Source organism: Cheilinus undulatus, linkage group 11 (genome assembly GCF_018320785.1).
Source record: "Cheilinus undulatus linkage group 11, ASM1832078v1, whole genome shotgun sequence".
In the NCBI taxonomy this organism is placed as follows: domain Eukaryota; kingdom Metazoa; phylum Chordata; class Actinopteri; order Labriformes; family Labridae; genus Cheilinus; species Cheilinus undulatus.
The window spans coordinates 4,446,832-4,518,920 of record NC_054875.1 but is presented as its reverse complement, the minus strand read 5'-3'; the positions used below and the strand labels follow the sequence as shown (position 1 = coordinate 4,518,920).

General features: G+C 39.7%; 4 protein-coding genes across 4 annotated transcripts in view; 3 read left to right on the top strand and 1 right to left on the bottom strand.

Annotated features, from left to right (window-relative positions):
* Nucleotides 1-6,677, top strand: part of LOC121517081 (biglycan-like) — a 14,454-nt gene extending 7,777 nt beyond the window's left edge. Inside the window, exons 3-7 of the mRNA XM_041798596.1 lie at nt 1,011-1,224; nt 1,360-1,470; nt 3,711-3,804; nt 6,213-6,351; nt 6,486-6,677. Coding sequence (XP_041654530.1) covers nt 1,011-1,224; nt 1,360-1,470; nt 3,711-3,804; nt 6,213-6,351; nt 6,486-6,677 — 750 coding nt within the window. The remainder of the gene's footprint in view (nt 1-1,010; nt 1,225-1,359; nt 1,471-3,710; nt 3,805-6,212; nt 6,352-6,485) is intronic.
* Nucleotides 6,678-8,441: 1,764 nt separating this feature from the next.
* Nucleotides 8,442-12,663, top strand: LOC121518065 (phospholipase A and acyltransferase 2-like). The gene is made up of 4 exons (XM_041800254.1): nt 8,442-8,531; nt 9,172-9,292; nt 11,331-11,629; nt 12,104-12,663. Exons 1-4 carry the CDS (start codon nt 8,514-8,516, stop codon nt 12,215-12,217), a joined length of 552 nt encoding a protein of 183 aa, XP_041656188.1. The 5' UTR covers nt 8,442-8,513; the 3' UTR covers nt 12,218-12,663.
* An 11,494-nt stretch (nt 12,664-24,157) lies between these two features.
* dedd (death effector domain containing) lies at nt 24,158-36,704 on the top strand. The gene is made up of 5 exons (XM_041799158.1): nt 24,158-24,477; nt 28,323-28,962; nt 32,187-32,291; nt 32,442-32,579; nt 35,581-36,704. The coding sequence occupies exons 2-5, from the start codon at nt 28,398-28,400 to the stop codon at nt 35,985-35,987; spliced, it is 1,215 nt and encodes a 404-aa protein (XP_041655092.1). The 5' UTR covers nt 24,158-24,477; nt 28,323-28,397; the 3' UTR covers nt 35,988-36,704.
* Nucleotides 36,705-46,641: 9,937 nt separating this feature from the next.
* LOC121517649 (voltage-gated potassium channel subunit beta-2-like) lies at nt 46,642-64,457 on the bottom strand. Its single transcript, XM_041799603.1, has 15 exons — nt 64,349-64,457; nt 63,681-64,015; nt 61,442-61,485; nt 61,064-61,101; nt 60,842-60,921; nt 58,935-58,979; nt 55,588-55,632; nt 55,390-55,433; nt 55,129-55,215; nt 54,756-54,841; nt 53,901-54,021; nt 53,650-53,744; nt 52,953-53,073; nt 47,668-47,756; nt 46,642-46,785 (listed from the first exon to the last, which is right to left on the bottom strand). Exons 2-15 carry the CDS (start codon nt 64,013-64,015, stop codon nt 46,696-46,698), a joined length of 1,320 nt encoding a protein of 439 aa, XP_041655537.1. The 5' UTR covers nt 64,349-64,457; the 3' UTR covers nt 46,642-46,695.
* Nucleotides 64,458-72,089: the final 7,632 nt, after the last annotated feature.

The window sequence follows — 72,089 nt, the reverse complement described above, 5'->3', positions numbered from 1 at the left end:
AGGACTTTTTTGTAAACATTAATATTTTGATGACTTTTTGCCACAGACTGATTTATTTTATTTTATTTTATTATTATTATTTTATTTTTTTTGCTTTTGGGTAAATCCGTGAAAAAAATCTTACTTATTATGTTTACTGTGTGTCCCACATACAAACCTGTGCACCACAAGGTTGATGTTTTCCAGCTTTTTAAGACAACAAATACAGGTGAGAAATAACGGTTAGAAAATACGTAGCTTGGAGCTTGAAGGGTTAACTTAAACCTCCTCTGATAGCTGCCAGAGGAGTCTTGTACCTACAAGTGGAACATTTAGTAAACAACAGTCAGTCTGGATTTGGTTGAGTCGTTTTATCTGTGTGGTCACAGCTCAGAAAAACACTGGTTTGGGTTAAACATAAGATATGTGGGTTGGTTTCATTATGTTATGCACAAGAATTTAAGCGTCTTCTGCTATATCCTATGTTTTCAGACTCATCCATCTGCTACCACCCAAAGTTATCCAACCTATGCCTTTTCTTTTGCAAACAGCTGTTGGAGCTAGGAAAGGTTGCCGCCTAACTAGGCACATAAATATAGGTGGCTCCAAGCTTTTGCATGTTTTTTAAACCATTTTTGCCAGAAAAGTCAGGAATCTCCCTCCACTGATGGCTATAATTATTCCTCCGGTCATGTGAGGACATGCTTAGTGTCTAAATAAAATTGTCACACCAAGCCAACAAGCGTCTCAGCCGAAGCCAAAAGAGGCAGAATATTCGAGGAAATTATTGTGCTTAAAATTTCTAACTTTGGAAGATTCCAAGCAATTCAGAAACAAACAATGTGGTGCTTATTCTCCCTTTTTCATAGTTGGAGTTATGTCTACAGCAGAATCACTGCAGGCTCATTAAAGTATGCAAATCCTTCATAGGAAGACCTCAGCATTAGAACAAGAACTCTGACCTCTCTTGGACTCACACATGCTCAGGAGGTTGAATGTTACCCCTCATTGACCAACTATTTTCCTCCCAGGCTCTGGTGTTGGTGAACAATCAGATCTCTAGGATCCACCCTCGGGCCTTCCTGCCCCTTAAGCGTATGCAGAAACTCTATTTATCCCACAACCTGCTGACTGCCGTCCCCAAGAACCTGCCCTCGACTCTGGTGGAGCTGCGCATTCACGACAACCGCATCAAGAAAATCGCATCAGGGACTTTTTCTGGACTTTACGGCATGAACGTTATCGGTGAGATCTACTCCAAAGAGTTGGTGATATAGAGCAGAGTTTGACAAATCAGCTGCAAATGCTTCTTTAATGGATCTTTTCTTCTTTGTGGGTATTACAAATTTAAAAATCAATTGTTTCATCTTTCCAAATTAGAGTTAGGACGAAATCCAATCAAGAACAGTGGGTTGGAGGCCGGAGCGTTTAACGGACTGAGGCTGAAATTCCTGCGGATTTCAGAGGCCAAACTCACAAACATTCCCAAAGGTAAGAGCTGAATGAAGCTGGAGCAGCATTTATGACAGCTGCTCTTCTCTGCTGTGTGAGGGAAAGAAGAGAGCAGCAGTAGAGTAAGGCAGAGCCACGAGATTTCAAAACAACTACTACTACTACAACACTGCTTCAGCTGGTAAAAACAAATAAGAAAATTCAAGCTAACCAGTTGCATAAGATTAACGTGGCATGAATAAAACTTTTTTCATTTGCTTTTCTTCAGTTGAAGCTCTTTTAAGAAGGTCCATGATTTCTCTCAGAGTGTAACTGAATCATTTAAGAAAATGTTCATGGTGGCTTAGTAGTCTTCAAATCAATTAAAGTGCAGAGGCGAAGATGTCCTGGATTTCATGGTGCTTTCTGACAGGATTTGACTTTACTCGCTTGGAGTTTGGGTTTGTGTTTTAGCACAATAAAACCAACACTTTCCAACACATATTGAATGCATTGACCACCAAAACAAAATGCAAATCTTTGTAAAACAGGCTCTAACATTATAGAATCCATCAAAAGGTTTGAAAGGATGGAGTTTAATCCAAAGTCAAAGCACTTTAAGAAAGATTTGTCATTTAAAAATCACAAGGTAACTGTACAAAGCCATACTTGGCATTTATAAAGTGCTTCCAGACAAATTAAACAACAGTTTAAGTCACATATTGAACCACTGTAAATCTAAATATGTCGCTTAATGTTGTAAAAAGGGTTATAGGTTAACCGTGTAGTAAAGGTCCATAAATAGTGTATGAAATATTTATTCAATCTCAATTAATCTCATTCTTTATTGTCCATTTGTTTTAACGACTGCAGCATCTCCCTGCAGCCAGTGAACTAAAAACCATCCACCGCTGCTCCTTAATGTTTCATTTTACTTAGAATAAAAATCACATCCAGCTCAGAGGGTTAGTCAAAAGTTCTCTGAACCCTGTACTATCAAACATTCACCATTTTACTGGGAATTTCTTTAATTTTCAATCCATAACAAGTTCCTTTTTCTGGTCCAGACAGGAAGTGGATTATCCTTTTTAAAGATATTACAAAAGTCCAAACAGGTCAAGGCAGTTTTAAGTCAAAATTGTGAAATTTCAATTTTCAACCCTAAGAGAAATGAGGCAAAGGTAACTAGAGAAATTCTGAGATTTATCACCGTTAAAAATGTTATCATTTGAACAAAAAACAGCGCATGGAAGGAGAGCAGAGTTTTTGTTTGGCACATTAGAAGTTCATAATTTATGCACAAAACATGATAACCAAGTTTGTTATAGTGTTGGATTTTCTGTTTGTTTATGTTTATATTTATATTTAGTTTTCACTTTTTGTTTACATTTCAGGTTAGTTTTTATTTGGGGTTTTTTTTCTGCTGGTTTGTCAGCTTAGTTCAGTTTTTAATTTAATTTAGACTTTTTAAAATACATTTCCACAGGTTACTCCTTACTTTTTATTCTATTAATCCAAGTGTGAAATTTGAAAACACCTTAAGATCTTTAGTTAGTCACCGTGTGAAGTCTTGGCCAATCAAATCAGACCATTTACACTCCTGATGCTTGGGTGAACATGGCAGTCAGTCTACTGCTCTTATAGACTCAAACTGAGGAGATTTTTCCCTATTTTCTTTTTTTTTTTTTAGTTTTTTTGCTCGTTTTCTAAGCACAGAATTAAGTTTTAGTTAGTATTTGTTAAATTCATAAAGTTTAGTTTTATTAATTTTCATTTTTTTTACATTTTAGATTTGGTTTGAACTATAACAACCTTGATGATTTCTTTTTTATTAATGAGTTGACAATTAAAAGAGACAAGTGTACCAATGTCTACCCCCATAACAGTGATGCTTATTTCAAATGTGAAGCATTTCACAATTACAATTACGATTACAACAAAACCATAGACAACCAATCTTTGTATTTACTAGAATAACCTTCAGAGTAGTAAAGGGGCATCTCAACTAACTGATAAATACATACAGACGTAGAAATGATCAGTTTAAATGACCGTTTTCAGATGGTGGGGCTTCCTTTCTCTGACTTTTTTAAACCTCTAGAAGCTTTATAATGTATATTTGTAGGCTGTTGCACATCTCTAAGTATAAAAGATGCCAACACAGACTGGACCGTTCTGATGAGTGGTGTGCAAACACAGGCTGATTATGAAACCTAATTAACCCAGTGAACTTTATTTTGATTGGTCCAGTAAATTATGCATTTCTAAACCACCATGTTTGCCTTTCTCCCACATGTCAGGTCTACCTTTTAATCTCAGAGAGCTTCATCTGGACCAGAACCAGATTACCACCATCAATGTAGACGACCTTGTGGAATATGGAGAGTTATACAGGTGGGTGGGACTACGACTCTGTGGCACATTAAGAGTTACAGATTAAACTATTATTATGAGATTAATGGATTATTATAATCATCATTACAGTTTTTCAAAAACCTGCACACTCTAACTGGATCTGTGCACACAGTTCTGTAAACCTGAAGCTCAGTATGAGTTCAAACTACTAAATTTTAAGCCAGTGCTTTCCGAAGTGTTTGCAAGATCCCCCTCATTGGCCCTGGAGGTACTGCAGGTCGGCTACAAGAGGGTGTTAACAATAAATAATAAGCAAAAACATAATTTTTAAAATTGAATCTGTGTTTAAAATTGTCTTATGATACTTATGAATGTTTTTGAAACATCCCAGGACTAACAAAGTGCAAGAGAGGATTGAACTTTTCTGTCACCTTTTTATCATCTGTAACAGTGGTTTTCAACCTTTTTTTGTAAAAGGCACGCCTAAGATCAGGTCAAATGTCAAGACACACCAAAACCATACCTTTACAAAACATCCTCTGACATGTTACAGTAAATCAGGCATATGTGTTAGTTCAGGCAGGCCATGGAGTCAGATGAAATCAGCAGATCTGACGAAAGTCCTTGTCAGCTGACGGCAAGCTCATGCACTCTAGGCATGCTATTAGCAAATCGTACTCAGGCTGCCACATCTAAAGCCTGTCTACGCTTTGCTGCTCCCTCTGCAAGCAGCTTTTCACAACCCTCCTCCACCCCAGCTCCTCTTTTGTTCTACTTCTGGTTTGATCAGTGTCATTCTGTTGTCATTTATGCCTGTTCTGCTCTGTTTTTTGTTTTTTTGTTTTTTTTTGTGGCTTCTCTCCCTGCTCAAGGCTTTGCTTGTAAGGCACAGGTAAGGCAGGGATTGTGCTGTTCCTGTTTGATGCTTTCCATGCAGACTCCTGGAACGCAACAGCATACTTAAGTTTAGGAGAGACTGCTCCAAGTCCTCACTCTAATAAAACCTTGTTTTTTTAAATTTAGCACTCTGTTCACCTAGAAACAGGGGCTTTCAGAGAGGAAACCAAGTAGTCTCACCCATGTTGATCCTGTGCAAACTCAATGTCAAGAATCCTTAAGTTATAAATAGGGGTATAAAAGAGGCCTCATGTGTTTTTCTGGTGCAGGTGCACATTTTACTGCTTTAGAGGTAACACTACCCCTTGTGTGATGATCTAACATAACTTAAAACATAAAGTAAGGCCATTTGTGTTTGGTAGATTATTTCTTTGTTGTAACAATGCGTCTTGGTAATAAATCTTATACCGTTGGAAAGCCTGTTTATTACCCTTTTAAATGATGCTACATTTGTAAGGATCATGCATTTGTGGGATGAGCAGCAGAGCTGAGTATGTGGGTTGCGCCTATGAAAACGTGCCAAATCTTCTCTGCTAAAGCCAAACAGCTGATTTTGCCATTGACTCTTGTTGGGTGTTTGGTGGATTGGATGATTGAAGTTTGAAAAAACAAGACATATTGACAATTTAACAATTTATTCATTTAACAAACAGGAGCCTCAGTAACGTGAGGAAGAACCATTCACAGCCACAACAGCCTGGCTCTTCCTCCTCCTCATGCTGGTCACCAGCCTGGTCACACACTGCTGTGGGATGGCATCCCATTCTTCAACCAGCATTTGTCGCACCTCAGCCAACGTGGTTGTGTTGGTCACTCTGGCACCAGCAGCACACCCAAGCTGATCCCATAAATGTTCAATGGGGTTAAGGTCAGGACTGCTGGCAGGCCAGTCCATCCTCTCCACTCCCAAATTCTGGAGGTAGTCTCTGATAAACCCCGCTCTGTGGGGGCGAGTGTTGTCATCTTGTAGGATAGAGTTCTTGCTGACAGGGTGAGAAGACAGTATTCTTGGGGTGTTGTCTTCTTGGGACGCCCACTTCACAGCCTGTCTCTGACATTCCCCGTTATATGGAACTTGGCCTTCAGTTTGTAGATGGTACTAGGGTTCACTCCAAACAATGCTGTAACTTGGTTTTGTGGAACACCAGCTTGAAATTGCCCATCCCACAGGCCCTATCCAGATCAGTCAAACGTGGCATGCCGATTCTTGAAGCAGACATCTACTGACCACTGTAGCAGGGCCCATGCTCACCTGGGGGTACCAGAAGCTCAAAACAAGAATCAATAGCAACAGCAAAATAAGCTGTTTGGCATTGGCAGAGAAGATTTGACACATTTTTCATGGGCGCAACCCACATACTCAGCTCTGCTGCTCATCCCACAAATGCGTGATCCTTACAAATGTGGTATCATTTAAAAGGGTAATAAACAGGCTTTCCAACGATATAACATTTATTACCAAGAAGCATTGTTACAACAAAGAAATAATGTAACAAACACAATTGCCTTACTTTCTGTTTTTAAGTTTTTTTAACTGCTCCTTCTTTCAGGCTGGGCCTTGCACACAACAGGATCCGCACCATAGAGCACGGCAGCCTTTACTATGTTGAGAAGCTGCGTGAACTTCACTTGAATGATAACCTGCTGTCTCGTGTTCCTGATGGTCTGTCAGGGTTGAAACACCTGCAGGTGTGTTTTTTTATTTTCTCTGCGTTTTATCAATAAAACTGTTAACATTAGCTTGGATTACTGACAGCAGAGTGACCACTTCTCTAAGGCTGTGATTGATTCTGACTTCATTGTTTTTCTTTCTTTTCTACCAGGTGGTCTACCTCCACTCTAACAACATCAGCTCCGTGGACGTGAACGACTTCTGTCCTAAATCCTCCGCGGTGAAGAAGACTTTATATAACGGCATCAGCCTGTTCAATAATCCCCTCAGTTACTGGGAGATTCAGCCTGCAACCTTTCACTGTGTCAGCAGCAGCAGAGCCATCCACTATGGAAACATGTAAACCTGTTCTTTTACCCTCCTCACCTGAATCTTTGTGGCAATCTTAATCCCCCTCGTGGACATAATACTACCCAGTAGACAAACAACGACACAATCAGAGACAGGACGCTCACTTATCAAAGCTAAATCACGACCATTGACAGGAAACCACACAGTGGGCCCCAAGGCACAGATCACCAGGACAGTATAGATGTTTGAGAAAGACCTGATTACCATTTTAATGTAGGCCTGAATGTGCACAGTGAAGTTTGACCATGCATGCATGCATTAGGACACAGTCAGAGTTAACCAGTAGTGTTGAAACTGTGCACAGCTCCAGAGTATCTCCGCTCGTATCTGGAGAGGGTCGATTTTGAAGGAAGCGATGTGCATGTAGGGTACTTTTAGGATAATGGGAGAACGAGGCCCCCAACTGGTGCACTCCAGTCATGGCTGTATGTCTACCCTACCCCTATCAGCAGTTATCTCACGTATTTCCCTTTAAAGACCACTAAAGTAGGGATCTTTGACCTTTAAGTGATTCTTTTCTGTCCTACCAGGTCTGTCACTCGTTCCTGATTGCTTTCTTTTGTACTGTAAAATGTTGAAACTCAATAAAGTGAAAAATCTAGGTCATGCAGATGGTTTACACAGGAAACTGGAAGACTCATTTTCATTTGTGGAAGACTAGAGCTGGGGTTTGTGTCTGAAATCATGGTGGAACTGCTGCTGTGTGAATAATGATGGCTGAAAAATAAATACAAAAACAATGCTGAAACTCTGAGATGTCTTTACTGAGTAAAACTAAGGACTTGTGATCATTTACAGCCTCCATGGCTCTCATTGAAGCTTTAATAGAAGTTTTGGTAAAACTTTACAGTAAAGTTCATATGCAATGACTTGATTTTTGCAAATTTATCAAAAATTAAAAACTGAAATATCACACTGACATAAGCATTCACACGTTTTGTAACAACACTGTAGCCCAGGTTTCTCTGGACCTTTTCTACACCCTGATTGGAGTCCACCTGGAATAAATTAAACTGATAGGACATGATTCTAAAGGCACACACCAATCTATAGAAGGCAGCTGACAATGATATCAGAGCAAAAACCAAGCCATGAGTTCAAAGGAACTGCAGAGACAGGCAATGCACAGATCTTGGGAAGGCTACAAAAACATTTCTGCAGAATTGAAGGTTCCCAAGATCACAGTGGCCTCCAGAATTCTCAAATGGAAGAAGTCTGGCACCACCAGGACTCTTGCAAGAGCAGGTTGCCCGGCTAAACTGAGCAATCAGGGAGAAAGGCCTATGTAAGAGAGGAGACCAAGACCCTGATGGTTACTCTGACTGAGCTCCAGAGATCCACCATGCACCATCACCCTGGACTGGTTTCCATCAACACGGCAACATTATTGACCCAAACACCCTGAAATACATAAAACTGTCTGTAAATGTGTAGATTTTTAACTTGGCCACTGTGTAAGGGCAAGGATTCTTCACTACTGTGGATATACTCTAACATAAACATTACAGAGAGGAAGTTTTGGCACCACATACATAAACTCAGTGGCTTACTTTTGAAGCACTTACATCAGTATAAGCATCAAACATTTACACCCGCTAACTCAAGGTAGATTAATGCATTATTGCACCAATCATAAACCTAGGAGTATGCAGCTTTGTTCTGTTGCCGTCAGTGTAAAACTGTTAAACCCATCAGCCAATCAGCTGTCTAGTCTCCCTTAAATAGAGTCCAACATACAAACAGTCCAAACCAGATTCTCAGACAACACACCCAGTGAGGGCTTCCAGAAAACACCAGAGACCTCACTTTACCGTACGAAGAGTCTGCCATGGATTATAAGGAGCAGGTAAGACCCAAAAATATACGGACAGGTGCTGATTTGTCTTCCAAAAGCACTCTGATAAATAGAATACAGGGCATATTTTGTGTACTTTTGCAGTTTAGTATGCTACAGTAGATAATGTGCTGCACATGTATTCTTCATTGGTCAGGCCTTGTTTTTCTCTTTTAATGCATTGTACCGTTGTAAGGTTTTGTTTCAAAGTTAATGGGATGTCATGATGCTGCTTTAAGCCAATAGGAGTGGGATTTTTGTTAAGTATTGAGTAAAATTGGAGGATTTCTGGTGAGCACTTCCTTCATTGTTACATAATGTTGACTTGCATTTATTGAGCAGATAATCTAGTCCAGATACACAAAACCAAATATCTAAAGCCTCAAAGTACACGAGAGCGAGATATGATGACAAATCTTTGGTCATGCTTCACAAACAAAAACAAAAACGAAAACAATCACGCGTGTTTACATTGAGAGTTATTTTCCCGTAACTATGGAACGTGGGACAGCGGCGTCTCCCTGCACAGATTGTAATGCAGCTAAACCTGCTCTCAGGCTGACGTGGGTGTGGAGACCTACCGGGTGGAGACATGTCCCAAACTGCCTCCTCTATCATGATTTAACTGTCTTTTATTTTGTTCTAAACACAGCTTGAGGATATCGTGGCCACAGCCAAATTTGGAGATCTGATTGAGTTTTCCTACCCTATTGGATACTCGCACTGGGGAGTTTATGATGAAGATGGACATGTCATTCACTTTGCTGTAGCAGGTGAGGACGACAGTAGGTACGACGATGTATATCATGAGGATGATGAGAGTCACTCATGATAACTAATGACACAATACACTAATGTATGATATAAAACAGCAGTGCATGGTGTAATTTAATTTGGTGTATTATATCTTAGAAATGTAAAATATGACATGGCATCGTGTGATACAATACACAATGTTAACATACAAAACATTCTAAAGGTATGATACAAAAGCTACAGTATGTTAAGTTACATTTAGTAACATACCGCATGACACGGGTGTCAAACTCAAGGCCCGGGGGCCAAATCCGGCCCATGGAATGGTTGTATCCGGCCTGCAAGATCATGTCATATTTGTATTATAACTGGCCAACCAGTATGAGGTCTGCAGATTTCCTCCTGTAAAATAATGTAAACTTCAACTTGATTATTTAAAACATCCATGTTAAGCCATAAAAATCTGAATAATTTCTGTTTTATTTCATATTTTCAAATTTGCATCTCAAGATTACTACTCAAACTTATGATTTGACTTTTCATTTCATACTTTGACCATTTCAACTCAGAATTAAATATGTAACATTACATTTAGTGCTGTCAATTGATTAAAAAAATTAATCAAATTCATCACATCACTATGCGGTGATTAATCATGATTAATCACATCATTTCCTTAGTTTTAGTCATTTTTATATTTTTAAATGTTCTTATTATCCAGTGTTTATTTTCATTATTTTAACTTTATGTACAGCACTTTGAAAGCACTTTTTACTAAAAATGCATTATTATTATTATTATTATTATTATCATCATCTCTAGATTAACATTTAAAATACTACCATTTACTTGTATTTTTGTTTGAGATAAATTAGTACATGTACGGTGTTTAAATGAAGAAATATTAAACAAACTAGAGTTTTTAAACTTATTTGTGGTTTGTAAATCAGAGTGTCTTAATTAACTGAGCAATGACATTTATAAACTGCAGTAGAGCCCAGCAGACAAACACATCAGGTAGAAAATAAGTCGTGCTGTAAAGTGAGTGATCAGGTGTGCTGTTACCCCGATGTAGCTGAAGTTTCTGACTGATGTCCAGTGGTCTCTGGTCAGTGTAATAAATGTAGCTCGGGTCAGCTGCTCCACTTTGGTTGCCTTTTTAGCTGTCATACAGTTCAAGGATTCTTGTGACGGTAGTTCTCGTAGGTGTTCTGTGGTACGGGTCATCCGAGGCGACCCGGATGATGTCTTGAAGCCCCTTGTCGTCAACGATGTTGATGGACTGCAGTCTCTGGCTACCCGTTAGCGATCGCATTAGTTAGTTTAGATGTTGTAATTTAGGGGACAAATCTGGGTCTGCTGGACTGCACCGGTGTAGCTTGATGTTATGGCCTGATCCTGTGTTGTTGTTAGCATCTTTGCTAACATTAGCAAAGATGCGATTTGCCTGGAGGTGGTAGGTCGTGCTGACTTCCATCAGGCAGCTTTTTAAATGGAAATTTGCTGTGAAGCAGATCTGGGTCTGTCTCCTCACTCATCACTGCTGGCTGCGTTTGACCCGCCCTTAACCTTTTCACCCCAGGGACGTAAACATCCGCGCAGGAGGACTTCTGGAGGAAGTTGTGGTCAAACTTAGTCTTTTTTGCATTATTATTTTTTTAACATGTTAAGCTTTCCAGATTAATCAGGAGCGTTAACGTGTTAATATTAACATGCCTAATATAAACTTGAAACAAGCTCTGCTGCTCATCCCTCAAATGCATGATCCTTACAAATGTGGCATCATTTAAAAGGATAATAAACAGGCTTTCCAACTGTATAAGATTTATTACCAAGAAGCACTGTTACAACAAAGAAATAATGTACCAAACACAAATTTCCTTACTTTTTGTTTTAAGTTTATAACAATATCACAGTTAGGCTGGGTTTTCTGTCTTTAATTATCTATCGCTGTCATTTTTGTATTCTCTTTTTTTTTTATGGATTTTATATGTTTTATGATGCCCATATAAAAAAAGGATAGATTGCCTGACAGTAGCCTGTATCTCTCCTCAGAGGAGGGCCAGTTTATGAACATGGTGCGGACCCGCCTGCAGACACTCCTCCCAGTCTGTGGGGATCTTCTTCTGGGCTTCACAAAGATCCGCAGAATGCCCATCGAGGAAGTGACCGTTCCGACAGGAGCCCACGCCTTCATCAACAACAACAAGCACGCCTTCAGAGCATCATGTCCTGAAGACATCAGGAAACGACGAGACGCTCTGGTCGATCGTGAATTCCAATACAATCTCCTCTTTCTCAACTGTGAACACTTCGCCACCTTCATACGTTACGGGAAAGCTGTGTGTAACCAGGTAAATATTCAGCCAGGAAAGAAGGAACAAAGCCTTTGCTTGAGTTCAGATTTTTCACCTTTTGCAAAAAAGCGAACGAAGCATTGAATGTGGTGCAAATTAGCCTAGATTGCACAAATTACTGACTTGATTTGTGCAATTTGCACTGCAAATTCGCATCTACTTCTACTTCTTTCCATTGACTTTACATGCTTTTAACTTGCACTAATGATTTCACTCATATCTGGTGTGAACACAACATAAGAACATTTGAAAAAGCTCGAGTCTTTTTGCCGATTAGTGTAACACTTATGATTTCTGGACTATTCCTTTTAAATGCAGTAGTTCAATGTGATACTCATGAATGATGTTGTATTTAGTTTTGTGTTTGCTAGTGCATCTTGTGTGCGCTTGCATTGAAAAGCCACATCCTAGCATGCTGTGTTAACCATTTAGAGACTGTTTTTAACAGTTGTCCCTTTTCCTCTTTTTCAGATTCCTGCAAAAGCCAAAAATGTGGAGTGTCAACACGCAACCGAAATCTTCCAGAAAGTAGTTACAGACAAGGAAAAAGCTGACGCACCTGAAACAACAAAGTTTTTTGACTGAAAACTCCAACTTTGTTTAATTTTTATATTTGTTTTTTAATCCCCGTAGATCTGTCAAAGGAAATAGTTCAGGATTTTTTAGAAGGCTTTTTTATAAGACTAGTTTAAAAATCAGGGTTTAGCCAAAATATTACAGCATCCTAAGGGCACAATTCTCTGGATCTACTCTTTCTTGATTTAAACATCGTTTTTGAATCTTTTTGAGGTAACCAAAAGCTGGAAATTGTGTATATAGTTTCAAAAAACAATGTAATATGCCAAGCCATTTTAGCTGTTCTAATATTCTTCTTACTGTTTTTCTTAATCCTTAATAGTCGCTTGATTTCCGTGTACTTTTGTTTTAAAGGACACATCCACTTTATATCTTTCAGACTTGTAATTGTCATTTTATCCTTATTCCTTATTTCCTGACATTGTTTCTGTTCCTATTGTTGTGAGGTTTAGACGTTTTTGGCTGCAGTGTAAAAATGCACATACAAGGAAATGATGGAACAAGAAATAAAATCCTTGTCAGTAATGCTTTAAAAGTTTGCAGGGTGTTTTGGTGCCATTTATGTGCCCCAGAAGTCAAGGTCATTGGCCTCATGTTCATCCTTTGGTAGGGAATGGTATATATCTAGAATGCTTTAAAGGATTTTCTTCAAATTGTGCCCATATTTTCAGTGTGACTTAGGGGTGGACTGACACTATCAGTTTGATTTATAGTGGCAAAGATAATTTGACTTTATATGCAATAATGTCCAGCACAGGGGGACAACATTTTTTCAAAACTTCAATAAGGATCAGAAGCAACGAGTCAGCATAAAAGGTATGTTATACATGATTTAACGTTTTATGAATGCATTTACATGTACAGTAGTTGATACTTTGAACTCAAATTTAAAAAGTGAGACAAAGCAGCAGCAAGAACACGGCTAAAATCTGAACAAAGACAAAAGAAAGTGGATCAAACGGAGCATCCCTTTTGATTCATGCAATGCTGAGCAGAAACAAGAATCTGAGTCTAACACAGCTGCCACTCAGGAGAATGAGTCCAGAGACAGTTGTTGCATAAAAAACATTTTGACAAAACATTGCATTTAGCTTTAGTTATTTTTGATCAACTATATGAATTTTTTCTCATTTAAACAACATCAATTTCAAATTTTCTGTTTAAAATGTCAAAAAATAAACACAGAAGGCAGCGATTTTCAAATCTGATGAACCCATATTTTATTCACAATACAACATAAACAACACATCAGATGATGAAACTGAGACCTTTTACCATTTCATGAAAAATAATGTCTCATTTTAAATTTCATGGCAGCAACACATCTCAAAAAAGTAGGGACAGAGCCATGTTTACCACTGTCTAGCATCCCCTCTTCTGGATGGTCCCTGTCCTCTTTAGTCAGTGTCCATGGTTCCCAAAAAGAGTTGGAAATTTTGATTTATCTGACCACAGAACAGTTTTCCATTTGCCCTCAGAGAAGCCTAGAGAAGACAGCAGCATTTCTGGATCCTGTTTACATATGGCTTCTCTGATTTCTAGCACATAATCATGCTTGATTTTAATGCTGTGATGCTGAAGCCCCCGTGGCTCTGCCCATATCCATAATTCTCATGGTCGCACCCCTAATGCCGTCAGATAGGGCAGTGGTCCCTAAAGTAGGGGTCGGGACCCCCTGGAGGGTCGCAAGACATTGAGTGGGGGTCACAAGGTGCCTTCTAAGAAACAGAGAGTATTTTTATATGGTTTTGAATTATATATGTTGCACATTTCTGTGAGTAATCCTTTTAGACAGTTAGAGTGTTTCAGTGCCATTTTAACGCCTCTAAGCTTGTAATCACCTAACCTTGCAAAGCAGATGGATGCACCCATTTCCTTGTTTCTCACTGGTGAATCCCTCTTGCAAAGCTCTTGTCTGAACATTTTGGGCACGGCAGAGTCGTGATGTAAACAAGCAGCAACAAGAGGCCGGGGCAATTATGGCGGAAAAGATTAGCGTGGATGCTGCTGAAACACCAGTTTTATCAGAATGATGATGACATTTCCTTGTTAAAAGAAGAACAAAGAACAGCAGTGAGTTGTTTTCTTTTCAAAAATGACAAAAGTCGAGTACTGACATGTACAGTCGCCATGGTTTGCAATCTCTCTGCTTGAATGGATTTTCTTCAAACTTTCCAATAATGCCCACAGGTCTTAAGCTGTGTGTATACTCTGTGATTTCAAGCCGACTGTACGACAGTGGTGGCAGAATGTCATCTCGACTGTCCACTCACGACCTGAGTGCTCACACCGTCCAACTGAACGGGACAGATTGTGACAGAAACCTGCAGAGTTTCCTTTTTAAAAAAGTCTCATGGTCTGAGGATGAAATGTTTCTAGTCATATCCTCTCTCTCCCCCCATCTCTCCCGCTTTCCCTCTATCATTCTCTCTCTCTGTCTGGAGAAAACAGTCAAAACTGAAACCCCCTTTCAGTTTCATTTTTTGCCCACCAGTCCTAGTTACATCGATGATTGTAAATACTTTTTTTAGCTTTTGCTGAGCAGCACTTTAGACGATTATCAATCATTGCTAAAACACCCGCAAAATGTAAGCATATGGAAATTACTGGAAGTTCTATATTTTGCACTGTTCAAAGTTCATATTAGTTCATATTTAAGCTAACGATTGATCTTTACTTCATCAGTACTGCTGACTGAAATAGCTTTGCCACCTGTAATAAAGTCTCTCAGATCCACAAGTTCTACGTCTCTAATCAGTCGAGATAAACTCAGAGAGGTCAGTGTTTTCTTATACGTATGCATAACTGTAATGAATGATGCAGTATTTTGTTTCCTTTTAACTGCATCAGCCAATCAGCTTTCTAACCTTCCCTATGTAACAAACCTATACAACCTGCGTAACAAACGATAACCCAGACTTCAGACCACACACCCAGAGACGACTGTACAGACACCACAGACTTCAGGAGTCAGCTATGGGTCTACAACAAAGTATCACTCAAAACCAGGTAGGACTCAACTACACGCATGCAGAAAATGTTAACATTGGCAGTGAATTTACAACCTCTCAAACAGAACAATGCATTTTCAGTTTAAATTGAAAAGCTCAGACAGGATTATACCTCCTGCACATGTATTCTGGATCACCACTGGAGTGTGGTAATAAGGTAAAAAAAAATAACGAAAATAGCCCGTTAAATCTACTCAAAGAAGTTGAGGTAATATTTTGCACACAGGTTAATTGTGTGTATTTCACCTGGTGTTTTGTGTAATTAAACAATTGTAATAGATGCATTTAAATTATGTAAGTTTATACTCAACATCTATGAGATTCTTCAACTCAATTCTTTATGAAAATGAATCATATTCACTCTTTATTGTCACATAAAGGATAGTTCATTTTATGCATTTTTTTGAATTACTGGCATTACAAAATAAATATTTTGTACTCTTTATTCCACTCAAACGGGTTACAGCTGTCTTAGTGTTAGAAGACTGAGTGACTCAATGCAAGAATGAGACAGACAACTTCACTCTGACTCAGGAAGGGATCCTCCATGTCATTTAGAGGTCACAACTGCTGCAGGCAGAAAGTCACTAAGTGGTTAACTTCACTCGTGGTGCAAAAAACGTCCAATCACAATAGTGACACTATACCAGGAGCATAGTCATAATAATCTTAGTAGTAATCGCTGTATAACAGGCAAAATTAGAATATATTTAAACACAATTTCCTCATACTTTTAGTCCAAAAGCACAATTCAAAGGGCATGCTGGGAAAAATCTGCCCAAGCAGAGCCTTAGGGGGCTTTCACACCTACGTCGTTTGGTCCGGACTTTCTGACTTTTCTGTTTGGTCTGAACCGAAATGATAGGTGTGAAACCTCCCCTGGACTGTGGCCCGGACCAAACAGCCGGACCTTGGTCCGACGAAAAGAGGTGGTCTCGGTCCAGACCAAACGGAACCATGGTCTGGTTTATGCCCAGTGTGAAAGCATTATTTTGAAAGGTTCGGACCTTCGTATCAATGACAGGAACTTACGACATGACTACCGGCAAAGGAAATCCATCAACATAACAAAATGAGCCGCGGAAGAGACCACAACAATCTCATGCTACCGAAATTAACCAGCAGCCTGGACAGGGTTGGCTAACGGTAGCTGCTTTACGTTACGTGAGGAGTAGAGGTGTCCATTATTATGTCAAATGGGGATTGTCCAAGCACGGAAAATTTCATGAAATTGTAGACAAAGTTGTACCTCACCATTGACAGCTCATCTTTTCAAGAGTTTTACAACACATACCTTCTCTCCCAAATTGGTGTTGCAGTGGCTCGCAGGATTGCATACTTTCTTCTCCTTTCCTGTCGACGACGATAGAGTTGTCGTCTAATGATAAAACTCATTAGACCAACTCAGACCAGGCTTATTTGCAGCTCTTCAAGTTGTTGCTTTTCGTAGTAGAAAACCAACAATAATATGATGGTGGGAATGACGGTTTCATTCAATGTTTACAACATTCAAGACTTGAGTTATTCAACGTGTTGACGTCAGACGCCCACCGGCTGAATGGCCAACCAATGTAAACCAGAGACACACAAACCACGTAGTTGATAACGATATCACGTAGGTTTGTCATTTAAAGTCTGTTATGTGAGAATTTGTAATAGGTCTGGACGATTTGGCCTAAAAATAATATCACAGTATTTTTCTTGCCTTCTTACAAAATTAATAGGAGATAATGTTTTTCAATCCAAATTCAAGTGTTATAAACCCCCTTCTTCCCTTAAAACAAGCCTTTGATGGCATACTTATTTTATGTCTAAGCATAGTAACAGAAAAAATGTTGTTTTTTTTTAAGTCTCTCTCGGTTTACTTCTGTCTAACCGCACTCCAAGTTTCACATTTCATCTCTATCCTGATGAGGTGTGTTAAGCTGTTAATGACTTGAGCAGGTTTCCTGGTGAAGGCGCTCACAATAAAAGCGTTTCAGAAAACTAACCCCTAAAATACACCAGATACATCTCCGCTCCAGCACGGCTGCGCTGCAGTCTGACTGCGTGCCCCGCCGTCCGTTAGCTCCCACCGACTGCGTTTGCAGTGCAGCATGGAGCAGCACCGCTGGACTGCTAGACTCGCGAGACCGAGGAGTTTTGCGGTAGTTACAAAATCACACCTGGCCATGCGACTAGAACCTACTGAAGTGCCATAAAACATAATAAACACACTTAAAGCCACTGTTCTGAACTGCAGGAGTAGTATAACTTGAGGTGTCTCTGTTTTTTTTCCTTTCATATAGCCTAGTTTTATCTGGTTCTACTCAGTATCGTTCTATAAATAAATAAGCGTCTTTTTGCTCCGCTGACATGTTGATTACAGGCTCTGCTACGCCTCATTAAGACTTTTTGTCAATGTAGTGAAAGGAAATACAGTCTGGCATAAATCTCGCGTCAACATGGAGTATTTTATTTTGAAATTTAACCAGATATTTTAATTTGGTTTTGGCGACACCTCCTGGCAGTTCAATCTGCTCCATGCTGAATCTATGCGCAGGGCTTTGGCATCCGGCAGAAATAGGACTCCAGCGTATCTGCTGCAGAGGGCTCCAGACTGCCGGAGCTCTGCCGGAGCAGAGATGCAGAGCAGCGGAGCTGGTGGACGCTCTCTCATTGACTAAAACTAAAACCTATCTTCTCCGTTACCGTGCTGGAGTGGAGACAGACCGAAAACGTATCTGGTGTATTTTAGGGGTAAGAGCCACAGACTTTTATTGTGAAGGGCTTGACGGAAGTACTGTGTTTAGCACTGAGTTAGCTTAGCTTTGGCTGCCATACCGGAGAGTTTTTGCAGCTAGTTTACAGCAGCTTACCTGACCTCATTTAACATCACAGCCTGGATCTTTGACTCACTGTGGGCTTGGAAAAGAAAGTCAAAAGTTAAAATAGACTTTTAAATGGTTGTTTATGCCATTGTAAGAGGAAGAGCTGCAGCACTGGGCTTAGCACAAACTGAAACCAGCCAAAGCAGCACTAAGCTTGTGTTAAAGCCCCAGGTAGGCTGACAGAGACAGCGCACTGACTTTGTTGCGATACAGACGTTAAACTTCTATGTTTTTGCCTGCTAACATGCTTAGTTTCAATGACAAGAGCAGGTGACATTTAGTTAGTTACCTGGCTACATGTAATACTAGAGCTAAACGTGCTATTGACAGTGGTCGTCACTAATCACTCGCTCTGCCAGCAGTGGGAGCGGATATGACTCGCACGTGCATCACAGCACAACATAGACATTTAAACGGTGTTGCAGAAATCCATTCTGAGGCAAAAATTTTACCGGTGACAGTATTAATACCGGTTTACCGCCCACCTCTAATTTGTAAGCTAAGAAAAAAAAAAGAATTGTAGAAAACACTCTCTTCCTTATTGCATGATACTAAATTGCATTTAGAGCAAATCATTTTATACAGGTATGATTACAAGTGTGACAAGTTAAAACATTTAAAACATCAGAATATTTTGTTGAAGGTGGTTATAAAATATCATAAAAAATAGGTCAGATACATACATAAGACATGAAACTTTATAGCCCAGATAATGAATTGATAATGGTCATCAGTGAGATGACTTTCAGTCCCCAGAATACCCTCTTGATAGGGTTTTTTCAGGACTAAAGGGCACAAGTCCAAAGGGAGTCATAATAGCTGTCTAGTTTGGTTTCTGTTTCCACCATAGGTCCTGCGATATAGGTTGTACCAACTCTAGGTAAGTTCAAACAAAGCCTAATTTGGACAAAAGTTCTTACTATTTATAGAGTTCATGCCTTGCTAACATTTGAGGTGTTGCATCACTTAAGAGAGTTTCACCTTAGGCCTAAGTTATAACTTAAGGACCCTGTAAAGTGAAAATGAATCTGTATTTTGGTTTGTTGTATGACAAGTCACTGTGTTATGAACCCCCAGGTCAAATTTTGATAAAACATCCACAAGTTTACAAAATTAAGCTAACTACTCACGCCATTGGCCTGCCCCTTGACCTTTTGATGACCTTAGAAGAAGAGACGAAGTCCGTCTTCTGGCTCAAATCTCTGTTATGATGCTTTAAATGATCCATAGACCACTGTGGATGATGGATTTGAAAAATTTACCTCACAATGAACATAAAAACATAATTTAACTGACTGTTTACTTTCAATAAAGGCAGTGAAATAAGCTAACAACAGACCGGACTGAGATGAACTGCTCTGTGGCAAGTCGTTTTAACATTTAAAAGGTAAGTTTGACTACCCGGATTAGCATTGAAGATATCTGTAATTCAGTTTTGCCTGGTCAAAAAGAACATTTCAGATATCCACAAATACATGTTGGCCCCACTCACACGAAACCAAGTCAGGAAAGCGGTGAAAAAATTTCTAACAGTCTAAATCCAGAATTCATTCACATGTAGATCTCAGTGTTTTCACATTTTAACATCATATCTAGAGTGTTAAGACAACAATTTTGGATTTCACTTTACAGGGTCTTTAAATATCACACCTACCTCCTACTTGGTGTAACCTCCTCCATAAATTCTGATTGTAATGGCCTAAGTTTAAAAAGGTGGGATAGCTCGGAGGATTGGAGGGGCTGAGGATTTTACCAGCTGTTTGGTGTCAGCTGTGTGTAAAAATGATCAATTAGACTATTGTTTTCTTAGGAAGAGATCATTTCTGTTGCTGTTAAATTATCTCATGTTATCGATGCTTTTACGGCTCAATATTTGTGGGCTTATTTTGACCAGCTTTAGGTTGAGGGCGTAAGCTTTCATTCACACAACCTAAGTTACAATTTAGCTTGTTTTATGTGGGGTGTAGTGTGGATTTAATGCCATTACTTAGTGCAACAGGCTTCAGTATGCTGATGCATCCAGCTTCATGCATAGACTCCAAGATGCCATGGATAAAAGGCATGGGATATGAATCCTGAAGGGATTTTGGCATTCAGCCCACTGAAAGTCAACATGAAGGTTTGGGGACCAATCAGCTAAACCTGTAATATACGGTCTGATATCCAGGGTGGAGACATGTCAAAGTCTGCCTGTTTTATTGTAATTTAACACTCATTTATTTTCTCCTGACCACAGATTAAAGAAGTTATATCCAGGGCCAAATTTGGAGACCTGGTTGAGATTTCTTACCCCATTGGATACTCACACTGGGCAGTGTATGAGAAGAATGGATATGTAATCCATTTTGCGGTTGCAGGTGAGGACATCTTTGAGTACATTTCATATTTTCATAGTTTCAACAAGTGTGTCAAATCCTGCACAGATTCTGCCAATGCATGTTAAATATTCCGAAAAGCAGACAGTGTGTTTAATTAAGTCAAGTCAATACTAATGTGTTCACTTAATATGAACACAGAAAGTGCTTTTAAAATGGAAAAATAAGGGGGGGGGGATTATAATCCTTACAAGGAACCATGCATGTTAAGACATGTTGACTTTATTTAATGTGTTATTAATTATCAGGCTAGCAGAAGAAAACATTTTGTGTGGTAGCAAGTAGGGAAAAATATCAGAGCTAGAAAGTATTTCATATTACATCTTTGTTTATAGCAAAGTTCTTCTATATTAATGTGTAGTTTTTTTGTACATTCTTTTTGTACTTTGGTAATAACTTCTTATAAAACAGCTCTTTCTGGTTTCGTACTGTCTTATAGTCTATATTTTTATTTGTCTTTATTGTTTATCCTTTTATATTTTTTATACTTTTTTGTGAGAGCTGACTCTAGGAGCAATGCAAAAAATTCCAGTGTACCTGTACTGTCCTTTACCTGTGCAAATGCCTATAAACATACATTCTATTCTATGTATGTTAAAGGAACACAAAAGATTAAAATGTAGGCTCCAATTTTATTCAGTGCATTCTGGGTAAATAGTTCAATAGATCAAATTATTGCACAACCTGAAGTAAACTGTCTCATTCTTCAGATGAAAAAAAGCTCATGACAGCAATACAGAACAGATCGAAAGACATCAAGCCAAATTCTAGGCCCGTGATACTGGGCCGTACAAAGATCCGAAGAACGCATTTCCATGACGTGCACATTCCACCTGGATCCAAGGTCTCCATCAACAACAACCAGCACGCTTTGAAAGCATCAGATTCCTGCACCGTAAGGAGACGACTCAGTGCCCTCCTTGACAAGGATTGTTCCTATGATTTGGTCTTTTTTAACTGCGAGCACTTCGCCACCTTTGTGCGCTACGGGAAGTCTGTATGCAACCAGGTAAATATTCAGAGCTGCAAGAAAGAATATAAATCTGTTATAGATTATTCCCAATTTGAAGAACTTTTGGGTTGTGAAGATTGTAGTGCTTCTCATGTCTGATCCTGTTAAACATGCATTTTTTTTCTTTCCGACCAAAAATCTCGTCCTGCTTTCTTCCAGCAGTCACAAAGAGTTAAAAACCCACAGGTGCTTTCAGAAATGTTGACATGAATTTATATGAGTAATGAGTGACTAATTGTGCAGTTACCTGCATTTTACTGCCAACAATGTTTAAATGTTGGGTTGAAGTCATACTTATGTCTGAGTTTTTTTCCTCTCCTTCAGAATCTTTTCCTAACAAAGGACACGGAGTTAACAACTGCAACTGCAGCCTTCCAGGCCATTGTTGCTAAGTCCGAGTGGAGCTGCATCTTGTCATAGGTGATATAAACAGTCCTCTAGGATGCCACTGTAGGGGACACTGGATTGAGGCCTGAACAGTTTGAATGAAGCCCAAAGCAAAATCCAAATACTAAGGTGTCAACTTCCCTTCTCTTTGTCTCTGCTTTGCTTGATTCAGCCTCTCTCTGTCTCTCACTTCATACCCCACACAGCTGCCATGATAAAAGTCATTTATAATAACAACAATCACACAATACACTATATTGTGTAAATCAGGTGCTCCAATCACTTCCATGGCCACAGGTGAATAAAATCAAGCACCTAGGCATGCAGACTGTTTCTACAACATTTGTGAAAGAATGGCTCGCTCTCAGGAGCTCAGTGAATTCCAGTGTGGTACTGTGATAGGATGCCACCTGTGCAACAAGTCCAGTCGTGAAATTTCTTCGCTCCTAAATATTCCACAGTCAACTGTCAGTGGTATTATAACAAAGTGGAAGAGACTGGGAATAACAGCAACTCAGCCACCAAGTGGTAGGCCACGTAAAATGACAGAGCTGGGTCAGCAGATGCTGAGGCATATAGTGCACAGAGGTCACGAACTTTCTGCAGAGCCAATGGCTACAGACCTCCAAACTTCATGTGGCCTTCAGATTAGCTCAAGAACAGTGCATAGAGAGCTTCATGGAATGGGTTTCTATGGCTGAGCAGCTGAATCCAAGCCATACATCACCAAGTGCAATGCAAAGCGTCAGATGCAGTGGTGTAAAGCACACCGCCACTGGACTCTAGAGCAGTGGAGATGCGTTCTCTGAAGCGACCAGTCACACTTCTCCATCTGGCAATCTGATGGACGAGTCTGGGTTTGGCGGTTGCCAGGAGAACGGTACTTGTCTGACTGCATTGTGCCAAGTGTAAAGTTTGGTGGAGGGGGGGGTTATGGTGTGGGCTTGTTTTTCAGGAGCTGGGTTTGGCCCCTTAGTTCCAGTGAAAGGAACTCTGAATGTTTCAGCATACCAAGAGATTTTGGACAATTCCATGCTCCCAACTTTGTGGGAACAGTTTGGGGATGGCCCCTTCCTGTTCCAACATGACTGTGCATCAAACTAGACATTTACCAAACTGAAGAGCTGACAACATAAGTCACGAATAATTTTATCAGTATAATTCCCCCATTTTAAGGGGATTAGTTGGTGTAATAAGGATTTCAGCAACCCCACAAACTAGAAATGTTATGTGAAGGTGTAAAAACTCAATTAACAAAACGTGATCGTTTATTACTGATATGAAGCTAATAAAGTTAACTAAATATGCTTGTCTAGGTTATCCAAGGTAATGCCGTCACTTTGTACTCTTCAGCAGAAGGCGAATAAATCATAATATTGTCCTGATTGAGGTGAAGCAGTCGAAAGTTACATATTTTAATGTCCTAATTGCTCTAAAAATCGTGTTTCACATCTTGTATTCAATGCAAAGTCCCATTTAGATAGAAGGGACCGGAAGCTGCATCCATGTTTCACACAAAGAATCATGAGGACTAGGAATAAGGTGGATAACTTCCTTGGTAAAAAAAGTCTATTTTCACTAACATCCTTTCTTGTGTATCTTTGTGAAATCAGTGGTTAAATAGTTAATAGTTCCTCATTATAACAGGTTTTGTAACTTTTTCACGTTAAATATTTTACAACTTTTTTTGCACTGTTGCCTCATCACTTATATTAGGGGCCCTTATTTACCATTTCCACCCCTGTCCCTCAAACATCCTGAGTCTGCCACTGATCCAAGTCACTCTAATGTCACATAAAAACCCTTTATTGAAAAGTAATGTCCAAGCATTTAGACTCAAATGAATCTTCATCAGGACATCCTGCCTCAGACATTCCATAAGCAACTGACTGCCATTTCTACCATGAACTGTGTTTGAAAAGTCCTTTATTGTTTAATATATCAATAAAAGATGACCTATTATTATTTATGCTGTAACTGGGCAGCTCTTTATTAAGACATTTGACATTTATTTATTTACAAAAGGTATTCTGTTCTCCACCAATATAATCAAAATGATGATTTCCGAATTATAAACAGGTTTAACATCTTAAGTGTAAACGCACGTTAAATCAAATTCGCAGTAAAATAGATCATTTCTACATTTCTGTGACTACTCTAGTTAAAATCGATGCAACCTTCCTAACAAAGGGATTTACCACCAGCACAGAAATGCATCGCACCCAGCCTCTCTGTGGGTCAGTGTTACGCTATTTTCATCAGAAATACCTGCGCACGAGAGCGGACGTGAAATTAAATGTGAACCGGAAGTTCTCTCATTTTATCTGAAGAACGGAGTCTGCTTGTTTTTCCCATGATGTCTGTCTGAGGACCAAAACCATCAACCGAACCCGTATTTCCAGGAGGAAACAGAGCTTTGACCGCACACCAAGAGACCTGGGAGCCATTTTTATAAATATTACATGTAGTCGGTGAAAATATTGAACTGAATCCGGGTTTTCGGTTCTTAAAGAAGCTCTGCGGTGCTTTTACACACTGGAAGCTAACCTAGCGTTAGCTGCTGACCTAACAGTGATAACGTTGGACTTGTCAACAATACCTAAGAAGACAGCAGGTAATCTAACACCTATAGTGATAGTTTAAAGCTTCTGTTTGCTTTTGTTTGTCCTGTGACAGATATATAATGCTGAGCTAACATTAAAACTGACGCTCCGGATGAGCCGTTAGCTAACGTTACAACAGAGACGCCAATAAAGGGATATGGGATCTTTCAGCGGAGATATAAGCTAACGTAGCATGTGAATAGCTTAAATATATTTAAAACCTTAACATAAGGCGTATCCTGGCTTGGCCATAATATTTACAGAGCTTAAAATGGCATCGTTAACCTGTTAATAACCACACATGAAGTATCGTTAACGTTAGCTCGTTAGCTAACTTCCGCTAGGCACCTAGCCGTTAGCTCGTTATGTGTCTTTCCTAACAGCTGGTTGTGTTTTTCAGTGTTTGTTCGGTTGGCCAACAGTACAAACTGTTTACTGTGAGTTATTTATGAGACACCACTGTTGTTACCAAGATTAGACTCCTGTTTCTACACAGTTTAGAGTCTTAGCTAATTAGCTAACGGCGTTATGATGACAATGGTATTTTCCAGCTTTAATAACTAAAATCTTCATCTCTGCTTCAGTTACTACGCAGACGTGGCATATTTAAACTTTTAATAGACTCATGTCTCCATTTGGTACAAATGTACTTTAAATAATTTTGTTTTCTTAATGATTTTTGTAGGATGATAATTACTGAACAACGTATAAATTAATATATCATGTGCAATAACATTTAAATGTCTCTCATACCAACCAGCCATAACAGTGGGACCTCCTGTGCATCAGATACACCTCAGTATTCCTGTATTCAGGTTATGTTTTTACATGTTATTGCTGACAGACATGGTTAGAAAAGGGATATCTGTTAGAAATACTCAGTGTTGTAATGCATAGCATCAGCATCGATAATAATCTTCAATAATAACCTGTACATTTGGCTGCTTTCTACAGATCTTGCAAAGTTAAAATGTTGTCATGGAAAAAAACAGCTTAGTTATCCCGCTATAAATAAGTAGAGAAATTACTCAAAAACGTGGAGAAGCAGAGTGAGACATATGGATGTATGTCCAGTTGGGGATTCTGTAAATTGTAGACTTCCTGCCACATTTTTTTCAAGGCACACAACTGCGACCCACTGAAAACATTTTAGTGACCCACTTTTAGGTCCTGACCCATCTGTAGGGCTAAGTGTTTTTTATTCAGATAAAATTTGAACCCAAAAAACTTTACTTGTCCCAAGGGGGGCATTCAAGATACTTGGAGCAGCAGCGTTAACAAAGCAAAGAGGAGACGTCTATTAAAAATTTACAGTTGAAAATTTGCAAAATACAGTGCTCAACAAATTTATTAGACCACCACCCGAAGTAAGGTTTATGCCACAGCTGCCTTAAATTAACAGCATTGGTAATTACCAAAATCATTTTTTTATGTTTCTGCAATGGTTAATACACCAATATGTAGAAGCTCTTTAACCCAAATGATATTTTTAATGCTAAAATATCATTATTATTGTTATCCATAAATTTTCAAATGTACTGATTTATTAAAAAAACCTGAAAAAAATAGTAAAGCACATTCATATTTCTTGTTTAATATGTCAAATTATAGTTATTTACTTGCATTCCTGAACAGAAAAATTAGTTTTAGTGCTTGAATGTTATGCTTGATTAATTTCTGACTTCTCGGAGAAGCCCAGTGAGCCGGCTCAAACTTGGGTGATTTCAGTTTGAAATCCCTCATTCCTGTTCAAAATGGTAAAACGTGGAGAGCTCACTGAAAATGAAAGAGTCCGCATTAAAGCACTTCATGATGCTGGATGGTCTATGAGATAAATTTAACAGATGGTCTAATAAATTTGTTAAGCACTGTATATGATATGGACTGGGTTTAAAAAAAAAGGTGTAGTAGTGCAAAAAAGGACAAAGTTACAGCTGTGACTGTTGAGTATTTTTTTGAATATCTAATTGGGATTATTTTGACTCCTATTGCAGATTGGATATGAATTATATTACTGAAGGGAATGATCAGTTACACTTCATTCTCAATGTAATTTAACAAAAATTTACAAAAAACAAATACATTGGGATTTTTTGTAATCTTTTAAAACAATTTGACACTTAAATGTTTGCATCCCATGTAGAGAATAATATCTTTGTAGCAATACTAATATTAAACAGATATCTTTAAGTTCACTAAATATTGCCTACAGTTGTAAAATTGCATTGGGTCATAGGCTACTGCATCTTAATTCAAGTTTGATGAAATGCTCAGCTTTAGTTGTAATGCATAGTATTAGTATCAGCAGATAAGCCTCCTGTACATTTTGCTGCTTTCTACAGATTTTTAAAGGTATCATGGGAAAAACACAACTTCGTTATCCCAAAATAATTAGTAGAAGACTTTCTCTTTAAGACAGTTCAACAGAGTAAAATGAAATGTATGGATGGATGTCCAGTCAGGGCTCCTGCAACTTTGCCACATTTTTTCAGGCACTCATTTGTGACCCACTGAAACAGCTCTGTGACCCACTTTTGGGTCCTGACCCACCAGCTGAGAATCACTGCTCTATGGAGCTCACTGTCTGTCAGCAGGTTGTTACTGTGCTGTATGTTGCTCTCAAAAGATACCGTCAGCTTTGTTTGACTCTTACCATTATATAAAAAACATTTTATTAAGTACAGGCTATTCAGTGAATTAATTTTTATTCCTGAGTGCCAATTTTTGACAAGAATTAGGGATGTATGTCATTGGTTTTTTGCCACTATGCTAATATTTTCATCTCCTTTAGCTAATACTAATACTGATATGCACGTCTTTTTATTGTAAAGAACATCAAGTGTCTCCTGTTCAAAGAGAGTTTGAGTCAAGTGGAGCTGAGAGAGGAGCAGGGAAGTAGACGGTCTGGTGGTTGTTTTACATTTGGGGCTAGGCAGCCACCTATACCTGATGATACCCTTGTATATTCTACTGATTCTTAAAGCCGACATGTTTTTTATTGGTTTTAAAAATCCGCAAGAAATTTCCATACCTGCTGCAACTAATATTTAACTTTTCTTCTGTCTGCTGATATGGATATCATGGCAGTAATGTTGTGCATCCCCAAAAATACATCTGTCATTAAATTTAAGTAAAAAATAAAAAAGCAGAAGATTTGATCTTCTTGACAATGAAGTATGTTGATACAGTGTTATTGTTTCAGGCATCTGCTAAAATGGCTTTGGGCATTTTGCACATTGATAAAACCCAGAATCAGGCATCTTCAGCTCAGCCACATGATAAAAACTAACTTGCTTTAGTATTATAAAACTAAACCCTATTGCATTATAATAAAAGTAAAATATTTAAGTCAGCAGTTTACTTTGGGAATTTAGTTATTGTGATTGCATTATGATCTAAAGTATGATTTATTAGACCGATTAAACTATAACTTTATACTAATAAATGCTGCTGATCTGGATACTCAAAAAGGGAATTCTTATTCAACAATCAAACACTTCTTTTGATGTGCTATAAGCCTACATTGGCCTCATATTATCTGATATTTGAAAGAAGGTTTGACAGCATATTAGTTATGTTGATACGTTAAAATATCTGTCTTTTATACCTTCAGTTTCCTTCCATCCCAAACATGCACTCACTTTTATAAACTGAGATATTTTTCTGTTTGCCCAAGTGATTTTTTTTCCAGTTGAAAATACTTCAATGGTAAGGCTGTGGTTAGCTAAGCTTATTGCAAGTGGTCCAGGTGAAGGATTCATTTGATTTACGTTAAACAGTGATGACTATTTATGTTCACCTTGTTTTTAGATGGTTGTAAAGTCAAGTTTGATTCTCTCTGTCTCTCTGTTCATAGCTGATCTGCTGGAGCAGACGACGGCAGCAGTGGTTGCAGGGGTCTGAGTGTCCCTCTTCACCATCGGGCCCTGAGATGACATCACAGCAGCCACAGCTCCCCAATGCTGTAATTCCTCCCCAGCTAGCCCAGAACTCCTCTGCTCAGCAAGCCCGGCCTCACATTCAGGCCAATCAGCTGGACTCGAGTCAGAACGGTGCGACCGCTGGGCCAGTGGACCACAGAGCTTTAACAGGGAGGCCGGGCTGCTCCGGTGTGGCAGCAAACAGCGGGGAGGTGGCCAACAGGAACGCCTCTGCATCCTGCAGTAACTCCAGCTCGTCTAGGAGGGATGGAGGCTTTGAGCCGTGGCCTGAGGAAGCTGTGGACAACTCCCACGGTCTGTACTCACTCCACCGTATGTTTGATATAGTTGGAGCCCAGCTAACGCACCGGGATGTCAGAGTACTGTCGTTCCTGTTTGTGGATGTGATTGACGAGTATGAGCGCGGTGGCATCAGGAGTGGAAGGGATTTCCTGCTGGCTTTGGAGCGCCAGGGTCGCTGTGACGAGACCAACTTCAGACACGTTCTCCAGCTTTTAAGGATCATCACCCGACACGACCTTTTGCCTTATGTCACCCTCAGGAAACGGCAGGCTGGTGAGTACAGCAGTAACACCTCCATGTTCACACCTAGTTTAAATACATAATGAATAACTCACAGCTATAAATAGTTTACTGCTACTGAAGCACAGTAAGTAGCCTCTCTGTTTTTGTTTTAAACAGTATAGTAACTTGAAAAATAATAAACCTTTTTTTTTTTTTTTTACAAAAAGGAAACCACGATGCGAAAATACAGTTTTTTGTACATTTATTAATTTTCAATCAACCAGTTACATTTTTTCAGATATTTCTGTACGACATTTTCATATTTCAAATGAACATTATTTTTTCTCTCCATTTAGTGCCACGATTATTTTAGACTTTCTGAATAATCTTGTTTTTAGATGTTACAAAAATGTCGCCAATCATTCCTAACAACATTCAAAGTTACATATAGCCTTGTCGTCACTGAAACTTCTAATTAAATGGAAGCTCACTGCATTGAGAAACCTGTGAGTGTCTTACACTGCTGCGCACACCTGTAACTGAAACATCAGCAGCATGTCTGTGCTACTGATAGTCTGTATAAGAACTCACAGCAATGTCAAGCACCAGGGGGCGCAGCTGCTGTTAGAGGTTTTTCTGCTTGCGTGTGCCACGCATGTCTGCTCCCACTCCTGCCGGTGTGGCTTTTACACAAGGTTTGAGTTTGCTGCATGTTGGTCGCATCTCCCTGCAGTCATAGCTCTGTCATTCTTCATAATTTTTACCTCAGTAAACTCCCCTACAAGTGACTTGATTTAGTGTATAGTGAAGTAGTGTTGGGGAACTATTCAAAATAAAAACATTCTATACAAATAAAAGGAGTTTCTCTACAGAAATAATAAACTGGGCTTTTAATTTGAAAAGCAGATAGCAAAAGTGCACTCATACTGTGTTTACCTTTTCTGTGACATATTCTGACAGTGTGGAGACAGAAACGTTCACTAATAGTAGATCTTTAGAGAACAACTTTATTAAACGGGTGCATTTAAGCTTGTGGCCTTCCTCAGGGTTATCAAGAAACACTTTCTAATAGGGCTGGGTTCAAAAAATCAATTTTCCGATTCAGATCGATTTTTTGTTTGAATTTTCGATATCGATTCATTTTTTCAAAGATCAATCTTTTATTACTGACTGTTAAGTCTATGTTGCACTTTATTATGTTGATTGATCAAATGTGTTGGTCAGTAAAAAGTATTTTCAGGAAACAAGTTTGGGGTCAGTTTAGTGAGAACTTCAATATTTTAAATATTGGGCCTAGTTCGAAGGTTTCTTATTAATTATTCAACTGAAAGTATAATTTCTGCCATTAATTCTCTAAGATCCCCTTGCATATTCAAAGAAAACAGGTAGCTGAAATATCCCTCAATAAATTGATATTGAAATGAATCGAATTGGGACCTTGTGAATCGAAATTGAATCGATTCAGGAAATCAGTGGCAATACCCAGCCCTACTTTCTAAACATATTCTACCCATGTGGATATGTATAGGTGCTACAACAAGTGAAATATGGCTCTCCATTTATCATTTTCTTGCCTGTTATTGTCCATAGCCGCATGCGGTGCACGGTGAAACCTCAAATCTCTAAATTCTCCGGGCCTGAGCCGTGCATATCAGGCGCATAAGATGAAGCGCTCATGCAGGAAGTCTGAAAGCCCTGACTCGTTAACGTGTAACCAGTGTTTTGTGACTGTATTGTCACCTGTATCCTGTTTGTTTTTACACTCAGGAGACTCATTGGCTTTGCCTGCAAACTGTTCAGTTCTCAGGGCTCCAGACTGCCCCTTAATGGTCACATTTTGCCCCTAAAATTTGAAACAGTGCGAGTAAATTTTTCATTTACTCACGCATGTGCAACCAGTAAATTTGCAGATTTTTAAATTATTATTAAATATTTTTTGTTGCTGATAAACTTCTGCTCCACACTTCAGCCCAGTTGTTGGCAATAATGCACAATTGAGCTGGTTTGCCAACCAACATTACCTCCAAAAGAAGAAGAAAGGAGACGACCACTGTGATTGGCTAATCTGTGAAAAGAGGCAAGTCTTGGGGTTATCGCGCGAATCTACAGGTTTCACATTACTCTTGTAAACAATGAGCAATGGCGAAGAGGACTATCGGTGCTACTTTCTCCCCACTAAAATTAGTGTGCCAGAGGAGACAAATCCTGATCCGACTCGTTTTGTGAGGAAACGGTCATGGCAAAAAAAGGCACTATTGGCACTACACAATTAAAACACGACACTTTGAGCAAACACAATGCCAGTCTAAAACATAAAATGTGCCGTGACCTGTGTAATGAAACTGCAACTCCACTCCCAGTTGCATTTAAAGTATTTATCAGTTATACAGTGAAAATGAGAGGAAATGTGAATATTTACTTTGCAAGTCGATTTACAGTATGCGCCCCTAAATTTTCTGATTTTGCCCCTAAAATTTTAAGTTGGGGTCCACTGTGCTCCTAGTAAAAAAGTTAGTCTGGAGCCCTGGTTCTCTGACGATTGATGGTAATAACATAAAACCGGGATCAGTTAAAGAAGCAAGAAAACTTCCATTTTGAGTTTCCATTAAACAACATAGAAGATGCAGCGGGACACGCGTCATGTCTTGTTACTAATATTGCTCTTGGGATGTGACTATTCTGTATGTTGCAACGACATTAAAAACATTTTAACATTCAGTCCTTGATAGGGTTATGCATCTTCCCTGGTCTCATGATTAAAGACTATTATGATTACTCTTTGAGCATTTTTTTCAGTATCTCTATGCATTATGATGGGTTTCATCCCCATTTTTTTATATTGTTGCACATGGCTACTCTTTCATCAATGAGGACAAGCAGTCAGATGAAATGAACTCTCCCTTTTAATTATTTAGAAAGTGCCGTAGAAATTAGTGTCATCATAAATGTCTACACTGTAAGCTAAACTTGATGATTTGTTTATGTCTAGCTGCAGCCAGAAAATCTACAAGCCGCATCATATGCAGTAATGTTATGTTCTGTGAGTGCATTAATCAGAATCATCCATGTCTGCATCACAATGCACTCTTGAAATGGCTCTTTTGAACATCCCCCAGAAATACTTTGATGTGTGCAAAGCTGAGGGGGTTGTATATTCTGTTTGAGTCTGCTGTTGCTGTGTCATTTCTGCTTTCTGTGTCATCTGCTCTGCTAGTCTCAGTGAGATCATTAACCCTGCTATAAAAACTGACATAGAAATTATCTGTTGTTTGCAGTGTGTCCAGACCCTGTTGATAAATACCTGGAAGAGACATCAGTGCGCTACATTTCACCCCGGGGAGCAGTGCAGAACAAGGACACTGCACCTAACAGGAGATCAGGTGGGTGGTTGTCCCACATACTCCTCATTTATGTAGTCAAAAAGATAAGAGTAAGATTAGTGTTAAGGTTAGTCAAACATATGCCCAGGTAGGTAAATGTGCACCAGCATATAGAAGCCTGATTAAAACCCACACTGTCGTGCTTTGCAGGTCCTCAGCCAGTCCTCTGCTGCTCCCCATCTGGACCTCATGTTGGCCCTCCCCGGACAAAGCCGACCCCTCCCGCATCGAGTCGCAAACGGAGGAGAAGTCATTCCTCAGCTGACTGCAGAGAGAAGCAGACATGTGGTAAAAACAAACACAACATCCAGATGGGGAATGGTTTCTGACAGGGCTTCAGAAGTTGGATGAAAATACAGTGAATCCAGGCCAATGACAGTGGCTAAAAATGTAGAGACACATTTACATAACCTTCAGTGAGCAGCACTTCCTCGTATAGTTGCTGTAGTTCTCTTTATTGATAAGAAAACAGTTTCAGTGAAGGGGCAACCAATTCCTGAAAATTACATTTTAATTAATAGGTTCAGAAGCCGAGATCCCCCGTCCCTCAGTATGTTTACATACACAGTCACATCAAGCAACAGTTAAAGCTCAGTGAGGTCTTTTAACTGGACTAATGTGTCCTCATCTCATTACACAAGCTCCAGAGATTTGATTTATTTGCAGATTTGTGATGCTCTAGCACTCTTTGTGTTGATACCTTCAGTAAAGTTGAGCTGTAAAGTTCAGCTTCCGTGTTAACACAAATAAGAGCACAAACACACATAAGGATATTATCTATATCTACTTTGTAAAACAAGTTTAGCTCTATTTAGTGAGACAGGTAAATGAACTCAGAGGGAATGTTCCTGTAGGACATTCCCAGTACCTTGCTAGTGTCCCGTGTTCCTTTCTGCCCCTCCATGTCTGCTGAGGCACAGATAGGGAAACAGGAATGGGGTAAAAGGGTTAAAACTATTTAGCATCATGCTGTTATGTGTTGCACCACTCAGAGGACACTGCAATAGAAAAGAACTAAATTAAGCTTATTTTTGCTGGTGCCTAGTTGCATCAAATGCTGTTAGGACATGGTGTCTTGGTCTGACTTTGAAAAATATGACACTGTACAACTGTAGTAACACAACAATTCCACTATTTTGATATCTGACAAACTGTCTTTCTGTGTAATATATTGTCTTTTTTTAATCAAACAAGCTTCACCATATCTTATCAACAAAATCAGTTTTTGTGGGAATGTTATGGATTAAACTTTTACTGTTTTTAAAATTTTTGACTTCTCTAAAAGGTCGATAATTCTGAACAGCTTTAGATATATTAACCCAGAGACTTTGTCAGTAGAGATGCAGATATTATTGTCATAATAAGGGTATCTGCGGATATAAACATTTCTGCCAGTGGTTACAGCCGAGTTATCTACCCTTAGGGATGGGAAATAAGAGTTTATTGAAATCGATGTAGGGCTGGACAGTTAAATAAAAATTAGATTCAATCTTAATATGGCCTGCTAGAATTTCAAATCTCAGAAGTTGCAATATTTCTTTAACCTGAAATTTGATTCAAAATACCGGTTTAAAACCTTTCTTTGCAGCAGTGGTGTAATGCATAACATATCATGCAAACATTCAAGACCCATTTTTTAGAATAGTCTACAAAATCCTGCTTTCTTCATTTTTGTACATTTTTCTGATTAGTTATGAGGATGGCATAAAAACTATCATTCCCTTTAATACTATAATTCCTATCCAATTTGCAATATGAGAAAAATCATCACAATTAGATATATTTCAAATTTGTCAGCCCTTGTTTAATCTAATATTGTGTTGGTTATAATATATAATGATTTATTACTTGTGTTTGTTGGAAAATAGATAAGAACTTAAATAATAATCGCATACCAAATCGTAACATTGGGGCAAAAAAAATTGCAATAAGATTATTTTCCCAAATCATCAGCCATTTAGCGATGCCATTATCAGGTCTTCTTATTGAACTAATTCTTTATTGATTTCCTCATTGATTCTTTCCTGTGAAATTTCTTTTTGGAAAAGTAGACTATAAAGTTTTTCAGTCTTAACAAAAATTTTATTGTCTCTTTCTCACTGTACAAGATGTATGCCACCTTCAGCGAGAGTCACTGACAAGCACACTTCAAATATTGGCTATAATCAACAGTTTTAATTACTACAAATGTTGAACATCAACATACAAAGTTCTCTTTTTCTTTTGGAAATGTCTCAGTTAAAACAAACTGCTCTCTGGATCTTAAATCTCTGAACTTGAATTAGAAAAAAACACTACTGCTGATTTTCTTTAAAAGACAAAACCTTTAAATAGATTTAAAAATAGTCTCTGGATCCTAGATCTCTGGATATATAAAATCATGTACAAAATTTACAGTCCTTGTGCAAAAACATACATGCCTTTCAGGAAATCACTGTTGGGCAGAGGGTGCACTTTGTGCTGTTTATGTTTTCTGAGATGAAGCTACACCATCATCCCCGTTAGCCCTTTTTTTGTTACTGTCTGCCATGTTTTCTTCCTGGACCTCTCTGTTCTTGTTAGCCTGGACTGCCCCTTATGAGTCCGTGTTTTCAAGGCACAAGGAAATAGGGCATTGATAAGGGAATTTTTAGGATTAATGTAAATGATGTCGATGGATTGGACCAACTGGAACCAGTTCTCAAGTGGAAGCGGTACTTGATTTCAATCCCTTTCAGCTGTACATATCAGCAGAATTTATGTGTGGGTTTGTGAACCGGTGGATCCACCTCAGCTGAAGTTGTTTCTTCTTTTTCGTCCTCCGTCCTTAAAATTTAAGTTGGTTTTCTAAGGACTGAGGTTTTTGGACTGAACTACATCTTACTCAGTTTTTTGCACGTGAAGAGAATGTGTTTTTATCGTGTTATTCCAAACATATTGTCAGGATTGTCTCAGGAAACCACCTGCAAACCTGCTTTAACTAGGACAGTTTAACTGGTCTGTTCTTGTACAGGAAAGACTTGGTGTTTTTATACGAATACACTGTTCATATATCAGTTTTTATATCAGTATCAGCTAAAGTGAGTTTGGAATTACTGACATATCAGATATTGCCAGGATTTAATATTGTGCATCCCTTCTTGTCAAACAAGTTTCTTGAACTATTCCACTTCAGGTAAAGCATACATAAAGCAAATGCCATGCTGCTTTTGTTCAGCCATGATTGCAGTGTCACTATTACAGACATCAAACGGTGGTGTTTGTCAGCCGTCTGAGATATTTATACTCATTTACGTCTTTGCCTTTTCAGATATCCGCCTCCGTGTTCGTGCTGAATACTGCCAGCACGAGTCTGCGCTTCAGGGGAACGTCTTCTCCAACAAACAGGAGGCAGTGGAGCGACAGTTTGAGCGCTTTAACCAGGCAAACACCATCCTCAAATCCCGAGACCTGGGCTCCATCATCTGTGACATCAAGTTCTCTGAGCTCACCTACCTGGATGCCTTCTGGAGGGACTACATCAACGGATCTTTGTTAGAGGCCCTGAAAGGGGTCTTCATCACAGATTCCTTAAAACAGGCGGTGGGCCACGAAGCTATTAAACTGTTGGTCAATGTAGACGAGGAGGACTACCAGGCCGGACGACGCAAACTGCTCCGTAATTTGGTGTCGAGTGGAGGGAGCCCGGCAGGAGGGAGCAAAGACTCGGTATCTTAGACTCCAGGTGTTCGCATACAGCTGCTGTGCCTCCTGATAGAGAACAGAGAGACATGGACATGTCGTTTGAGGTGCCTGAAGTGCGTGCCTGAAAGGAAATAAAAGAACTTCAAGCCACCATGTTGATACCTTGAGTGAGGTGATAGGAAATCTCCTGGGCGTCCTGAAGCGTAGCATGCGAGGTGATTGGGAACTATGTAAGCAACGAGAAATAGGTGATGCAGAAACAGGTTGACATTATTCTGAATGTTAAGCTGTTTGTTTTCTTCAAGGAGGAGGATCCTGATTCATGCTTGTATTGAATTTAATTTCTTGTTTCATGTATGTAAGCTCATTGAAACACGTTAACTCTAATGATACTCTTCACCCTGATCAAAAGTCATTTTCAACGCAGGAAACGCGCTTAACGCTGATGTGTTACTCCCAGTGGGAGTTGTACTTTATTGCCAAACTGGTTCATCTTTTTTTCAGGTACTTATGGTCAATTGGATAAACCCAATGAGAGTGTTCTGTATGTTATAGAAAGGCAAAGACTGTATCGATTTATAATTTGGTTTTCTATTTCTTCTAGCTTATTATCCCCTCTTTGCAGAATTTCCTCGTCTGTAGAGCTGAACCCTCTCAGAGCCTTTTTATCGGCTCAAACTGTTGTCTTTACTGTGCGTTCGCTTTGTTTTAACTCATTCTTTGTTTTACAAAAATGGCTCTTTAGCAGCAGATGTGACTCTGGTTTGATTTGAAATTCAGTTGTCCAGTCACTGCCAATGTTTCAAACTTCACTAAACCCTTTAAATGTGTCGAATTGTATCCCACCAAACATGGAGTCGCTCACTAGTGTTTTTATAGATCTGTCTGGATTTCAGTACCAGGTTAATTTCTACCCCTGTACCCCCTGGGCGTCTAAGGCTGGAGATTTACTTGCTCTTTAATCTTGCCTATATATTCTGCTGCATCATAGGAATACAAGTGTATTTACTTGACTCTTCGCCACCCGTGTTACTGAAAGATTGTTCTCAGACTATATAACTACATGATGTGCAGGACGTAAACTACAAACACTCAAGGATAATATAATTTTGTCATGTAATTTCTTCCATGCATGGATGTAACAGTCCCAGTGTTACAGTTGAATTGATGAGGGTATTAGCAGGCGACTTTCAAGCCAAATGCATGCATAGATGCAGTTGTGAACCTTGCAAACTCCTCTTTTTTCAGTTTTTCTTGTTAATTTCTAAATCAGGGCTGTGGGCATCAATGCATTTATCCTAATGCAATTAAGGCCTGTAGTTAGTGTATTCTTTTTTTTTTTTTTTAAATATACATTCTTTGTTATCCCTTTTAAGCACAATTTGGCCAAACCACTACATTGTCTCCATGCAGCCACAGTGCTGTAAAATAAGTCCACCACGGCTCCTTAATGCCTCATTTCACTTTCCAAAATCTTTTCAATCCATAACCAGGTCTTTTTTCCAAGGTCAAGTGCAAGTCATAATCTTTGACCTTCCTTTTTGGTGTATGTGCAAAAACTGTTTGGATGCAGAGCGGCAGAAAAGAAGAAGAAATTCTGAGATTATTTGTGATTGAAAAAGTAATTGTTTGACAGCTGTAGTCTAAATATACTTACCAAGCATGTATTTGATGAGAAGCTACAGTAGTGCAGAGACGGAGAGGGATGCAGTTGGCTAAAAGTCATCAGTTTATCGGGTCTGTCCTTAAACAGATGATCAGATATCCATTTAGTTTTTCAAGTTTCTACACAGACTCAAACTCTAATAGAGAACTTATCTGTCCGAGTTACTTTGGCAGACAAGTTTGTAGTCGGGCAGTGACACTGACACATCATACAGATGTGGATACTTCTGGTCTCAATCTTCAGAAATTTCACCTCAGTATCCCTGCTGTTTAAATGCTTCCCCTCCCGGTCTGTACTTCAAAAGGCAAATAAGGAAGGTTTGGTGGTCTAAACATAAAAATGACAAATATTAGGAGACAAACCAAGACAAAATGCATTCATAATTAACATTAAAATGTTGAAGCAATCATAAATAACTAAATAATGTGCTTCAAAGACACCCACTCTAAAATAGTAAATAGCCCTCCAATGCTAAAGTGCTTCATCGTGTGCTTGTTTTGTTTAGAATTTCTAGATCTGCAGACAAAGGTGCTCCCGCAACTCTTCCTGTTAGTTTATGATGATGTGCACCACTGACACGAGACGCTTGGCAGCTGTCGTGCACTCATATGCTAAGTTAAGAGCAAGTAAATCTCCAGCCCAGTCATTCACCCTTTCAGTCATAACCACACTCAGATAAACGGACCCTTTATTCCAGAAACTCAAACTCTCAGAGGACAATTCAAAACAGTTGAAGTTCACTGTGAAGGACCATGGCCGTTGTTTAGAAAGTCAGATTTCAGAAATAATTCTGAGGACCTTTTTCTCGTGGAGGTGTAGAATCGCAACCCTCAAGTCTGTTTCTAAAATTGTAAGGCTTCCAGGTGGATTAGGATGTGCAAATCTTAACATGGTGTTAAAAAGTATGTACTAAACCTCTGGGTTAAATCCACCTCTATGGCAAAAACCAAACTCAAGATTTATCCAAGTTTATAGAAGCAACACTGTGAGGATCAATATAAGAGTGAGCTTTAATGCATGCCAGTTCTCATATTTATGGAGCATTTTTTCAGTAAATGAATAAGCAGATATTTAGGTTATAGCCACTCATACTAATCAGACAAAATGTGAACTCGTTCTTTTTTTCCCAGGAGAATAAAGTGGTTCAATAGGAGTTGTTATAAACACATGGACAGTATTACTCTGATTTAATACAGTCAAAAATACTCAGTGGCTGCTGTATAGGGTCGTTGTTTAAGGCTAGCTGTCAGCCCAAAATGGCTGCAGATTTTGTAGCTGCAAGCTCTTCTAATCTGCCGTCCCACATCTGATCTGGGAATATTAAGGTGCAATAACTTAGCTTGAATAAATGTGATTTAGTTTTCTGGATATCCAAAGCTTTGATTGGCTGCTACAGAATTTTAATTTCAACCTAAGCTTTCCAGCTTTGCATTGCAATTTCAGTGGATTTTAGAAGGGGTGCAGAGGTGCAGTGCTTGTCCCATGCCAGCTGTTGTTGCGACATCACCTGTTGATCAAACATTAGACAAGAGAAAACATGTCTGCTTTACAACACTGCAAACTGTCAGTCAGACTAAATCAATCACTATTTTATTCCTCTTAAAGAAACTCGTTTTGTTTCCCCTCTTTTTTTAAATGTTAAAGGAAGGATTCTCAGTTGCAAATTCTTTAAAAAATTAAATATTACTGATCTTGGTGAGACTAAGATGTGGTAATCACTTGTTGAAGTTTACCTTGGGCACATAGGGAATAAGATATATAGTCTGTTGAGTGATAACATACTTAAAATTCTTGAGTTTTACATTTTTTGCACACAGAAATGTGTTTATTGCCTTAAGAAATATGATTTCTTTATGCAAGTTAAAACAATTCTCCTGGAAGAAAGTAAAACACTACTCCTATCCACCATCACCTCTCCATTCTAAAGGCCTTTTCAGAAGAGAGTTTCTTAAACAAATTTAATGTGAAATGCTATTTCAAATCAGAGCAACTATGGAAAAGCAGATTAGAAGGGAAAGATTACTCTTTCTTAACCACCAGATAATCGGGTCTTTGTTGGCTTTGTTTGGACGTGGGGGATCACGATGATACTCTGTATGATCATCTTGCATTGTGTGCCCCCCTTTAAGTTTTCTTGCAATTGTAACAGTTTATGAAGTTAGCACAATGTTTGTAAGAGGACCTCAATAACTGAAATGATTGACACATTTGCAGTCTGGATGCCTTCAACTCCAGCAAGAAATCCTTTAATACTGTGTCACTGTGTTACAACCAGCTTCATAGTGTAGTGTAGTTATTTTAGTTTCATTACAGCCTGTTTAATACTGTAAAATCATTTTGGGTTCATTCTCATGTAACAAACCAGGCTGGTTTCTCTACAAGATAACTGACTGCAAGCAGAGTAGCTACATTGAGACAGCAGGTCATTAAGCTGTTCTGTCTGTAATAGGAGAAAACTGACTTTAATCAATGCAACACCAGAGCAAAAAAGAGAAATTAACATTCTGTAATAAGGTCTCAAACTGAGACACTTTGGCATTTGGTTTTCCAAATTTTGAAGGCCAAATATTTCAGTTTGTGTTGAACCAAAAATGTTAAAAAGTCAAAGTTCTTCTGCTCAAAGTCAGTCGAGACTGTAAAGTAAAAATTTGATAAGCTTTTGGTCCAAACACAGCTGTACTTCTGAGTAGCTTCATAGCACACAGCATCCTGCTGAGACACTGGGCATCAGCATTGACTCTCCTCACATGATCTGTAATCTTTCATGAACAAACTTCTTGGACAAGAGTCGACACGTTCAGGGGGTTCCATATTCATACATTATTAATCCCTCTAAATTGTGACTGAAAAAAGAAAAAAAAAACATCTCAAAAAGTCAAACCTGGTAACAAGACCTGGTTCTGAAACAACGCAAACTCCGAGTACCTTTGTTTGGAAATGTTTTAATATCAGTGATAATATATCAAAGTATTAGCATAATGCTGTTTTGTGATGAGATTATTTAGACTCTGTAACAGAAGTAGAGAAGAGGCTGAATGTCATTTTTAGTACGAATTGTCATTTAAAATGCAACTAATATTTGGCATTTTTCCTTCATTTTTCTGTTTCTCCGTGCACATAGCCAAATGGTGACATAAAAGAAATCTGTGTACCCCAATAAAAGTTCAGTGTATGTTTTTACCTGATGTATTCTTCCTGCTGACCCAGCACTGTTTTCTCTCTTATCGGAACACACAAACAGGCTGTGAATCACTGAATCACACAGAGCAGGCCTACCTTTTTTATTCTCACATCATGCAGTGGGTCTTCCTGTAAAGGCTGCAGTTAGTAATCTATGATGTTGGATGGTGAATGTGTTGATTGTATGTTAGCTGCATGTAACCTGTTCTGTTCTGCAGAAATGTAGACACCTGGGAGTGCTGTAGGGCTGTCACTTTTTATTCGAAATTCGAACCTGAGAGTAAAAGTTCATATCCGAACTGAAATGAGACATTCGAAGTCAAAATACACCCTCTATCAGTGCATCATGCAGTCTAAAGTAGTCGCTATTCGATCCAGCAGAGGGCGCCCTCAGAGAAACTTGTCCGTTTTATGCCCTCAACCTCCATTAGGACTCTATTTGCTATTTTCTATGCTATTTTACAATGGAAGGCCTTCGTAAGTGAAGCAACGAATGGACAATTAAGACACCAAAACATCTTAAAAGCGCTGTGTGGAAGTATTTTGGATTTTACTGTGTATGTGAGTTGGGTTGCGGTGTGGAGGGGGGGTTCGAATATATTCGAACGTGACGTCATTTTCTAAATTTGTTGGAAGTTGTTTTTTATAAAAGGTGACAGCCCTAGAGTGCTAATGTTTTGTAAATAATTTCACTGGATGTCATTTTTTACACCAGATTTGCAATTCAGAACCCAGAAGAGTAGGACGTTTAAATAAATGAAACTGGGGCTGTGTTGAATTGTCAGTCCTAATCTTTCCTGCTAGGTCTCAGCACTGTAAAAGACTGTTTTTGGGCAGATGCCAAATGTGATTGATAATGTTTGTAAGTAGCAGGATAGAGGACAAGGTCATGCATCTTAAACCTTCAACCTAAGCCTTGCAGTCTTGCAGCCCCTAAGATCCTTGGCACCCTTCAACCACTCCAAGTGGTATCAGACCCCAGGAGGGAACTAAGGCTTTAAGAGGAGACATAGCTTTGCACCTGCCGAGATCCTTGGTACCCCCTCATGTGGTACCGAACCTCAGGAGGGATCTAAGGCTTTAAGAGCAGACATAGCTTTCCACCTGGCGAGATTCTTGGTTCCCCCAAACCCCAAGTGGCCCTGGACCCCAGGAGGGAACCTAGGCTTTAAGAGCAGACATTGCTTTGCTTCTTGTGAGATCCTTGGTACCCCCAAGTGGTCCCAGATCCAAGATGGGAACCAAGGCCTCAAGAGCACAGAAAGCTTTGCACCTGCTGACATCCTTGGCACCCTCTCCCAAATAATGCCAGACACCAGGTTGCAAGTGGTCCCAGACCCCGCATCGGTGTCAATTTAGACCATTGATCCAACATCAACCCAGAATTATCTTTAGACTTTAATAGCAGCCTATTTAAGCTGTACTTGTATCCAAGAAAAAATATTCTCCGTTGTGTAACTGTATTAAAAAACATCCTAAAACCATTCTAATGAGTTAAAAAGTCTAGATTGGACTAGAAATGCCTTCACCTTACAGAAAAGTAAGTACAAGTCGTTATTTATGTTTGCATCTCTGGCTTATGAGTTTCCCTGTCATTTATGTTTGTGCATACAGCCATAACATGCTCATGGCTGAGGTTTCACATCAGCTAAGATAGAACATCCATGCATCTGTCCACTTATTCCCTTCAGGGGCACAGGGAGCCTGGGACCAGTCGTAACCGTCATCGGGTTAGAGGCAGTGGAGATCCTGGACTGGTCACCAGTTAAGACAGAACAGCCAAACAGAAGCCAACATGTCAGTTTAAACCAAGTTTTCATTTCTATTGAATGTCTCAAAACTGTAATTTTTATTGGGTTATTAGTGTTTTGATAACAGGTAACATCACAGAGAGTCTGACAAAATTTTGCAGGAAACATTTTATTAAAAGTCAACACAACAATAATGACAAATCAAAGATTGAAAATAAAATAGACAGCATCTCAGACTGCATAAATGTAAGTTTGATGACATGGATAAAACAGTGTCTAACATTTATTCAAGTCTTTCATAAGAACTCTATCCAGACAACAGTTCTGTGTTCAAGCATTCCTCTCACTATGACACAGAAAAGGCTAATGCATTCATCGTTGTTTTTGTGCTCAGTATCTTCACAGGTTTTGTGTAACGTGTAAAGAGGTTGCACACACATGCAACATGCATGTGTGCGACATGCTGAGGCAGCAGTTTATAGGCAGAATAACCCTGGTTTGGGACATGAAGTTAAACTGAAGTCTGGTTTATAATTGTGCGTTGAATCTTAGTCTGTGCTGGAGCCGATGTGTAATTATGCAGTGGTGTGTCTGCAACGCTCTGCAATCAAAAACCCAAACTGAAACCTGGCGTGATTGTCTGCCTGCCTCTGTGTTTAGCTTCTCTGTGCACTTCTGACAATTCAGACAATTGAATTAATGAGGCAGTGTAAAGTCAGAGCATATCAATGTAAAGGATTTACTGTAGTTGGAATTAGTCATAAAATATGAACAGTGCAACTTTAGAAAGGGAGACTCACTGAGCGTGTCAGCTGGAAACTAACCATAGATATACACACATAGATGTTTTGGGCCTCTGACATGCACAGGAACAGTTTTGAAGGGGTGGCTGCAGCTTGAAATTAATATAAGGGGTTGTCTTTCTTTTATTTATCCATTCAAGGCATTTGGATACCAGGTTGACTGCACTTACACTTGCATTAACAATACAGCTTTAGTGGCAACCTGATATCAGAGCTCACCCACCTGCCTGTCATAAACATACCTTTAAGACAAAGCGATAAACTATTTAGCAAATTAACACGCGGGATATTCGTTGGATTTAAATTACAACTCAATTCAAGACAAGCGAGTAGCGGTGTATTGCTCATTGAGCCGGTTTTGAGAGCCATCTCCTTTATGTAAAAGACTGGAGCTGGCTCCTGTTTGAGAGCCAGCTTCCTTTTCCCATATTTTGGTAGACAAAAAGGCCAAAATGTTACCAAATAAGGAGCATTGTAGGAATCCAAAGACCAACTTTTACAACTTAGCTGAGACGAATGATCTGATCTCTAAAAAGAGGCCAAACAGATGTTCATAAAACACACTTTTGCTTACTGAGGGAACACCATAAACTGACACACCGGATAGCCTTTTTCTCATATCCATGGCATTGGATATATTTCACATCTTTCGGGGCAACACCACATAGACCAGTGGTTCCCAAACTTCTCATGCCAGGCCCCCCTTTGGCAGCAGAAAATGTCTTCAAGCACCCCCACCCCTTACTGTACAAATCAACATGTAAATGTAAGAAAAACACACTGTCAGCCCTGATTTTTGCCAACAAGTTCCTATTTTTCCATTTATCTCAGTTTAGATCTGAATTTTGTTTTTAAAATTTGACTCTCTGAAGAAGAACAATTCCCTGAAAAACAAGAATGAGTTCTACTTCCAGTCCTGCAATAATTTCAGACCACTGTGAGCTTGTTTTGTGCTACACATCTTCTCGGGTCCTGGGTGCAGTTGTGAGACTACCACTCTCTGTTCATTTTCAGTGTCCAGCTTTTATCTGTATTTTGTACTGGTTGACGTAACAACAGAAAAACCCATCTCGCACTGGTAGGATGTTGCAAAAAGGAAGAGTTTGGCCAGGGCTATCCTGCCGGGAAGTGGGTACTCTTTTTCCACTCCAATCAAAAATGCAGACAATGTCTTGGACTTGAGCTGCAGCCTGCATTTTTGATTCTGAGGTGACACCAATGAATTGCTCCTCTTCTCCTATGCTAAAGTCATCAGCTGGTCTTGCCATGTCCGCCCACCTGGGGGCTCCCATGACCCATTTGGGGAACCATTGACATAGACGGTGTTTGAGCAGAACCTTTCCAAAAGTCTTAGAAATTGACTGGAAGGGCTTTCTGTCTGTAACACTTGATACAGCCCAATCAGAGCAGTTAAACATAGCATGAGCTCCGCAGACAGCTGTTATTGTCGTTCACTAACCCTGGAGCCAGATGGTAAATTAAACTCTTAAAGAAGTCAGTCAGGAGAAGAGCAAAAAAAACTTTCCAGCAAGCAAGAAAGAAGAGCTTTCAGTGCAGCTCCTTGCTCCTCTTTTAGCAAAGAAATATCCAGTTCTGGCAAAAATGGCATCTTCATCAGAACTAATTGCTTCACCTGCAGTAGCCAGAGTTTTCAGGCATACAGTACAATTTGGCTACGCCTGTTGCTACTACTTTCTTGAAGCTTTGCAAGATGGAGCCACCAGATGACGGCCATGAAATCTGGACGGTCCATTTGCTTTGCAAAGTTAGAAGTTCAGTTGAAGTGGTCTTTAATTTGTCCCAGCAGTTATTGCCTTCACTCTACTAAATCAACCTGGATGAGGACAACCAGACCCAGTCTGAGTTATCGAAAACATTAAAAAAGTTCACAGACCAGTTTGAGGAGAAACCAGATCTAACATTGAGAATTACTACTTGGTATCTGAATGCCCAAAAACGCGAGCAGGATGCTAAACCACGTAAATGCTAACCTGGCACGCCAAATGAATTTGTTTCACACATCCATCTGCTAAACCACTCATAGACAGCATTTGGGAAAGGGCAGAGGCTTTGAAAAAAACTTGGAGGGTGATTGGATGAATGTTCTGTCTGTCACATCTTCCCGGACCGGTCGAAGCAACAAAACGTGACATGGCCACAACCACTGAGTAAACTCCATAGAGAACTGAATAACGCGAACCATGGTGACTGTAGCCATGTCGGTACACGACTTTTGTCATTTTTAAAAAGAAGACAACTCGCTGCTGTTCTTGGTTCTTCTTTAAATGTTGTCAACTTGTGATAAAACTGGCGCTTTAGCAGCATCCACACTAATCTAATATATATCTATATATCTATATATATATAGATATATAGATATATCTATATATATATAGATATATAGATATATATATATAGATATATAGATATATATATATATATATATCATAACTGCACCGGCCTCTTGTTGCTGCTTGCTTACGTCATGACTCCGCCGTGCCCAAAGGACTGCCCCTTGATACTGATTGGTCCTGTCACTTTCTATCCAGGCCCAAACAGTTCAGATGGGAGTTTTGCAAGATGGATTCACTAGTGCAAAACACAGAAACGGGCATATCCATCTGCTTTGCAAGGTCATGTAAATGCAAGGTCTAAAGAGGATCTAAGTCTGGAGAGGTGGGAAGTCTGACCATGTTTAATGTACTCATAACACACTGGATATAAAAACAGTAAAACTGTATCATAAAGGCCATTATAATACAGTGTTTCCCCACAATGGTGCCAGCATAGACATATATCTGTGTTGAACAGCAGCGGCCCAGATGTCATCTATGTGTATAAATCTACAGCAACCAACCAGCGTCAATCACAATCTGCTCCGTAGTTTTGGTGCAACACGTCTAACTGGATGGATTACTGTTGCTCCAAGTTGCTCTCAATTTTAGTTGCATGTTTTTTGCAGGAAGCATCAGCCTGTGGTGTGCAAATTTAACATACGTGGAGCAAAGTTACAACACAGAACTATGACTCAGTTTTTACTCAAAGCTTAGCTTGTTTTAAAGTGACTTCTCAGCTTCTAGGCGATTTTAACCTTAGTCTTTATTGATGGCAATGTTTAGGCTACAATAATGAGTATTGCATATTATAAAACTTAATATTCTAGTGGCTTTTAGTGCAAATATGATCAAGAAACTGGACTGAAAGTGCATCGACTTAGTGAAATTTTAAATGGCACGTTTTCCTGTGTTTTTTTTTTACTGTTAGCTGCACCATGCTCTCTCTCATTCAAAGGCTTCTTTTTGACGAACAGAGGGTGGTGTGATTATTCATCTGGTCTTCTTCTAGGATCTGAAGTCCTTTTTACTGTAGGGCTTGTTTCCCAAAAGGTTGTCCACCTCAGATATGATTGAAAGGGTTAACTTTGGAAGAACCTGTGGAAGAACAAGATGAAGATTACTGCTATTTCTTAAGCTTTCTAAATGATTATCTGTAGATCAATCACTGCTTTCACTTCAAATATATTAGAGGCATGCTGTTGTGGTTGTTTCTGCTCTCATGTCCAAAATAACCAAACCAACACGTATTTATAGAAAGAATCTGCTGATTGTGGGCTTTATTGTGAATTCAGTTCCATGCAGAGTCCTCTTTAATTTGAGTCACTGACAGAATAAACCATTACATAACACCATCCTGAGGTCCATGTAGTCTGATGAAGTCAACGCCCTCTCAGGGGACCGTGTGGAGGAACTAAACTTCAGCTTACAGCTATTTGAGGCTAACCAGAGCTGAGCATGATGAGCTTTTAGTGAGTTCAGGCCTGACTCATCAAAATCCAAGGATATTTAAGACAGAAGACAAGCCCCTGCATTCTGGTTAAGCAACTATCTATCTGTCTGTCTGGTGGTGGGCTGGGACGCCAATTTGGCTCCTGTATTTTTTGGCTCCAACCTTCACCTCAAAACAGCTCAAAATGGCATACCAGCAGTTTCACACCATTCCTGTGTCTGCTTTCACAGTTCTACTCCCCAAAACCATAGAGAAGAAGGCTCTTTTGGTGAAGCGTTTAGCTGTCCTTCAACAGGAAACAACCACTGATCAAATTGGCCTTACACCGGACTGAAATCTTCTTCCTACTGCAGGAAAAAAAAAAACCCAAAATATTCCTGCTTTGTCTTGCATGAAAAATGCAGCAACTTTTGAACTGCACGTTTGCTGAGAGAGGCTTAGTTTATTTGACCTGTACTGAGTGATTTTGGGTGTGAAAGCAACCTAAAACATTGTGTGGACTAATCCAAATACACAAATCCTCTGACCTGTACTGCTCTGATATTCTCCACAAGCTGCTCTAATCTGGAGGCTCCCAGCAGGACGGAGTTTACCGCCTCGTTCCTCAGACACCAGGCTGTGGAAGAAAAGATACTTAAAACCCTTAACCCTTACTTAACTTTTTAAAAGTGAAAAATATTACAGGAGAAGTCAGAATAATGAGTTGAAATGCTCAAAGTATGAAATAAAAAGTCAAAATCCTAAGTTTGAGTCCTAATTGTGAGATGTTAAATTGAAAATGTGAAATTCAATCAATCAATCAATCAAACTTTATTTATAAAGCGCTTTTCATACATGACATGTAACTCAAAGTGCTGTACATGGACAAATTAAAAACATTCCCTCAAACCCACCCACCCCCACCTTTTGCGTAATATAGACAATTAGAGTCATTCCCTCACACCCACACACCCGCAACCACCCTACAGACAACAGTTACATGTGCACCCACTTACACCCACTCACACACACTGTTTCACAAACACACACAAAAATAGTGGACATTAGGCTGAGTACAAGAGGCTGAGTACAGATGAACCAGTTGAGAAAGCGCCATCAGAGGGGCCGTCTGCACCAGGAGCAGCGAGTCACCCACAGCTACAGGACACCGACGCAGGACCCAGAGGAGGGATGAGGCAGAGACACCAAACCTCCACCAGGAACCCACGAGACAGACCCCTGCAGCCATAGCCGACCACCGCTCCCGGTGCAGAGGGCTCCCCCAGAGGAAACACTGGAGATCCTAAAAATGATAAAAGGATAAAAATAAGTAAAACCTCAGTACAAATAAAACCTAAGAACTAAAATATAAAATAGCATAACTAAGAAATTAAGGTAGGAAAGAATAAAATTCATAAATAAATACAGATTGAAGGCCTAAAATAAATAAATATCATAAATGAAATAGATAAATATTAATCAAAAGCTAAGCTAAAAGGTGTGTCTTGAGCCTGCTCTTAAAAACATGAACGCGTTCTCTGCGGCCCTGAGCTCCTCTGGCAGGCTGTTCCATAGACGAGGGCCGTAGTGCTGGAAAGACGCCTCGCCATGAGTGTGTGTCCTGACTTTGGGAATGACTAAGAGCCTGCTGCCAGAGGAGCGCAGGGTCCGCGAGGGTTCATAAGGTAAAAGCAGTTCTGAAAGATAAGAAGGCCCAAGACCATTAAGACATTTAAAAACCAGTAAAAGAGCTTTAAAATTGATCCTAAAACACACGGGGAGCCAATGCAGTGATTCTAAAACCGGTGTAATGTGGGCCCGCCCTCTGGTCCTAGTCAGGACACGTGCTGCTGAATTTTGGAGCAACTGTAGACCTGAAATATTCTTTTTGGGAAGACCAGAGAGCAGGGCATTACAGTAGTCTATACGACTAGTGATAAAAGCATGCATCAGCGTCTCCGTGTTGGCTTGAGAGAGAATGGGGCGGACTCTGGCGATGTTCTTTAGATGATAAAAACCTATTTTTGTTACATTCTTAATGTGTGGAATAAAAGTCAGCTCAGAGTCAAAAATTACACCCAGGTTTTTCACTTGTGATGATGGATTAAAAGACAGTGCTTGTAGTTTGGGTAAAATTTTCTCTCTCAAGGCCTCAGGACCAATGGCTAAAACCTCAGTTTTGTCCTGGTTAAGCTGGAGAAAGTTTTCTGCCATCCAGGATTTGATATCTAAAATGCAGTTAAAAAGAGCATCCATTGGCCTGGTGTCATCAGGAGACATGGAGATGTAAAGCTGTGTATCATCAGCATAACTGTGGAAGTTGATTCCATGTCTCCTGATGACACCGCCAAGAGGGAGCATGTACAGGTTAAAAAGCACAGGACCTAAAATCGAACCCTGGGGCACACCACATGTGATTTTATGGACTTTGGAGGAGCATGTGTCTACACTTACCATGAATGTTCTGTCTGTGAGGTAGGAAGTAAACCATTTGTGTACAGTACCAGAGAGGCCGACCAGATGTTTGAGTCTATTTAAAAGAATAGTGTGGTCTACTGTATCGAAGGCAGCACTTAGATCCAGCAGAACCAACACCGTCACCTTTTGTGAATCATAATTTAATCTAAAATCATTTAAAATCTTTGTCAAGGCCGTCTCTGTACTGTGGTTTACCCTAAAACCAGACTGACATTCTTCATGAATACCATGTGTGTCTAAAAAATAATTCAGCTGAATAAAAACAAGTTTCTCTAAAATTTTACTTAAAAATGGTAAGTTAGACACTGGTCTGTAATTGTTAAAGTCATTAAAATCTAAATTGCTCTTCTTCAACAGAGGCCTCACCACTGCCGCTTTAAAGGCAGCGGGAAAGACCCCCGTCTGAAGTGAACAGTTCATCATGTTTAAAAGCTCATCTCTAAAAGATCCATAAAATGACTTAAAAAATGAGGTTGGAATTGGATCTAAAAGACATGTGGTGGGCTTCACTGAGGAGAAAACTTCATCAAGCATCTCAGCATTAACCAGGACAAAACTGTCCAGTGTTTCCTCTGGTAAAGATAAAAACTCAGACGTGTTAAAAGCAGAGGTTCGGCTGGATAAAATATCACATCTGATAGTGTCAATCTTTCCCCCGAAGTGGGCTGCAAACTCCTCACAGAGAGTGTTTGTGGGGGTTATTTGAAGTTGAATAAAATCAGGGTTAAAAAGATGGTCAATGGTGGAGAAGAGAACTTTTGGGTTATTTTTATGGTTTGTGATTATTTTAGCAAAGTATGAATTTCTGGCATTTCTGACTGCAAAATTGTAGGCTTTTAGATGTTCATTGTATATTTGAAAATTTACTGTTATTTTACTTTTCCTCCATTTTCTTTCTGCCGCTCTGCAGTTTCTTTTCAGTTTTTTGACTTCATTTCTCCATGGGGCTATAGGCTTAGGGCGAGCCTTTTTCAATTTAAGTGGAGCAACTGAATTAAGTGCGTATTGAAGTCTACTGGTAAAATTATCAACGATAAAATCACAGGGGGCAGGTAAAACAACTGGAGGATATTTTTCTAAAACTTGAATAAAATTTGCAGCCACTTCAGGGGTCAGATGACGCTTCCTCACAGTTCTCACAGAGGTCTCCCGCTGGATAAAAACGGTGATATTAAAAAACACACAGTAGTGGTCAGAGACAGCCAAGTCAACAACAGACGACACACTGGTGGACAGGCCATAGGTGATGACCAGGTCCAGAGTGTGTCCTCTGTTGTGAGTTGGCTGCATGACGTGCTGAGTAAAATCCATATAGTTAAGAATATTCAAAAATTCACTTGCAACAGGGTCTAAAATGTTATCTATGTGCAGGTTAAAATCACCGATTAAAATAATCATATTGTAAGAGTTGTGTAAAATTGATAAAAACTCTGAAAACTGTGGGATAAAAAGACTGCACCTTTTTGGTGGTCTGTACACTGTCACGCATAAAATTGTAGGGTTGTTAAAAACAATAGAGTGGTATTCAAAACTTGTGTAATGTTCAAATAAAATAGGTTTGGTTGGCAAAGTGTTTGTACTAATAGAAGCAGTGCCACCTCCCCTTTTACCACTCCTAGTTGAAAATGCAAAGTTAAAATCAGGTGGGGAGGCCTCAGTGAGAACAACTGGTGCATCTGCACCCAGCCATGTTTCAGTTAAAAATAAGCAGTCAAGTTTGTGCTCTAAAATCAGGTCATTTATAATAAAAGTCTTGTTCAGCAGAGAGCGGACGTTTAAGAGGGCCATGTTTATGGTAAGGGGGGGCTGATTAACTGTAGGATTTTGTGGTAAGTGGGTTTTAGGGACAGATCTGAGATTATTAAAGTTAATGGAAGATTTGTGGGAGGTTTTACAGATAGGCTGCTCTCTGCTGATGATTACTGGAATGTGGAATGAACAGGAATTATTTGAGTCTATTGGAACATCAGTGGATGATGAGGGGGAGCTGTATTGGCTATATTGTCATGCAGATTCCAGTGTGAGTTCTATGTTGTGTGAAAGAAGGCGGGATCCAGAGAAATTGGGATGTAAACGGTCCTTTTTGAATAGTCCGGGTCTCTTGAAAAATGTAAGGAATTAAAACACAAATCAATTTCTCTTCCCACATTCCTGACTTATCTAAATATTTTTACTCCTTACTTTTTCAGCTTTTATGACTTAACAAGGATATCTTAAATTATCATAAGTTTGTATTTTTATACTTGAGGCAATCTGCGTACTGATGGGCCGGTTATAACAGAAATATGAGATCATCTTGCGGGCTGGATTTAACTGTTCCATGGGCCAGATTTGGCCCCCGGGCCTTGAGTTTGACACCCCTGGTTTAGTCTAAGGCGGTGGCTGCTGGTCTATAGAGGGTGCCAGAGCACTGCCCCATCACTCTCCTCAACTACAAAGACAGAAGTCAGTTGACGGACTTAAAATGTTTGAAATATAGGAAGCATGATGTTGGATATTTGTTGAAATCTGATATGATGATATTTCAAGACTCAGATACCAGTATATAAATGCCTTATTTTAATGTAAAAAGACCAAGAGTCTCCTGTGCACAGAGGCTGAGTGAAGTGGAGCTGAGGGAGGAGCAGTAAAGTCGACAGTTCAGTAGATGTTTTATGTTTGGAGCTCTAATCAAATATCCAGGGCTCACCATGGGCCTCGCTGAGAGAGTAGCAACCATCCATACCTGATGGTACAATTGTATATTTTACCAATATTAAAGGCCAATATATCTCCTGTAAATATCAGGAGAACTGTTTTAATATCTGCCGGTACCATCATCATGCCAGTAATGTTGTGCATCCATGGTAAACATGCAAAAATCTTTAAAAATATATAATAAGCATGATGCGTTTCAATAGTAAAATGTGTAATGCACATTAAAATGTAGATATAAACATTCTGTGGTACATTTTAAATTACTTCCTGTTTTTAATTCCAGGTCTGCTCTACAGATCTTTCACTGACTCTCATAACAAGTTATGCAATTCTTTTTCAATATAAGAGACGGGAACTTTACAAGCACTGAGAAAAAGCTTGGGCATTGCAAACCACATGCCAGCAGGTGGCAGCAGAGAGCTGTGTCCCATGAACTGAGACATTTGTGCAAAATTAGAGGAAAAACAGAAGCACATACAAAAATGAATCAGAGCAGCAGACCAGACTTCCTCCATTTAAAACAGCTGTAATAAATATATGCCTGCATTTACAGATGGTGCATCTGTAAGAAACTGTGCCCAGCTGCTACTGGTCTTACACTGGAGTGAAGTTTTCTGACTAGACTGTCATTTTAATCTGATGGAGCTCATGTTTTTACCTATAGCCAGCTGGGGCAGGGTGCAGCCGAGCCGTTCAGCAACCGCCTGCAGCTCTTTTAGCTTCACCTGCTGACGGTGTCCCTCCTCACTCAGGATCTTATCCTTCATCCACTGATAACCCTGGAAGACAGAGCAGGAAAGAGCCAAGTAAAGAGGCCAAAATCAGGGCAGGGATTCTGCTTTTGAACCACATAGAGACTGTGATGGGAATAAGGGGCTACTGCATGTAAGAAAAGCACAGCACTCAAATATTCCATGACACTGTTAGTCATAAATATAAGGGGGAACTTGTCCCTAGATGGATTGAAATAAATACGTCCTTGAGTTTTTCTAATTGTACATGTTTTACTTTAAACTCATGAGATTTGTCATTGAAAATTGTATGTCTAGTCTTGTGAATTCTGAGTTGACATTACTGTAACTCTGGGGCTGTTTTGCTGCAAACTAATGTATAAAGGAGCACGTATGTTTAAAACTATAAAGTTTAACTGCCAAGTTTTGCCTTTAATTGTGGCTATGATGCTTGTAGGATTGTTACTGCAGGGAAATGTATGAAAAAGAAGACAGTTTTTTTTAAGATTTGGGCCTTTATGCTTCTATTTGAAAGGGCTGTGGTAAGGTTGGAAACCAGGAAGAGAAAGCGTTGAATGACGAGGAAGGAGCCACACATCAGACTTGAATTTTAATCAATATTACCTTTAGAGAGGCTCGTGAATTTTGTGGGATCCCATTGCTATACTTTCCTGAGATGATACCACATGCAAGAGGAGACCACGTCATCGCTCCAATACCTGCACGCAAAAAAACGACAAAAAGAAGCAGATTTCTATTTTGAAAGTGTTAACAGCTATAACATAAATGAGATGAAATGTCTTCAGTGAAAATGCATTCCTCTGTTGCAACTATTAGTTCTTTTTAGGGTTGTCCTGATTTTCGTGACTTCTTACCTATCTTGTGGTAGAGGTCAGGGAGCTGTACTTCCACCTTCTCCCTCTGGAACATGTGGTACTCTGCCTGCTCACAGATCGGTGGGATCTGGTTGAATTGTCGTGCCACAGAGTACGCCTCCTACAGCCGACACAGGGAACAGTTTCTGAACAACAGAGCAGCATGCAAGACTTCTGCGGCCCCACATCCACCCAGAAGGTTCTTTTGATTTACAGGGCTGAGTCATGGTGGCAGCCTAGACATCCCTTTCCCCGTCAAAGTTTTGCCCTTTTTCACCATTTTTGTCAATTTAAGCTATCTTTTGCCATTAAATACCACTCGTTTCTTAATTTTTTGCCCTTTTTGCCACTACTAGCTGCTTTTTGCCCATTTTAGTAACTTTTCTCTCATTTTTTTGCCACTTTTGGACCATTTTTTTCCATCTGTAACTCATTTTTTTGTCACTTCTCTCCCATTTTGGCTACTCTCTGACCCTTTTTCCACGTCCCCCCCATTTTCACTCATTTTTGCTGCTCTTTGACCGTTTTTGCCACCTTTAACATTTATTTACTGCTACTTCAAGCCGTTTTTGCCACTTTTCACTGTAACACTGGTTTAGACCACTGGTTCTCAACTGGCAGGACCCAGAAATAGGTTTTTCAAGTCCAAACTGCACCATTTTTCATTAAAAACATTTTCATGATTGAAAAATGTAAGAAATTTGGGTCGTGGTTTGTCCTGACGCTAGACCAGTTGAGAACCACTGAACCTAGTTTTACACCGACTCTGGAACTGGGTCAAACCTTGAAAACAAGGACCCAAACTAGCCCATGAAATGTTCTCTAGGATAATTGGTGATGTTTTGGTGAACTCACCATGATCTCCATGGAGGTCCATCGGGACGTCCCCCAGTACATGGCCATCCCCTGGTTGATCACGTGGGTCATCGCCCTCACCGTCTCTACCAAAACGAACCAAATGAGCAACAGTTGTAACCAATCTCAATCCAAACATGTTAAACACAACAGAAACTGACAGATGCATGAAATAGAAGGGGAAATGTATCCTTAAAAACTGTCACTGGTCCTTTATACGCTCTGTACTCAGTCTATGGCGTGGTTCATGAATCCCTCGTAACTGAAATATCGGCATCCTTTTATCACACCTTCATGGTAATAAAGACCTATGGTAAGCATCTTGCTGATTCATTATACAAAGATTAAACAGTACAGTGTGTTTAAATCTCACCTTCTATTGGTGTATTTGGATCGGGTCGGTTTGCAAAAACCACGTCTATGTAATCCAGCTGAAGTCTCTCTAGTGAAGCTCTTAGACCTGTTTATAAGGATGAATACATTCTCATTATTTTATCACTTACAGGCCTCCTGGTATTATGTTGACTAAACTGCTGCAGAAATCTTGTTTCTGTTTTTTTCCAAAGGAGCACATGCAATATAGTTGTCATGGTAAACTGCTAATCTCATTCATGAAGCTTACTAAACATCTTACCTTCAATGATGTGTTTTCTAGACAATCCTCTCTCCATTTCTGCTCTGAAAAACAGGAAGTTTCCTGCTTGTTAACACCGCTACTGTGCTGACTCTTACAGGCCAGTTTAGGCTACACTTATTCATTTTCATAAAAGAAAGCGATAAACAAGGAGAAAAAAGAGATAGAGAAATTGAGTCTGAAGTTCAATTAACATACTTTCCACCCCAGAAGATTTTGGTGGTGATGACTAAACTGGAACGCCTGCAAGACAAAGACAGAGATGTACGGATAAGGCTTTGGTAGATAACCTTCAAAAAAAATGAAAACTGCAATCATTAAAATAAAAGTCTGAAAACATTTAAATAGATCTTGAATATTATAGATGATATCTTGTTTTTTATAATGTTTTGTTTCTGTTTTAATGTGTTGATGGGCAAAAACCATGCTCCCAAATTTAAGGTTAAAATGAAAAGAGAAAAAGAAGAGAAAAGAAAAACAAAATGAAGAGAAAAAGAGGAAAAAAGAAAAAGAAGAGAAAAGTAAAGCTCAGGCTTTCATGGATGGAGCAATGCTGCCTCCCTAAACGCTCCGACTCTTCCTGCTTAGTGTCAAAACTCAAAGATAGCTAGAAGTACGTCATTACCATCATCCATTTGGAAATCTAATTAGCATGCATTTGTCTGGCATAGTTTTCTTTTTATTAAATAAATTGAAAGATATAAAAAAGATTTTAAAAAACAGTAAAATGTTAGTTTATCAGCCCTAGTTAGCCCTGAACTGAGCCATTCTAAACAGGACCACTCAGCAGAAACCTGCTTTTCAACAGTAAAAGAAAAATGAGAAAAATCTGTTCTTTCCTGCCTTTTTTGAGTCTCACATCCTCGTCATAGAGGCATTTTAAAAAGGTCTCAGCACAACAGGAAATCAACTCAGAGATAACAAAAGCATTGCTAAAAATGCTCAAAAATCTACTCTCCTGATTTTCTCTGGCTGAATGTTTGACTTTAAATGACCATGAGGGACATCTACACTGGAGTAATTTTCCCAGAGTAAAAAAATGTTTTACTCAAAAGTCGTAAAATTTACTCTTTTTTTTGAGTGTATTTATTACCAGCCACCACCAGAGTTGGAGTAAATTCTGCTGGAGTAAATCTTTAACCACTCAGCTGGCGTCACTCATGGACGGTCACGTCTGCAGCTTGTTAGCTGTCCCAGCTGCAGCTCAGCCTCACCTGGTGATGAACCTTCAGACACCTGTGTACTACAGCTTCTAATCAGGTAACCTGGCTCCTCTTTAATATAATCCAGTGATATTGGGTGAGTTCTTGCCTTGTCTAACTCCATTTTTTCCTCTCTTTTTGCGGCGTCTCCATCTCACTGCCGTGATTCTGCCAACCACCAGCCAGCTCACCATCATTTGCAATGACGTTGTCAAATAAACTTCTTTAACCTCACTGCCTCATCTCGTGCTCTGCTCCTGAATTCTTGTCATGTTCATCACAATTGTGTCTGTAATATAAGAACAATATGTCTAATATATATAAGCAAAAAAAAGACCTCTTTTGTTGTCATGCCCTTTATAGGTACGAAAGGCTGAATTATCTATTAAGAGGAAAATGTAGCCCTTTATAAAGAGGAAGATTCATCTATTTAGAGTAAGATACAGTTCTACATAAGTGTTACACAATTCTAAATGGAGCAGAAATTGTACCATAAGGCGTGAACATTTCTAAAAGGAATAAAAAACAGCTCTGAAAGGATGAAATGGCACTTTATATTGAGAAAAAAGCTCTATAATGAGTAATCTATGGCCTGTATTACTCTGTAGTGAGTAGAGTTGCTGTAGAGTTGTTTTTAATTTGTTCATTATGGGGCACATAATGATCATTTAGAGCTAAATAAAAATACTTTTAAGAGTAAAAACAACTCTGAAAACATTACTCTGCAAGCAGAGTCAATTTTACTCCAAATAAACTGGGACCAAATGTTCCATTTTTCAGAGTAAAATTGTATTCAAATTGAGTGGAATTTACTCAGCTAAATTTACTGTGTATTGTATCAGTAATCGCAGATTTCCTCTGCACAGAATGTTGTCTGAGTTTCTCTCTTTTCCTCTCTGCTTTCTTTAGAAGAAATCTTTTTCTTCTCTGCAGGAACAACAGCACTGCATGAATAATACATCATCTACTGAACTGTACTTTACACTACTGGGGTTTTACTGCTGAATTAATTATGCTAAAACATTTTAAATGATGGAAAACATGACATGTTGAATGCCAAACTCTACTGTGAGCAGCCTTTATTTACATCATCACAGTAAAGCATATTTACGACCGAGGGAAGGCAGAGCTATGAGACTGAGGAGCCTAAACCAGTGGTCTTAAATGGTGTGCCTTGGGAATCTGGCTGGACCCCTGAAAAAACCCAGAGAATGGACCCTCCCCAGATGTGATTTATTGATGAGTGTGTGTGTTGGATCAGTAGCATTGGTGCTAGCATCCTGGCTAACAGTTACCTCATTTGGCAAGCTATTATTGAGTTGAAATTGGTGTTAAAATTATCATTATTCATGCTACTTTAACCAAGTTAACCAATTTTTCTACTTGCTTTGCCACTAATTTTGTCAACTTAAACCATTTTTGCTGCTTTTTTGCAATTTTGCAACTTTTTAAAAATACTTTTGACCCATTTTTTTTGCAACTGTTTTGGAACATTTTGCCACATTTAACTAATTATTGCTAACCTTTTTGATGGTTTTTGCCTACTTTTGCTATTATTTGGACATTTTTGCCAATTTTTTCATCACTTTATACCACGTTTTAGCAACTTTGACCCTTTTTTGCCACTTTTCTGCCACTCGTAACCTATTTTGTCATCTTTTTGACACTTTCAGCCCATTTTTTCCACCTTCTTGCTAATTTTCACTCACTTTGCCTTTGTTTGGCCACATTTTTGCCTAATTTTGCCCATTTTTTTAATCACTTTTAAACCATTTTAACCACCTTTTTACAAAATTTAACCCTTTTGGCCACTTGTAAGCCATTTTTGCCACCTTTTTGACACTTTTAACATGTTTTGCCACTGTTAACCAATTTTTTGGCCCCTTATGCGGATTGTTAACCATTTTTGACTTTGTCTTGCCACTTTTTACCCAATTTTTCCATGTTTTATCATCACTTTAACCAATTTTTGCCACCTTTCAGGCACCTTTTGCCCACTTTTGCCACCCCCAATTGTCTGGGCCCCACAAACCTCTCCCCTTTATCTCCCCTTATGGGCCACCTTGACTGTTACATTATTTAAAAAGTCTATTTTGTATTGATATGAATATGGTGTGCCTTGAGATTTTAGCTTAACCTTAGGTGTGCCTTGGGTGAAAGAAGTTTGAAAACCACTGGCCTAAACATAACACATCTCTATGATATGGCTTCACTACACAGAGGCCAGAATAAAAACTGATATCAGGGTGGACAAAGTTATGGGTCAGAGTTTTAATCTAAATATGGAGCTAGTTTTAAGACCACATATCTACATAAACACAACAACATATTAGAAAACTTTACCTCCATCCTTTTTTCTTTATGATGTTCCCCAAGACGATTTCAGCTCTGCAGATGGAGACAGAAATAATTCATACTGATACACATAAATGTAGTTTTTTTAAATGTTACTCCTTTTACAACCATTAGACAATATAACATCTATTTTTAAGAAAAAAAAAAGAATGTTATCCAGGCCTGAGTTACACTATATGGACAAAAGTATTTGGCCACACCTGTTAATTATTGATTTCAGGTGTTTCAATCAGACCTGTTAAAACAGGTGTTTCAAATCAAGCACCTAGCCAGGCAGTCTCCGTTGACAAACATTTACAATCCTACATTGGTCGTTCTGAAGAGTTCAACGACTTCTTGGTACTGCGATGGATGCCACCTTAGCAATAAGACAGTTCATTAAGTTTCTGGATATTCCTAGCCTTGCAAAGCAGATGGGTTGGCCCTTTTCTGTGTTTCTCACTGGTGAATCCATCTTGCAAAGCTCCCATCTGAACTGTCTGGGCCCGTTAGAAAGTGACAGGACCAATCAGCATCAAGGGGCAGTACTTTCAGGAGCAGTGGAGTTGTGACATAAGCAAGCAGCAACAAGAGGCTGGTGCAATTATGGCAGAAGAGATTAGCGTGGATGCTGCTAAGGCGTCAGTTTCATCAGAACTTGACGACATTTCTTTGTTAAAAGAAGAACAAAGAACAGCAGTGAGTTGTTTTCTTTTCAAAAACCACAAAAGTCATGTACTGACATGTCTACAGTCACCATGGTCTGCTTATTCCTCGGTAGCTGAGCACCTCGGTCACGGCTACATCACGTGTTTTGCTGCTCCGATTGGCCCGTAGAGATGTGACAGACAGAGCGTTCATCCAGTCACACTCCGAGATTTTTTCAAAGGCTCTGCCCTTTCCCAAACGCTTAGTATTGAAGGTTTTTCAGATGAATGTGTGAAACAAATCCATCTGGTGTGTCGGGTTAGGATATTCCACAGTCAGTTGAAATGATATTTTTCAAAAGTGGAAGTGTTTAGGAATGACAGCAACTCAGCAATGAAGCAGAAGAGCATGTAAAATCACAGAGCAGGGTTGATTACTGCTAAGTTACATCATGCATAAAAGTCTTCATGAATAGGTTTCAATGGCAGAGCAGCTACATGCAAACCTCACATTGCCAAGTCCAATACCAAGCATCAGATGGAGTGATGTAAAGCACACTAACACTGGACTGTGGAGCAGAGGAAACATGTTCTGTGGAGGGATGATCAAGCTTTGTGTGTTTGTTTGGCAGTTTGATGGGTGAGTCTTGGTTTGGCTGCTCCAGAGAGCATTACCTGCCAGACTGTGAAATTTGGTGGAGGAGGGATAATGGTATGGGGCTGTTTTTCAGGGTTTGGGCTAGGCCTCTTATCTCCAGTGAAGGCTAAACTTAATCCTTCTGCATGCCGAGACACTCTGGCAGAGCTATGCTTCCAACTGTGTGGCAACAGTTTGGAGAAGACCCTTTTCTCTTCCAACATGACTGTGCCCCAGAGCGCGAAGAAGTACTATAAAGACACGGTTTGGTGAGTTCTCACAGAGCCCTGACCTCAACCCCATCCGGCACCTTTGGGGTGAACTGGAATGGAGATAGCAAGCCAGGCTTTCTGGTCCAACAGTGCCTGACCTCATAAATGCTCTCCAGAACAAATGGGCACAAATTCCCACAGAAACACTCCAAAAACTCCAGGAAAGCCATCCGAGAAGAGTGGAGACTGTTAGAGCTGCAAGAACATGGATTTGAATACAATGTCATTACAGTCCCTGTTGGTGTAATGGTCAGGCGTCTGAATACTTTTGTCCATATAGTGTAGCTTATTAAGGCAAACATTGGGGTAAAGTAAAAATTTCAGGTGTATTCAGTGTATAATAACTGAACTCATACTCACTTTCCAGCTGTATAGACTTCAGCGGTGTCAAACAGATTGATTCCACTTTCGTACGCCAAAGTCACCAGCTCCTCCGCCACCTTTAGTTCATAAAAGATTAAAATAATCAGTGTGAAGCTTGAGGTTCTTGTTCCCTACAGTTTTAAACATCTCTGGTCAGCACATGAAGAAATGATGGCACTTCACCTGGCTATACTCGATCTAGAAGGTGTTTGCTCTTACCTCATTTGATACCTGTCCTCCGAAGGTAACCCACGTCCCTGCACAGACAGTTATCACTGTTAGTATGAGTGTGCATCCTTTAAAACTTCCTGATTTTTACACTAGGGTGTCCCAACTGTGGCAGCGACTAATGCAGGGGTAGTCTGATATATGTGAGCTCACATGTTAGAATGAAACCACAAATTTACAGCACAGAAAAAATACTCTAAAGGTCAAATTCTTCCTTCTCAGTTCAGCCTGCACATTTCTAGTGTCTGTTAAACTGTCTGAATAATAAATGAACGTGTTCATGCTGCCAGCTTTGGATAAAGTGAACAGCACTTAGAGAGGTCAGAGGTCATTTCAGGTGAGCTTACAGGTGATGTATGCCACACTTACCTAATCCAAGACAGGACACTCTAAGTCCAGACTTTCCCAAATTCCTGTGAGAAAAACAGAACACAGAGAACGAGTCTGATATGTACGGTACATGTCACATTTCAGTTTGCTTTCTTCTCTTTAGTGTTTCATGTTGTGAGAAGGTTTTTCTAAAGCTAGAACTGGAAAAGAACCAATGTATGCACAGGAAGAACATGCAAACTCAGCACAGAAAGGTTCCTGACCAGGCAGCAAACCAGGAACCTTCTTGCTGTGAGGCAACAGCGCTGACTCACGACCAAAGAGAAAATCTTTATAAAACACCCAAAACATACAGTAAATATAGCACTTTCTTTATGCTATATGCGTGACTCAACGTGTAGAGCCAACTCTTCTGGTCAGGAATAAGCTGTCTACTTAAAGCCTGACATACACTGTAAGAAAATAGTGCACGATTCCCCACGTCTGTCTAAAGTCAGCAAAGACAAAATGACACGAACAATTTTAGATGCAAAGTTGTAAAATTTAACAATATGATGGAGATGGTGATAAAATGTGAATTATGCTGCAGTGACCTACACTGTAGTGACCTATGCTGCAGTGACCTACACTGTAGTGACCTATGCTGCAGTGACCTACACTGTAGTGACCTATGCTGCAGTGACCTACAATGTAGTGACCTATGCTGCAGTGACCTACACTGTAGTGACCTATGCTGCAGTGACCTACACTGTAGTGATCAAGGCTGCAGTGACCTACACTGTAGTGACCTATGCTGCAGTGACCTATGCTGGTGTGACCTACACTGTAGTGACCTACACTGTAGCGACCTACACTGTAGTGACCTATGCTGTAGTGACCTACACTGTAGTGACCTATGCTGGAGTGACCTACACTGTAGTGACCTACACTGTAGTGACCTATGCTGCAGTGACCTACACTGTAGTGATCAATGCTGCAGTGACCTACACTGTAGTGATCAATGCTGCAGTGACCTAAACTGTGGTGACCTACGCTGCAGTGACCTACACTGTAGTGACCTATGCTGCAGTGACCTACACTGTAGTGACCTACACTGTAGTGACCTATGCTGCAGTGACCTACACTGTAGTGATCAATGCTGCAGTGACCTACACTGTAGTGATCAATGCTGCAGTGACCTACACTGTAGTGACCTATGCTGCAGTGACCTAAACTGTGGTGACCTACGCTGCAGTGACCTACACTGTAGTGACCTATGCTGCAGTGACCTACACTGTAGTGACCTACACTGTAGTGACCTATGCTGCAGTGACCTACACTGTAGTGATCAATGCTGCAGTGACCTACACTGTAGTGATCAATGCTGCAGTGACCTACACTGTAGTGACCTATGCTGCAGTGACCTAAACTGTGGTGACCTACGCTGCAGTGACCTACACTGTAGTGACCTATGCTGAAGTGACCTACACTGTAGTGACCTACACTGTAGTGATCAATGCTGCAGTGACCTACACTGTAGTGACCTATGCTGCAGTGACCTACACTGTAGTGACCTACACTGTAGTGATCAATGCTGCAGTGAACTACACTGTAGTGATCAATGCTGCAGTGACCTACACTGTAGTGACCTATGCTGCAGTTACCTAAACTGTGGTGACCTACGCTGCAGTGACCTACACTGTAGTGACCTATGCTGCAGTGACCTACAACGAAGTGACCTATGCTGTAGTGACCTACACTGTAGTGACCTACACTGTAGCGACCTACACTGTAGTGACCTACACTGTAGTGACCTATGCTGCAGTGACCTACATTGTAGTGATCAATGCTGCAGCGATCTATGCTGGAGTGACCTACACTGTAGTGATCACTCCTGCCATGACCTACAATGTAGCGACCTACACTGTAGTGATCAATGCTGCAGTGATCTATGCTGTAGTGACCTACACCATAGTGACCTACGCTAGGATGACCTAAACTGCAGTGACCTACACTGTATGGAATTACTGTGTTGTGATCTACACTGTGGTGACCTACGCTGCAGTGACCTTCACTGTTGTGACCTACTCTCTAGTGATCTACACCGTAGTGACCTAAGCTGGAGTGACCTTAGATGTTTTGAGCACTACATACTGGTGCATTGGTGTCTGCCCTGCTCTGCAACATTCCACCCAAACACTACTCAGCCATGCTCCTATGTGGGAGGGGATGGCTGCTTCATTACATTAATTCTGCATTACTGTATGTGTTAGATAGTGTGTCCATGTCCTTATTTTACCTGTAAGCCATGCCTGTGGAGTAAGACATGGTGTCTCTGAGTGAAACATGGTTCATCCTGAGAAAATCCTCCAAGTTTTTGAGCTGAGCAGCTGCTCGGACCTCCCTGAGGCGCTGAAACTCGGCTAGATGGCTGCTGCGCTGCTGACGTTCTTCCTGCTCCAGAGCTTGTTCTGAAAGGAAACAGCTCAGGCCGCTGTTCACACTTTCACTCATAGACGACAAGGACATGATCTTTCCTGCAGACCCACTGCTGATGCTGCTGCTCCGACATATCCCGCTGCTTTCTCGACTCCCGGGGGGAGCCCCACTGCTGCTGCCCCCGGGTTTGGGCATCTGGAAGAGACGAAATCTGGTCACAAAAAAGCATTTTATCTTACATCCATGGCTACAAATCCCACATTTCTCTCCTCATCTTCATGGCGATCTTACAGATTTTTCTGTAAATCTCCTCGACATGTGCACCATGATTTGGTGAGATAATGACAGCTGTGTTTCTGCTGGCTGCTCTGTCTCAGCTGTCTGCATTATTGAAGTACAAACACTGAATAATGAATGGCTGAGTGAAGTATTGATGTGCTTTATTTTTTAGGCTGTGCAGATTAAAAGATGAACATGCAATCATGCCGGAGATAACGCTGTTTAGAACGATGCAGGGTCTGTACTCACATACTAGGTGCCCGGCTGACATCGGTGGGTTTGTGGCATGCATGGGGACATTTCACCGTGGGGACACAAAGCAGTGTTGGCTGAGGGAGGAACTGAAAGAAGAGATAACTTAATAAGAAGTGACAGTCCCATGTCTAGTCTCTCTGGTTATTGTGTCAGAAAAGGGAAAAAGATAGTGAGAACAGGCTCAAATAAGCAACGTAACATTGATAGTGTTGGCTTAAAAAGAAAAAAGAGCAAACAAAAACACTCTGTGCACGATAGTCTATCTCTAATAGTATTGATTTAATACAGATAAGTGTGTCAGTGGTGTTTCTGTTACAACAGCTGTTCAATAAAGGTGCATCCTTTGAATATCCTCCTGAGACCCAAGCTTTCTTTTGCAATGCACGAGTAGTTTTTCTCACCCATTTAGGGTCAGCAGGACCTGATAAGGAAAAAAAACCTAAGCACTGTCTGTAAACAGAACGTAGTTTTGACTAAAATATGATATGAATATGTTTTTTCAAGACATTACTAGAAATTCATGTAAGATAACAAAAATCCCTTGAAAATTTCACCAAAAATTTCATGGAAATTCCTGCAAACTTTTAAGCAAATTACCTGAAATTTCAAAGCAAATTTCACTTAAAAAATTCCCCCAAATTTACACATAAATTGCACCTGAATTCCATGGAAATTTTCCTGAATTAAAAAAAAAAAGAAAACATCCAAACAAAGTCCCTAAAATTCCATGAAAATATGGGACAATTTTGAAGGAAGTTTCCTTCCCAAGTTTCCAATTAAATTCCCAAAACTTGAAAAACATAAGCTCCCCGTAAAACTACTGGTAAAATATCCCAAAATGTCCTCAAATATTCCCAGAACATTTTATGTAATCTTTCTGGAAAAAGCCTTGGGATAAACGTGACATTTTCACCAAAAATTCTATTAAATCCCTAAACGTATTTCAAGAAAATTCCCCTAAATTTCAAAACAAATATCACTTAACATTTCTAATCAAATTCTCCAAAAAATGCAAATAAATTTCATCTTAAATCTGTGGAAAATTTCCCCCCAAAATCCTCCAAACGTCCAAACAAAATCTCATGAATTTCATGAAAATTCAGGAAAAGTTTTGAAGGAAATTCCCTTCCCAAATTTCCAATCAAACTCCTGAGAGACATCCAAATCAAATGACTAAAACTTTATTGAAATTCTGGTCTATTATTTATACAAATGTTATAGCAGAATTTATAACTACATTGTAGAAAAGCCAAAATGTTACAGTGGCCTTATATGTGCACGCATGGTCTCAGGAAGATATATTTCAACTGGGTAATGTGCTTAAACATATTCCTGCTGCTTCATAGCTGCATTATCTGCCTTTACAAGAGTCTTATAATGGTCAGGGACTGTCTAAATACTATTTAGTGAAGAGAGGATCTCATCCTGCATTTATATTTCATGTCATTCTTCCCTTCACTGAGTTTTATTGATTAAAAATGTAAAAATGTTACATCAGTATTAAGCTTTTGTTGTGCATAAAGAGGCTTTTTGGCTTTGTGCTGAAAACAAGACTTCTGTAAATAACTATTTTTCTCAAAAAAAAAAAAAAATTAGTTACAGTGCTTTTAAAAGTATTCACCCCCTTAGAATTTGTGGCTGGACTTAGTTGTAGGTCTTAATCAGGCTTGCAAGGATTGGTCAGGGAAAGGCCTTTTAATGCACTCCAGAACATTCACCTTGTTATCTTTTAACCATTTCTGTGTAGCTTTTGATGAATGCTTTCGCTCATTGGCTTGCTGGAAAATAAATCTTCTCCAAAGCCGTACATTTACAAGCCTTCCAGATCTGGTTGCTGAGAAGCATCCCCGCAGCATGATGCTGCCACCATCGTGCTTCATAGGATGGTGTACTTGTGGTGATGTGCCGTGTTTGTCTGATGGTCAAAAAGCTCCATTTTGGTCACACCAGACCAAAGGACTTCCTTCCTCTTGACCATGGAGTCTCCCACATGCCTTTTGGTGAACTCTAGTCCAGATTGAATCTGAGTTTTCTTCAACAGTGTCTTTCTCTTTGCCACTCTCCCATAAAGCTCTGACTGGTGAAGAACCCGGCCAACAGTTGTTGTCTGCAGAGTCTCTCCCATCTCAGCTGCTGAAGCTTGGAACTCCTTCAGAGTAGTCATAGGTGTCTTGGTGTCCTCTCTCACTAGTCTCCTTCTTGCACGCTCACTCAGTTTGTGAGGACGGTCTGATCTAGGCAGGTTTACACATGTGACATTTTCCTTCATTTCTTCATAATGGATTTAACTGAACTGTGGGGGATTTTCAGAGATTTGGAAATGTTTCTGTCTCCATCCCCTGACTTAGACTTTTCAATAACCTTTTCCCTGAGTTGCTTAGAGTGTTCTTCTGTCTTCATGGTGTAATGGTAGCCAGGAACACTGATGAACCAGTGACTGGACCTTCCGGACACAGGTGTCTGTATACTACAATTACTTAAGACACATTCACTGCACTCCGCTGATCTCCGTTTCACTAAGAGTGAGACTACTAGCACCAACTGGCTGGACCTCTGTTGACACTATGTTATCACATTGACATAAGTATTCAGACCCTTTATTCAGTATTTAGTTAAAGCACCTTGGGCAGCAACTACAGCCTCAAGTCTTTCTGAATATCTGAATAAACAAGCTTTGCACACCTGGATTTGGTTTCTGCCTTCTTTCCAAATCCTCCCCAGCTCAGTCAGGTTGGATGGAGACTGTCGCTGGGCAGCCATTTTCAGGTCTCTCCAGAGATGTTTGATAGGGTTCAAGTCAGGGCTCTGGCTTGGCTACTCTAGGACATTCACAGAGTCAGCCCTAAGCTTCCTGTGTTGTCTTGGGTGTGTGCTGAGGCTCATAGCCATGTTGGAAGGTGAACCTCTGGCCCAGTCTGAGGTCCTGAGCGATGTGGAACAGGTCTTCATTGAGGAATTCTCTGCACTTTACTCCATTCAGCTTTCCATCAGCCCCTGCTGCTGAAAAACACCCCCACAGCATGATGCTGCCACCACCATGCTTCACTGTTGGAATGGCATTGGACAGGTGATGAGTGATGGAGGCTGCTTTGCTCTTGGGAACCTTCAGTGGAGCAGAAATGTTTTCGTAGCCTTCCCCAGATCCGTGCCTTTCAACAATGCTGCTTCTGAGCTCTACAGGCGGCTCCTTTGACCACGTGGCTTGGTTCTTGCTCTTAAAAGCACAGTGAGCTGTGAGGCCTTCTATAGAGGGGTGTGGACCTTTCCAAATCAGGTCCAATCAAGTTAATTTACCACAGGACAGGTGCACCTCAGTCAAAGAGTGGAAACATCTCAGCTATGATGAAGAGAAATGTGAGGAACCTGAGCTAAATTTTCAATGTTGTTACAAAGGGACTGAATACTTATGCCAATGTGATATTTTAGTTTTTAATTTTCAATGAATGTGCAAAATTTCTAAAATTGTAGCATCAAGTGGCAACATAACAAACTTGAAAAAAGTGAAGGAGGTCCGAATACTTTCTGAGTGCATTGTAGATACACGGCTTCAGACGTATAAATCAGGCCTAAACCAAGGTGTATCATGGTATGGGATGGCAAAATATCAGTCCATCTGGAACTAGAGAGTCCCAGGTCCAAGTCCCTGTTTGGGTTAACGTATGAAAATTGGTCTGGTTGCTGGAAAGAAGCTAGTTCATTATAAGCTTGACTATGAGTAAGGCACCAAATGACGAACTCCTCAGGAGGTCCCTCATGTGCAGCACCCTCCCTCTGACATCTCTCCATTAATGCACATGCAAAGAGTTATTTGTGCACATGCATTTTTGTACTCCTGCACCAGTATACACAGGGTGTCACCTAATTTTCTCCTTGGATTAATAAACTATGTATTCTTCTTCTTCATCATCATATAGCATCAATTTTACAATCCGAACTCCATGTTTTATTGGAATCGTGTGCCACATTTACAAAAATAAATCTGTTTTCCTGATTATTCTTTGCTGCAGCTGCAAGTCAGTCAATCTAATAATCAGGTTTATAGCATAGCAATTCTGAGATACAGGTGGGAATTGTTGCCCAGGTAAAGCATTTGTTGCTGTCGACAATTTGAGCAATGCCTCACTTTTTCTGTCTCAAAAATGCACAAATCAAAAACTGCCATCACTCTTTATTTCTGCAGTTTGCAGTGGTTATAAGCCCCAAAGATGGGGGTATTTATTTTAAAGAATTGCTGCATTAGATGCTCTGAAGCTCAAACACGTCATAAAAACAGTTGCATAATAGCATCCTCTCTGTTGTCCTCACACATGCAAGTACACACTCTCCATTTCCCTAACCTACAGGAGCACACGGACCAGAAAATTCCCAACCAATCAATAATTGAAGACCCTCTTTTTTCATCCTGGTGACAAAGATGGATTATATCATCCTGCTACTTTCAGAGAGAAACAAAATAAAACACGCTGAAGGAAAGGGCAAGAGAAAACTCAGAGACCCAGATGTTAAAGCATCTTTGGTCACCATCATCTCCTCCTGTGAATGGTTTCCTTCATTACTCCATATGGGCAGCAGATCCATGCAACTCAGTCTTTTTTAAATCATAGCTACTCACCCGAGTGGTGGTGGTCCGGCCGATGACTACACTGCTCATGGTGGAGCTGGGTGATGGCCAGATGAAGTTGAGTGGGTTTCACCCTGGTGCCATGCAGAGCTGCTAGTGGAGGACTGTAAAGGTAGAAGGTGGAGGAGGTGCTCCCATTCACTCCCACTGGGTCACATGGCGCACGGTAGACTCCAATCAGAAACCACGACTGCACTGCAGAGGCCAGAAAATAATCCTGGGCCTAAATTATTAATCCTGGCACTATAACTAGCATCTGCTCTAAAAGCTTGTGATTGTGAGAAACAGCAGAAAGCATGCTAAAAGCATTTTGCTTCATTTCATGTTGCTTGTCCCAACAGTTATGTAACTATTTGCAGACAAACCGTGGGTATTTATTGGAGGACCAGGAACTGCTGCTGTGCAGAGACGGGGAGTTGGGCATCACTGGAGAGGGAAATACCACTCTGAATGTCAACATGCAGCAGAAATATTCCAACAAAGATTTATAATCAACTCAAACAAACTCGCAGTTGTAACTCCATTTATAACAGACATTAAACAGCTCCCTGTTATTTGATGTCATTACAATAAGAAGACTCCTGTCCTCCAGTTGCACCTTTAGGCAGATTATAAAATGCATGATCACCATAAACTGCATTCACACAGCAGGAACTATCTTACCCTAAGGGGAACTGACCATTTTTCCACTCAAAATCCCAGCTCGAAGTGAGGTCATAACCTCGCAAGCCAAAGGATTGTCCAGATTCTGAGCCTGTTATCAGGTTGATTTATCTTGCAAAGCTGATATGCTTCTTCACGGTCAGAGAATGACCGGACCAATCAGCATCATCCGGAGATAGAGAGGCGGGCGCTACAGTCATGGTTTAGTTGGACTGACTGCAAGCCTATAAACAATGGCAGCCAGTGATGAGGCTAGCATGAACGCTACCATAGAGACAGTTTTGGGGCACAGATACACCTGCTGTTAACCACACACACACAGACACATCATGGCTGCTAATCCCCAGTGTTGGTTTGATGTCTTCCTTGTTAATGTCCTCAAAAATTCACATGACATGGATGCAAGATGATAATAAAATCAGATTAAACTTCTGGTCAGGGTTAAGGTAAGGATAAGGACACCAAAAGTTAAAAGTCAAAGACCTGAGCTGCAAAACCTGATTACAAAATGTTTGATTAAGCCGGCTAAATAGTCTGCTAACAGGAAAAAAAGCTCATCCTCCATGAAAACACTAACACAGCTAATGTAGCTAAGGCTACAGCTAACAAGCTACATAGATAATGTTGCTACATAGCTAAACCTAACCATTACAAAGCTATGTTAGCTATGCAGGTAACAAAGTGGCATAACTACCAGAGCTTTACGAACGTAAACACAGCTATGTAGATAATGTTGCTACGTAGCTGAATCTAAAGATAATGAGGCAATGTTAGCTATACAAGCAAATGTAGCAGCACAACTAGTGTAGCTATATGAAAGTTAGCAAAGCTATGTAGATAATATTGATAGCAACACCTAATGATAATGAGGCAATGTTAGCTACATAATCTAATGTAGCAGCACAACTAATGTAGCTATACGAAAGTTAGCAAAGCTATGTAGATAATATTGATAGCAACACCTAATGATAATGAGGCAATATTAGCTACATAATCTAATGTAGCAGCACAACTAATGTAGCTATATGAAAGTTAGCAAAGCTATGTAGATAATATTGATAGCAACACCTAATGATAACGAGGCAATATTAGCTATGTAAGCTATACAGGTAACAAAGCAGCATAACTAACACAGCTATACTAAAGCAAACAAAGCTGTGTAAACTACATTAGATTATGCTACGTGTGCTAAAGCTAGACTGGTTTTAGACGGAGTTATGTGAGCGCTGTCTTGCTCTCAGCTTTAGCTAAAGCTAATGTCTCTATACTGTCTTACGTAGTAATGTTATCTACATAGCTAGCAAAGCTATGTTAGCTTTAGCTAGAGCAACGAAGCTAAAGCAAGCCCGCGTTTGCCTTATTTCTTCTGAAATGGGCCTACACATGGTTGAACCCCGGATTAGACCTCTAGTCTTCTTTCTGGTTTTGGCAACTTTATTCATGAATGAAGTTGAATTAAAATAGATAAATAAAATATTTTTCTGGCACATTGAAAAAGTCATTTATTGCATTTTCCCTGGTTAAATAAAGGTTAATTGATTGATTGATTGATAATACTTTATTGTCAGATGCAAGATCTGAAATTTGTTTTGCATTAAAACAGCAGCTCCGTCATACACAATTCAAGGGACGATATACATAGACATACATATAACATTCAACGAGGACAATTAACAAAAATAATAATAATAATAATAATAATAATAATAATAAATTACAGAAGTCTGTGTCTTGTTTGGGCCAGCCCAGTCAGAAAAGTGTGGACGCAGCCCTCGTCAAAGCATGGTGCCTCGGTCCTGCCTCTTGTCATTCATTTTAAGATGAATTAATCTCTTATTAAATTAATGAAATTCAAATTACCCAAACAACAACAACTCTCTATTGTATTCTATTTGGTTGTAAATGTAATAAAAAAATCATTTGTTGGCAAATTAATCTGTTCATGTCTATATTTTTCAGTGACTTTGAGGTGGAACGATTATATCTTTTTTAACGCATGGCTTTCAAATAAACATGCATTCAACTAAAATAAAGTCAAATTGTTTGTCGTTTTTCTCACTGCTGAGCTTAGAGATTCTCCTCTTTCTAACAGTGAAATATTACCAAATTTACTTAACATTTCATGCATTTAATGAAAGTATTAACCCCTTAAAATTGCAAAGGGCCAGAATACCAGCTGGTGGAGGGGAAAGGGTTAAGTTCATTAAGTCTCCACAGGCGACTGCCTCTCTTTGCCAAATGGTGAAGTCCACTTCTGAATGAGTACTCCAAGCACGAATGGAAACCCAAAGCAACAAAAGTCAGTCTCTGGGGTTGAAAGTCCTAATCTATTAACGTGTGCAGTAATTTGTTTTTTCTAATTTTTAATTTACTGGACAATATCAGCTGATCAAAACTAGCCATGCTGGCAGGAAGACAACTAGCCTACTTAACACTCTGTTGTAAAGTCAT

Excerpts from the sequence above, each read along its gene's own strand:
- LOC121518065 (XM_041800254.1), top strand. Across the intron at positions 9,293-11,330 it reads CATTCACTTTGCTGTAGCAG|AGGAGGGCCAGTTTATGAAC; the intron begins GTGAGGACGACA and ends ATCTCTCCTCAG. Across the intron at positions 11,630-12,103 it reads GGAAAGCTGTGTGTAACCAG|ATTCCTGCAAAAGCCAAAAA; the intron begins GTAAATATTCAG and ends CCTCTTTTTCAG.
- dedd (XM_041799158.1), top strand. The coding sequence starts at position 28,398 with ATGACATCACAGCAGCCACAGCTCCCCAATGCTGTAATTCCTCCCCAG. Across the intron at positions 28,963-32,186 it reads CCTCAGGAAACGGCAGGCTG|TGTGTCCAGACCCTGTTGAT; the intron begins GTGAGTACAGCA and ends TGTTGTTTGCAG. Across the intron at positions 32,292-32,441 it reads TGCACCTAACAGGAGATCAG|GTCCTCAGCCAGTCCTCTGC; the intron begins GTGGGTGGTTGT and ends CGTGCTTTGCAG.
- LOC121517649 (XM_041799603.1), bottom strand. The coding sequence starts at position 64,015 with ATGCCCAAACCCGGGGGCAGCAGCAGTGGGGCTCCCCCCGGGAGTCGA. Across the intron at positions 55,633-58,934 it reads ATAAAGAAAAAAGGATGGAG|GCGTTCCAGTTTAGTCATCA; the intron begins GTAAAGTTTTCT and ends TTTGTCTTGCAG. Across the intron at positions 46,786-47,667 it reads AGAATATCAGAGCAGTACAG|GTTCTTCCAAAGTTAACCCT; the intron begins GTCAGAGGATTT and ends GTTCTTCCACAG.